This window comes from Zea mays, chromosome 5, assembly GCF_902167145.1.
Source record: "Zea mays cultivar B73 chromosome 5, Zm-B73-REFERENCE-NAM-5.0, whole genome shotgun sequence".
NCBI classification, from domain to species: Eukaryota; Viridiplantae; Streptophyta; class Magnoliopsida; order Poales; family Poaceae; genus Zea; species Zea mays.
The window spans coordinates 224,691,407-224,762,957 of NC_050100.1; the positions used below are offsets into that span (position 1 = coordinate 224,691,407).

At 49.9% G+C, this 71,551-nt stretch overlaps 1 protein-coding gene and 1 pseudogene across 2 annotated transcripts; one reads left to right on the plus strand and one right to left on the minus strand.

Moving 5' to 3' along the window:
• Positions 1 to 30,270: 30,270 nt before the first annotated feature.
• Positions 30,271 to 37,669, minus strand: LOC103628911 (tubulin - FtsZ superfamily protein - Cas1 acyltransferase pseudogene; annotated as a pseudogene). Its single transcript, NR_161174.1, has 12 exons — positions 37,432 to 37,669; positions 36,721 to 36,883; positions 36,539 to 36,612; positions 35,760 to 35,842; positions 35,619 to 35,653; positions 35,275 to 35,431; positions 33,935 to 34,696; positions 33,386 to 33,789; positions 32,732 to 32,831; positions 32,588 to 32,644; positions 32,275 to 32,371; positions 30,271 to 32,060 (listed from the first exon to the last, which is right to left on the minus strand). The product of NR_161174.1 is annotated as a tubulin - FtsZ superfamily protein - Cas1 acyltransferase pseudogene (transcript).
• Positions 37,670 to 38,655: 986 nt separating this feature from the next.
• On the plus strand, positions 38,656 to 43,574 carry LOC100273088 (Protein BTR1). Its single transcript, NM_001254882.2, has 8 exons — positions 38,656 to 38,879; positions 40,647 to 40,885; positions 40,954 to 41,054; positions 41,356 to 41,549; positions 41,825 to 41,946; positions 42,636 to 42,761; positions 43,008 to 43,069; positions 43,147 to 43,574. The coding sequence occupies exons 1-8, from the start codon at positions 38,780 to 38,782 to the stop codon at positions 43,235 to 43,237; spliced, it is 1,035 nt and encodes a 344-aa protein (NP_001241811.2). The 5' UTR covers positions 38,656 to 38,779; the 3' UTR covers positions 43,238 to 43,574.
• The last annotated feature ends 27,977 nt before the right edge of the window (positions 43,575 to 71,551 follow it).

The following is a 71,551-nucleotide window of genomic DNA, read 5'->3' on the forward strand; positions in this document are numbered from 1 at the left end:
GTGTAGTGCTTGCCTCGCTGGCCTACTCGGCAATGCGCTGGACCCCAGCGCGGTGTTCTTCTTGGAGATCTTCGAGGGCCTTTCTGGTGGCCTCCATCGCCTGGGGACCTCGCGCCGCATTGAACTGGCGGATCTGCTCCTCCAGCTTCCTCTCCTTTTCCTCTACTTCGAGCTCGTGCTCGGCCAGCAACTCGCCTCATCGGGTAAGCATTTCTTCCCTGGAGGTGAGATTTGTATCTCGCCTGGCGAGATCCGTCTCCCGCCTGTCCAAGGACAGCTCCTTCTCCTTAAGGTTTTCCTCGGCGAGGGCAACGTTGCTGGCCTTGCCCTCAAGCTCTTGCTACCATTTCTGCAGCCTTTCCACGACCTTTACCTGCTGGGCCCGTTGGGCTTCCAGAGTCTTGTCCAGAGCACTCAATTTGGTCTGGTACTCCGTCGTGAGGGCCTCCCTCTGGGTCACGGCTTCCTCCCTCCTGGCCACTTTCTTCTCCCTCCGGGTTGCCTCCAGCTCCCTGGCACACACCCTTTGGAGGTCTTTCTTGTACTCCTTGCGGTCCCGCTCGAGTTGGGACCGCTCGGTGGTGAACTGCCGGGATGCCGACTTGGTGTGCTCCTCTAGTTGGGTGCGCCATTCACTAAAGCGTCCCGATCCTTTGGGACTCAAATGTGATACAATTACTAGTCCCAGGAGGCTAGTAACCACATTCCTTACTTCAAATAGTACAGAGTCTGAGTAAATGTTATTACAATACCAGGGTACAAGCTCGAGAGTGAGCCAAAATTATAAAACGCAGTGGAAGATAAACTAGCCCAGGCCACAAGCAGAACTGGGTGAAGACACAACCCCCTCAATCAAGCATAGCAGAAAAGAAGTCTTCAGCTGCTGAAAAACATAAATAAATCTGGGTGAATACACTAGATATTCCGCAAGCCCACCCAGCTCCCGTAAAGAGAAAGAGACCTATATCATACATGCTTCATATGGTGGAGTTGAAGTCACTCTTCTTTTTCTCAGAGAAAGGCATTACTTGTTGTTAGGGTTTTCCCGAAACAATAGAAATAACACCACCACTGAGCTTCCCGCTCACGTGGCACCATTTTCTTTTCCAGAGACAAACTTACACACACACACACATATTTCCCTGTTCCCGGTTGTTGTAGAAACACTAATTGTCATACCACACCAAACTCGTCCATACCAGTGGACACAGACTATTCGAATAGGTTTAAACTCTGCATAGAGGGGTACACTTTACCCACTAGTCCGGCTCTGCGATCTCATGGCCAATGAGATCCGAATCCGAATCTCTTTCCTTCCTCGCACGTCCTAACCTTAACGGTTATACCGGAAGGAGTCAGGCCACCCCATGTCCAAACCGGACAAAACATTCCCCCTCCTTATCCTCCCGGTGCTCCCCAGCCTTCATAACCCTGGGGTTGGACCGTACGAGTTCAGATCGAGTGACTGCCCACACAGCCTCGAGTGGTTGTACTTTTCATGAGTACAGGTAGTGAAGGATGACAAACCGGTCCTTATATGAGAGGACAATCCTTCTGCTCACGCCTAAACCAGCTGATCCATCACCTTAGGCCCTCCCCTAAACCAGGGAGTCCCTGATCCTCCCACTCACCAGGTGATGAGGGTGAATACCCTTCATCGCACACTTTTGAAAACAACGTTGGTTACCACCTTTTCCCATCCCATATCTTGTGATCAAAAGGTATTTGTTAATGCGGGCTCTCTCATGCTCACCATGCAATTTGATTCCATCCCTTAGTCCTGGCTTAGATAGTGGTAGAGAGAATAGGTAAATTATGCATCAAGGGAAGGATGGACTTGCCTTCGTTGAAGCTTTCCTGGCACAAAAGATTTATCTCGGAGGGGTCGGGTTCCTGTCCTTCTTCCGGAGCTATAAATTCTAGAGGATCGGATCCCTCTTCCGCTAACAAACACAGATAAGAACAATACCTCAATCATGGTGACTTTAGTGGGGTGTGCCATTTCTTATATCTTATTATTTTTGTGCACTATAATTTATTTAAACTATTTTTGGTCCATAAAATATCAGCATATAATTATATAAATGAAAATGGGAAAAAGAAATAGGAAAAGAAAATGAAAAGGGTTTTCCTGCTTGCTGGGCCGGGGGGAGATTTTGGCCCACCGAGGCGCGAGCGCGCGCGCGGGCGCGGCAGGCGGCCCAGCAGTGAGGGAGACGGCGGGGGACGGTGCTGTGGCGCAGGCCCACACGTCAGCGAGGGGAGGGGGGGTTAACGGCGCGGAGCAACGACAGAGGGGGGAGGTCTACCGGAGCTCGACCGCCGGTGAAATCCCGCGACGGTTCTCCGCCGTGGGTCCGGTTCTGTGGTGGGGGAGCGGTGGCAAGGCACGGGCGGGGGTAGGGGACCACGGGGGTGGGGTCAATTTGACCAGTGGAGGCCTAGGGTGTCCGATCCACGGCGCGGTGGTGGGTGCTCGCGGCGGTGAGGTCGCCGGCGAGGTAGCCGAGCGCAATAGGTGGGGAGAGGTGCATTGCGATCGTGAGTGTGTGGCGGAGCTCAAGCACCAAAGTAATTCGACCGAAAGCTACTAGAGAGGCGATAATGAAGCTCACCGGAGCGAAGGGAGAACGCGCCAGCTCTAGCTCAATTGGGCTTGGGGAGGAGTGGAGGAGGTGGTCGGGGCTGGTGTGGAGAAAGCGGAGCTCGGGCGGTCCCTTTTATAGGCGCCCGAGAGGGGGGAGGAAGGGAGGGGACGACGAGCGCCGACGAGCTTGCCATGATGGCGGGGATGGAGCAAACGACAACGAGATGGATCGGGCAGGCGAGGGGTGAGGGGACGGCTCGGGTACAGTGACGGGTTGGTAGCTGAGGCCGGTGCGAGCGTTAATGGCGAAGCGACGGGGCGAGAGGTGGTCGGCGGCGAACGCGCCGGTGATGGCATGGGCGGGACGATGGTCCTGACAGGCGGGCCCGGGCTGCCAGTGGGAGAGCGACGCGAGAGGGAGAGGGGTGGAGCCGCTGACCGGTGGGGCCGGACTGTCAGGCGCGGCGCGGGCACGCGCAGCTGGGCCGCTTGGGCCGTGGGAGGAGAGGGGGGAAGCGGGCGCGGCGCGGTTTGGGCCAAAAACGGCCCAGCAGAGGGGGGAAGGGGTTTTCCTTTTTTCTGTTTTCTATTTCAGTTTTCCATTTTCTATTTTTGTTTCTTTTTATTTCCTTTTCTTTTGAACCAACAATTTGCTAAATAATCTTAAGTGTTGAAAACAATCTATGTGAGGTGTTCCTAACAATCCAAGTGTATGCATATGATGAGATGACCTAAGGATGGAGTTTAGGGAGAAAATAGAAATAAGGGGGGGTTTAGGAGATTAGGGTTCCAAACCTTGGGTTGAGATTTTTGGGATGTTACAAACCTACCCCACTTAAAGAAATCTCGTCCTCGAGATTTAGACTGGATTTGAGAAAAGATAAGGGTATTCCCTCCTCAAAGAGTCCTCACTCTCCCAGGTAGCTTCCTCTTCTCCTTCTCTGCTCCACTGAACTTTACAGAGTTTCATTTCAGAGGTGCGGGTGTTCCGGACTGCTGAATCAAGGATCTTTACTGGCTTCTCACGGTACTGAAGATCTTTCTGAATCTGTATTGCCTCTTCTTCGACGTGACTTTCTGGTGCTTGCAGGCATTTGCGGAGCTGGGACACGTGAAACACATTGTGGATGTCGGACATGGATTCTGGTAATTCAAGACGGTATGCTGCGGGTCCCACTCTGCCAATGATGGGATAGGGACCGACGAATCGTGGTGCTAGCTTTCCTTTCACTTGGAACCTTCTGACACCACGCATCGGGGAGACCTTGAGGTAGACGAAGTCTCCTTCCTCAAATCTGAGTTCTCTCCGCCTGTTGTCCGCATAACTCTTCTGCCGACTCTGAGCTTCAAGTAACCTCTTGTGGATCAGGGCAACTTTCTCCTCATCCTCTTTGACAAAGGCAGGTCCTTCTAGTGCCTTTTCCCCTACGTTGGACCACATGAGAGGGGTCTGGCATTTTCGTCCATACAATGCTTCGAACGGTGACATCTTGATGCTGGCCTGATGGCTGTTATTATACGAGAACTCCGCATAGGGCAAACTAGATTCCCAACTTCTATCGAATGTTAACACACATGCTCTTAATAGATCCTTGAGGACCTTATTGACTCTTTCTGTCTGCCCGTCTGTCTGAGGGTGATAGGCGGTGCTGAAGTCTATCTTGGTGCCCATAGCTTTCTGAAGGCCTGTCCAGAATTTGGAGGTGAACTGGGTTCCTCTGTCTGACACTATCTTTCTTGGAATGCCATGGAGTCTGACTATCTCTTTGAGATAAATTCAGGAAAGGGTGGCTCCTCCAAAGGTAGTTTTTACTGGGATAAAATGGGCTACCTTGGTAAGATGATCTATTATTACCCAGATAGAGTCATTCCCTTTTTGCGTCCGAGGTAGTCCGGTTACAAAATCCATGCCTATTTCTTCCCACTTCCATTCAGGCACTGGGAAGGGTTGCAATAGGCCTGGAGGCTTTTGGTGCTCGGCCTTCGTTCTTTGGCAGGTGTCACACCGGGCCACATACTGTGCTATCTCTTTCTTCATCCCTTTCCACCAGTATCTGGTTTTGAGGTCTAGGTATGTAACACCCCTGGTGTTACTATAACTAAAACATGAGCATGGCATCATAAGCATTGGCATTGCATATGTTTGACACACCTAGAGTGCATTCACTAGGCAAAAATTTCAAACAAGTTGTATTGTTTTAATGTTTTGCAAATAGGACCCTGGATAGGAAGCTTTACCCTAAATAGGGATTAAAGGGGTAAAACCTAACCCAAGTTGAGAAAACCTAAAAGCTTTAGGGTAAAAGTCATAAAATGACCCCAAGAATAAACTTGAATCACCTTTATACCCCTGGGATACCAAAAACCCTAATTGGAGCCCTGGGAAAACCCTAAAACCAAACCCTAGGGGCCTATGTGCAAAAGCAGTGCATATTTGGACCAAAGTGTAAAAACTACTATGTTTAAATATGTAAAGTCACATGGTTCACATTTAAGATGATTTGCAAGCCAAACCCTGAGTTTTGGACTTATTTGCAAAAGAGTCACATTTGAACTCTTTTGACTAAGTCTAATTTCAGTGTATTGTGCTCATCTTTGTGACCTTGTAACTTCTAAACAAAGGAGATTTTGCCCTAGGACACCACACCAAATTTGAAGATCTATCAAAGGAGAACAACTTTGCTTAAGAATGTGAGCTCAGTTGTTAAGAAGAATTTATAGATAATTAAGCCTGAAGTTTGGCTGTCAGGCTGATTAAGTCTGAAAATCAGGCTGACAGTGGACTGACATCAACATCAAGCCCAAGTTTATGCCTGATCTACTGGCCTTTTGTGACAACACCATATAGCAAAGATGTAGTTGGTATAATGCTCTCCAAGTTTGCTGCAATGCTTGACTTGTGTTGTCACAAGGAATTAAGAGAAAATCTCGCTCCAAGTTGGGCTGTCAGGCGACTTAATCAAGTTTTAGCCATGGTACAGTGCTCTGTTGAAGATCAGACCGCCAGCGTCAAAAATCTCACCGCCAACGACCTCTTCGCCGGGATTCGTGCCGCGGGCGTGTGGAGTTCGCTCACCATGAAAAGATCTAGTCACGGATGTGTATGAACTACTGTGGCCTCGCTGTTCCCTGCCCTTCGCACCGGCGACGTGGCCGTATGGCCGTCATCGGAGTTGTCGTGCTTCACCGCGGTTGTGCCACGCTCCGAGCTTTTCACCACGTCGTCACTAGCCGCACCAGCTCACCGATAACCGCCGTAGCTCCTCAACCGGTGCTCACCGGAGGAAGTGCCATGGTGAACGCCACCCATCCCCTGCTCCAGTACCCCTGCTTTCCTCCGGCCGACAGCACAACTTCGTGGAATTAGACACCACCGACAACGGGAACTATAAATTGAGCACCTCCTCAGCTCCGCCATGGATTCCAGCATCTACTGCACCTACCTGTATCCCCAAACCCTCACCAGTAAGCACTAATTTTGTATTCTTCCCAAATCCACCAAGAACACCGTGCGGTGTATACTCCCCATGGTCAGCCTGTTCCAGGTGACTTCATACTTCTCTGTTGATTGTTTTAGCGTCCCTAGGCTCTTCTAAAGCTTCCTGAACCCCTTAACTGTACTGGACCGCCATGAATCCACGGGAACGCGTTCATCAGTCCGCCTTGTCCACGGTCGCCGTGGCTAGACCAAACCTTGTGGCCATTAGTGAAATTATGTTGGGGGAAATGGTCGGGGTAGATCCAATTTCGTGTCAGTCGCTTGGGGACCCTAGAAGTTGCCCCAATCGGCCCGTCTGTGAGCTCACCAGAGCACTGCTAAGTTCGTCGCCGTCGGGGATCAGGAGGGGTAAAGAAAAAGAAATCCAGGGACCATACTGCAAACTGTCAGCGACACAAGAAACAGTGAAAGAACTCGTTCCCAGTTAGCTAAAAACCCGAGGACCCTTCTGCAAAGATGCCAGAGCGCGCGGGCGTGGGCGCATTTTCTCTCTGGTGTTGGGCCGCTTGGGCTAGAATTGGCCCAGCACTATTGAAGCTTTTCCTTTTTCTTTTACAATAGAGCTTTAGAAATTTGTTAAAAATTGTAGAAAAATGGTAAAATTGTGAAACCAATTTTCCTAAGCTTGTTATTTTCCCTAGAATTTTATAAAAATAGTTTCATGATTTTTAAGTAAAATAAGGAATTTTGAGGCATTTAAACTAGTTTAAACCATTAGTTCTGGATTTTTAGAAAATAGATAATAATCCCAAAATTGCCCAAACTTTTTATGTGAGCTTTACACATTATTTAGAAGCCATGGGTAGAGTTTGGTTTGATTTGAACATTGTTTGATAACTAGAACCCAAAACCCCTACCCCTGTCCTTTGAACTCCTTTACTGACTCCGGAAACCCTAAGTTCTCGGAGTTCCGTGAAGGAAAGTTGTATTCAAGACTTAGTTAATAAATATTTATTATCTTCGCACTCTCATGAGCATTACATGGCATTCATTCTTATATATATACCTATATGGTTATATTTAGAAAACGAAGAAGAGAGTAAAGTGACTCAAGAGAAGACACCACCACCTTGGAATCTCAAGCAGGGACTCGGCTCTACTTCGACATCTGTGGATCCGAGCCTGACTCACCTATTAATGAAGGCAAGCCCCGGTGCATACAACCCCTTCCTTGTGTTTTTAAATAATTTTCGCACACTTTAAGTCTAGTGAAATGTGCATTAGGTTCATAGGAGTTGCTTGGAACCCTTTGATGCATTGCTTTCCTTGATATCCATACCTTTATAGATACTTCTGTGAAGTATCAAAATATGATTTACAAAAATGCTTAGCCCTGCTTAGATCTTGTGGATAGAGGTTGTCCTTAGCCTAGCTCGAGAAAGGATGGCTTCTACCTGCAAGAATATTTTCATTTGGAGCAATGGTGGGATCTTACTGCAAAGTTCCCTGTGATGCTCTTTTCATCCTAAGGAACAGAAACAATCCTAGGGATGGAAATACTTAAATTGAGACTTGGGTTAGGAATAGGTGATGTTCTACCCAGGTTGATTAAGGATTGATGCGTATGTAGGCTTGATGATCGAGGACCCTTTAACTGGTCACATGCCTCGTCATGGGTAAGCCTTGCCTCGGGCAGACTAAGGCCAGAATAAGATAACACGAAATGGGCGTGGAGCGGTGGCGAGAGTAGCGTGTACCCTCCGTGGCAAGAGGCTGGACGGTGGTGTATCTGTGCTCTCGTTTGCGTGAACCTGATCTAGTCTTAAGAACCCCGGTGGCGGGTTGACATATGCAAGGGTTAAGTGCTACATATGTCGTGTGATTGGAGATCCTCAGCTGAGTATAATCGATTCGGATCGCCGTACCTTCGCGGTTATGAAGACTTGGTCACTGCCCTGCAACCTAAGTCAGGATGTGAACATTATGAATAAAAAGGATGTTGTATTGATGAGATGATGAAATTAGACTAGATGCAAACAGAGTCTATTGATATTCAATCTGGCGTTAAATATTGAAAGTAAGGACTCACTTTAGTAAGCTATTTCTGCAAAAGTATCTAAGTTGATTATTGCTAAAGCCTCTCCTTGATTCCTATTTATCCAGCATACCCTTGAGAGTCTTTTCCTTAGTCGGGTAAGACTTGCTGAGTAATTCCATACTCAGGGTTTATCCCTTCGTTGTTTTTAGGTGAGGAAGCGACAAAGTTTTGTTGCTTTTGCTCCAAGGTGGTGTCAAATGAAGAAAAACAAGAGTGAAGATGCGGGAGGACATGGTCCTCCATATAGGACTTTTTGTTTTAAAACTATCGGGAGGAGTTTTTGCCTCCCTTGATATGTGTAATAATACTACTCAGCACTCGTTTATAGTTCTGGTCTGTAATAAAATGACTTAAGCTTGCTTTTAAAATAAATGTAAGTTATGTAATCGCTTCCGCATTTCTTTATCTCCGATGTTCTGTAATGTCTGCAAGACGGGTGAAACGTTCCTGGTAAGGTAAGGAAAGATACCGAACTTGTCAAGTGACTTAGGAACATTTACAGGGTGTCTGATGTCTGTTAGACAAGGACAACTGTAGGTGGGCCTAATTACTTGGGAGGTTCTGTCACAGCTGGTATCGGAGCGTAGCCCTTCTTTGCAGATATTATGAGGCATCTTCAAAAGGATTTTCAAAAGTCTTATCTAAAAACTCTTTTCTCTTCTTACCTAAGTATTCCGAAGAGTCTATCTTAAAGACCAGATAGGAAGAGTGCAATGTATAGAAGGTTGAATCAACCAAGGTTGATTCTGTAATTATACATGCATCATGCTAAGCACTATATTAATAAAATTTCCCCCTTAAAGAAATGCTGTCGCGCACCAGAAAGACCGCGCGCAAATCTATTAGACCCATTGGCATACCCCGCCATTGACTTGTCCCAAAGACCTGAAGAAAGTAGCAGTGGTAGCAACGATCCTATCGGGGATCTGGAAGCACAAGTCGAACTGCTTCAATCAGAACTCCGTCACAAGAATGATCTATGGGTCGCGGATGCAGTCATTCGCTACTTGCAAGACCAACTCGCGAAACGAGATTTAGCGCTCGATTGGACGGTTAACTCTCGTCTACTCGCCTAGGCTAAGGAAGCAAAAGCTCGAGCTCGTGTGGAGGAGCTTAGCTCAACCATGGATAACTTGCAGGTCTATTATAATACACTACATGAAGAAGTTCATGTGTTGTATTCACCACTGCACCCGAACGTCCCTGCGAATCCTGTCGGGATGGAAGCTGGACCTTCTCATGTAGCGGGAGAAGCACTTAATGGTGAATTGGACCTTTTTAGGCCCCCTCCCTCTATGGAGTTGGTTGATGAATGGTCTTCTACGCCCAACAGTAGAGCTACCAAAAGCGAAAAGAAGTGGCTTACCAAGTGCCGTAACATTGGCTGGACGGGACTTTCCTACAAATATGATTGTTCCAAAAGGCCAAGACAATGGATGTCATCTCGGGCATGAACTGGTTAGCCCAGCAAAAAGCAATTCTCAATCCTGATCTGAGAACCATCAGGTTGAGTTATGGCCAATCGAGGATTGGTGACTTGATTGCCTAAACCAAGATTAGGCTATATTCGTATTTGGTGAACCATGACCCGACCCAAAGTCGAATTTTCCGTTATCACTTCATGACCACACCCGTACAAATCAATGCCTAGATAATTTCTTTGTCAGACCTAAAGTGTACCTAGACTTCAAACAAGGATCTCAAGTCATGTCTCCTCCTAGAGCCATTCTGTTGTTCGGTTGATACAGGTTGCGGTCTCTAGTATAGTTGGCCTCTCCTTGCGAATTGCCATGTTGCTTTATTAACCCAACCTAGGAAAGACATGTCCGGCCATTTTCTTGAATTTGATGCCTTTGGTTTCTTCGAAGGCATACCAACTTAAGCCTTGACCTTGTGATCTCTGCAATGGGCATAGAAATATGCTTGGGTCTGAAGTTACAGTCTTTCATCATACTCCCTCACCACCTAGTTTAGGTTCTGGCCATGCCTTATTCATTTCATCGGGCCATGATCTATTTGGCTCTCTACTTGTAACCATTCTTACAGGTGGAGTCTCTTTTGTACCTTGTCATCCTTGTCCAGTTTATTTGTGTTGTGTGAGATTCTTTATTGGTTATGTCTGGTATTGGCGTTATGACTAAAATTGATGATGCCGCGCCAAAACCGAGGGCCTCTTGTGGGTATACACACAAGGTTGTGCTGCTCGATGCACGCTTGTATCACAGTTAGTAGTCATAATCCATTATGAGATTATATCAATATGTTATCTCTACGCAAATTATTCTTAACACGTGAGATCCATTATTGGTGCCAGTTTTGTAATGGTGTCATGGTTAAGGACTTATGGTACCGCGGCGAAACTGAGAGCCTCCTGTGAATGTACACACAGGATTCTGCTGCTTGGCGCAGGTTGGTATCGAGGTCTCTGGTCATGATCCATTGTGAAACTACACTAATGTGTGACCTTCCGTGGACTCCTTCCTTGAAACAATCTCTATGTTGTTTGTCAAGTTATCAAGCCACATCTATCATCTTTGCCGGATCAAAAGGATATACCACTTATATGTGTGGTCTTATTTCTTTTGCTCTTGGTAGTGATTACTCATATAAGTTCCCTTTACATCCTTTGTGTAAAGGTAAAGCCTTGGATCTTTTTAGTGTTGGATAACAATTGATTAGATCCCAAAATAGAGATATGTTTTCCCTGCTACTGAAATGCAGGAGTTTGTTCATTCGCTCTCTTATTTAATCCATGTATTCCCTAACCAAGTGGATAATTCATCTCTTATGAGAAAAATGGATGAACAACATGACCAAATAGATTTTTAACCAAGTGCAGGATTTCTTGTTAGCAAATGTGAACTCTCAACCCTTGATTTACCAATGGTACTGAGAGGATTTGCTTAATGTCAAAAGTAGTTCAACAAGTTGGTTTTGACTAACTTGTAACTGCCCAATGAACGCATGCTGAGTTTAGAGATCGTTTTATCGAGTTGTCTAAACTCACTTTGGTTCAACCCACCATAAAGAAAGTACTTACCAAAGTCAAATTAAGTTGACCAGTAAATTATCGCTCTAGTCATGCCTCGACCACCTCACACATGCTTTTCCTGCGTGTGTGATCATGCCGATCCATGACTAGTGCTGGATAAAATGGACTGGTTGCAAAGTCCGCATTTTCAGATCCCTCCGCTGGTGATTTTTCTTGAATCTATATCACCTTTCATGGACTTGGATTCCCTGGCTAACACGAGTTGAACGTGATGTTATTCAACATTCACACCCGTCTCGTGTGCTATGAACTTACTGTAACCACTTGTTGGTAAACCTCTTCTTATGTGTTTTACCCAAGATGGTGCATCTGATTCTATTTGGGTAAAGTTGTATAATTGCCACCCAACAGACTCAGATAGTACAGTGTCATCAGAAGAAGCAAGTTGCACACATGGAACCTTATGTGTTCCTCTGGTGGGCAAAGATGCAAATTGAAATTGCACACTATGTGGCTAGATGTGACACTTGTAAACGTGTCAAGGCCATATACATGAAGACTGTTGGTCCATTACAATCCTTACCTATCCCAACATGGAAAGGGGAAGATATTGTATGGACTTCATTATGGGATTACCCAGGACTACAAAAGGGTATGACTCTATCTAGGTTATTGTTGATCGGCTTACGAAAATTGCTCATTTTCTGCCAGTCAAGACAGATCACCCGGTTACTGTCTATGCCCAATTATACATTGCTCACATTCTTAGTCTGCGTGGTGTTCCAAAGATTATAGTGTCGGATCGTGGACCTCAATTTGTATCCAAATTCTGGGAACAACTTCATAAATCCCTGGGTACTAAGTTGCTCCACAGTTCGGCCTATCATCCTCAAACCAGTGGACAGACTGAGAGAGTGAACCAGATACTTGAAGATATGATGCGGGCATGTGTTCTGGACTTCTCATAGAAATGGGATGAATGTTTGCCCTTAGCGGAGTTTTCATATAATAATAATAGCTATCAAGAAAGCATCAAGATGGCACCCTTCGAAGCTTTATATGACGACGATGTCGTACTCCGCTAAATTGGTCTGAACCAGGTGAAAGGTACTTCTTCAGGCCTGACCTGGTAAAAGAAACTGAAGACAAAGTTCAGAAAATAATACATAATATAAAGAAAGCCCAAACTCGTCAAAAGAGTTATGTAGACCGACGACGACAACCCTTATGCTTTCTCGTAGGAGATTACGTCTACTTGAAAGTTTCACCAATGAAGGGTGTATCGTGTTTCGGGGTTAAAGGGAAGCTTGCACCACGATATATTGGTCCTTTTCTTATTTTGGACAGATATGGGCCAGTGGCATACCGACTCCAACTACCCGAAACATTGTCTGCTGTGCATAATGTGTTCCACGTGTCACAATTGAAGAAGTGTCGGGTTCCTGATCAAACCGTTGAAGTAACAGATGTTGTCCTTGAACCGGACTTGACATATTCTGAGCACCCTATTCGAGTCTTGGATCAAAAGGACAGGGTTACCCGGAGAAAAACTCTCAAGTTTTATAGGATACAGTGGAACCAGCATTCTGAAGATGAGGCTACATGGGAAACTCAAGACTTTTTAGATAAGAATTTCCCAGGCTTTTTAGCCTCTTGTAAACTGTAAAGCCTGTATAATTGTGTAATAAAAGAAGTGACCCCCACACCATCCCCTGCCTTATACCAAGAATAAGGAAATAAAAATATGACATGTTTCCTTTTCCATTACTTACCCTAGGACTTTTAATCTCGGGACGAGATTCTTTTATGGGGGGAAGGATGTAACACCCCTGGTGTTACTATAACTAAAACATGAGCATGGCATCATAAGCATTGGCATTGCATATGTTTGACACACCTAGAGTGCATTCACTAGGCAAAAATTTCAAACAAGTTGTATTGTTTTAATGTTTTGCAAATAGGACCCTGGATAGGAAGCTTTACCCTAAATAGGGATTAAAGGGGTAAAACCTAACCCAAGTTGAGAAAACCTAAAAGCTTTAGGGTAAAAGTCATAAAATGACCCCAAGAATAAACTTGAATCACCTTTATACCCCTGGGATACCAAAAACCCTAATTGGAGCCCTGGGAAAACCCTAAAACCAAACCCTAGGGGCCTATGTGCAAAAGCAGTGCATATTTGGACCAAAGTGTAAAAACTACTATGTTTAAATATGTAAAGTCACATGGTTCACATTTAAGATGATTTGCAAGCCAAACCCTGAGTTTTGGACTTATTTGCAAAAGAGTCACATTTGAACTCTTTTGACTAAGTCTAATTTCAGTGTATTGTGCTCATCTTTGTGACCTTGTAACTTCTAAACAAAGGAGATTTTGCCCTAGGACACCACACCAAATTTGAAGATCTATCAAAGGAGAACAACTTTGCTTAAGAATGTGAGCTCAGTTGTTAAGAAGAATTTAGAGATAATTAAGCCTGAAGTTTGGCTGTCAGGCTGATTAAGTGTGAAAATCAGGCTGACAGTGGACTGACATCAACATCAAGCCCAAGTTTATGCCTGATCTACTGGCCTTTTGTGACAACACCATATAGCAAAGATGTAGTTGGTATAATGCTCTCCAAGTTTGCTGCAATGCTTGACTTGTGTTGTCACAAGGAATTAAGAGAAAATCTCGCTCCAAGTTGGGTTGTCAGGCGACTGAATCAAGTTTTAGCCATGGTACAGTGCTCTGTTGAAGATCAGACCGCCAGCGTCAAAAATCTCACCGCCAACGACCTCTTCGCCGGGATTCGTGCCGCGGGCGTGTGGAGTTCGCTCACCATGAAAAGATCTAGTCACGGATGTGTATGAACTACTGTGGCCTCGCTGTTCCCTGCCCTTCGCACCGGCGACGTGGCCGTATGGCCGTCATCGGAGTTGCCGTGCTTCACCGCGGTTGTGCCACGCTCCGAGCTTTTCACCACGTCGTCACTAGCCGCACCAGCTCACCGATAACCGCCGTAGCTCCTCAACCGGTGCTCACCGGAGGAAGTGCCACGGTGAACGCCACCCATCCCCTGCTCCAGTACCCCTGCTTTCCTCCGGCCGCCAGCACAACTTCGTGGAATTGGACACCACCGACAACGGGAACTATAAATTGAGCACCTCCTCAGCTCCGCCATGGATTCCAGCATCTACTGCACCTACCTGTATCCCCAAACCCTCACCAGTAAGCACTAATTTTGTATTCTTCCCAAATCCACCAAGAACACCGTGCGGTGTATACTCCCCATGGTCAGCCTGTTCCAGGTGACTTCATACTTCTCTGTTGATTGTTTTAGCGTCCCTAGGCTCTTCTAAAGCTTCCTGAACCCCTTAACTGTACTGGACCGCCATGAATCCACGGGAACGCGTTCATCAGTCCGCCTTGTCCACGGTCGCCGTGGCTAGACCAAACCTTGTGGCCATTAGTGAAATTATGTTGGGGGAAATGGTCGGGGTAGATCCAATTTCGTGTCAGTCGCTTGGGGACCCTAGAAGTTGCCCCAATCGGCCCGTCTGTGAGCTCACCAGAGCACTGCTAAGTTCGTCGCCGTCGGGGATCAGGAGGGGTAAAGAAAAAGAAATCCAGGGACCATACTGCAAACTGTCAGCGACACAAGAAACAGTGAAAGAACTCGTTCCCAGTTAGCTAAAAACCCGAGGACCCTTCTGCAAAGATGCCAGAGCGCGCGGGCGTGGGCGCATTTTCTCTCTGGTGTTGGGCCGCTTGGGCTAGAATTGGCCCAGCACTATTGAAGCTTTTCCTTTTTCTTTTACAATAGAGCTTTAGAAATTTGTTAAAAATTGTAGAAAAATGGTAAAATTGTGAAACCAATTTTCCTAAGCTTGTTATTTTCCCTAGAATTTTATAAAAATAGTTTCATGATTTTTAAGTAAAATAAGGAATTTTGAGGCATTTAAACTAGTTTAAACCATTAGTTCTGGATTTTTAGAAAATAGATAATAATCCCAAAATTGCCCAAACTTTTTATGTGAGCTTTACACATTATTTAGAAGCCATGGGTAGAGTTTGGTTTGATTTGAACATTGTTTGATAACTAGAACCCAAAACCCCTACCCCTGTCCTTTGAACTCCTTTACTGACTCCGGAAACCCTAAGTTCTCGGAGTTCCGTGAAGGAAAGTTGTATTCAAGACTTAGTTAATAAATATTTATTATCTTCGCACTCTCATGAGCATTACATGGCATTCATTCTTATATATATACCTATATGGTTATATTTAGAAAACGAAGAAGAGAGTAAAGTGACTCAAGAGAAGACACCACCACCTTGGAATCTCAGGCAGGGACTCGGCTCTACTTCGACATCTGCGGATCCGAGCCTGACTCACCTATTAACGAAGGCAAGCCCCGGTGCATACAACCCCTTCCTTGTGTTTTTAAATAATTTTCGCACACTTTAAGTCTAGTGAAATGTGCATTAGGTTCAAAGGAGTTGCTTGGAACCCTTTGATGCATTGCTTTCCTTGATATCCATACCTTTATAGATACTTCTGTGAAGTATCAAAATATGATTTACAAAAATGCTTAGCCTTGCTTAGATCTTGTGGATAGAGGTTGTCCTTAGCCTAGCTCGAGAAAGGATGGCTTCTACCTGCAAGAATATTTTCATTTGGAGCAATGGTGGGATCTTACTGCAAAGTTCCCTGTGATGCTCTTTTCATCCTAAGGAACAGAAACAATCCTAGGGATGGAAATACTTAAATTGAGACTTGGGTTAGGAACAGGTGATGTTCTACCCAGGTTGATTAAGGATTGATGCGTATGCAGGCTTGATGATCGAGGACCCTTTAACTGGTCACATGCCTCGTCATGGGTAAGCCTTGCCTCGGGCAGACTAAGGCCAGAATAAGATAACACGAAATGGGCGTGGAGCGGTGGCGAGAGTAGCGTGTACCCTCCGTGGCAAGAGGCTGGACGGTGGTGTATCTGTGCTCTCGTTTGCGTGAACCTGATCTAGTCTTAAGAACCCCGGTGGCGGGTTGACATATGCAAGGGTTAAGTGCTACATATGTCGTGTGATTGGAGATCCTCAGCTGAGTATAATCGATTCGGATCGCCGTACCTTCGCGGTTATGAAGACTTGGTCACTGCCCTGCAACCTAAGTCAGGATGTGAACATTATGAATAAAAAGGATGTTGTATTGATGAGATGATGAAATTAGACTAGATGCAAACAGAGTCTATTGATATTCAATCTGGCGTTAAATATTGAAAGTAAGGACTCACTTTAGTAAGCTATTTCTGCAAAAGTATCTAAGTTGATTATTGCTAAAGCCTCTCCTTGATTCCTATTTATCCAGCATACCCTTGAGAGTCTTTTCCTTAGTCGGGTAAGACTTGCTGAGTAATTCCATACTCAGGGTTTATCCCTTCGTTGTTTTTAGGTGAGGAAGCGACAAAGTTTTGTTGCTTTTGCTCCAAGGTGGTGTCAAATGAAGAAAAACAAGAGTGAAGATGCGGGAGGACATGGTCCTCCATATAGGACTTTTTGTTTTAAAACTATCGGGAGGAGTTTTTGCCTCCCTTGATATGTGTAATAATACTACTCAGCACTCGTTTATAGTTCTGGTCTGTAATAAAATAACTTAAGCTTGCTTTTAAAATAAATGTAAGTTATGTAATCGCTTCCGCATTTCTTTATCTCCGATGTTCTGTAATGTCTGCAAGACGGGTGAAACGTTCCTGGTAAGGTAAGGAAAGATACCGAACTTGTCAAGTGACTTAGGAACATTTACAGGGTGTCTGATGTCTGTTAGACAAGGACAACTGTAGGTGGGCCTAATTACTTGGGAGGTTCCGTCACAACACATCTTGGTAGTTCCTGGGTGGATGGAGTAGGCTGAGTTGTGAGCTTCCTCGAGTAGGACTTCTCGTGCCTCCCTTTTTAGTACACACAGACGATTCTTGAACCAAAGGGCTCCTTGTTCATCTGTCCTGAGGTCCGGAAGTTGTTCCTTGCGAGCTTTTTCCACCAGTCTTGTTGTCTCTGAGTCTAGGCATTGAGCTTTGCGTATGAGGTCTTCTAGCATTGGTTTGACTTCGAGACTGCCGTTGTTTGCCAAACATGCATTCAGTTGAGCTGATTCCTTCTTCCAATCTTCTAAAAAGTTGGTTCCTTTTATTCTAAAAGGTTTTCGGCTGAGGGCGTCTGCTACCACGTTGGCCTTTCCGGGGTGATAATGAATCTCAAGGTCATAATCCTTGATCAGTTCCAACCATCTTCGTTGTCGGAGGTTGAGATCTGGCTGAGTGAAGATATACCTCAGACTCTTGTGATCGGTGAAGATGCGACATTTGTTCCCAATTAGGTAATGCCTCCATATTTTCAGGGCATGCACTATGGCTGCCAATTCTAAATCATGGGTGGGATAATTCTGCTCATGCGGCTTAAGTAGGTGCGATGCATAAGCAATGACTTTCTCGTTTTGCATCAGTACACACCCTAAGCCTTGCCTCGAGGCATCACAGAAGACGACGAAATCCTGATGTATATCCGGTAGTGTCAAAACGGGTGCGGTCGTGAGCTTCTCCTTTATGATCTGGAAACTTCCTTCACATTTCGGGGTCCACACAAACTTATGGTCTTTCTTGAGGAGTTTGGTCATAGGTCTTGCTATGCTGGAGAATCCCTTGATAAAGCCACGGTAATATCCTGCCATTCCCAGAAAGCTTCGAACCTCACTGACGTTGGATGTCTGCGTCCATTTTGATACTGCTTCCACCTTGGAAGGGTCTACCTCTATTCCTTCTGCGGTCAAGATATGCCCAAGGAAGGCGATCTTTTCCAACCAGAATTCACATTTACTGAGTTTAGCATAAAGTTGGTGTGCCCTGAGTTTTCCGAGGACGGTCCGAAGGTGACGCTTATGGTCTTCGCGGTTCTTGGAGTAGATAAGGATGTCGTCAATGAAGACCACGACAAACTTATCCAGCTCTTCCATAAATACTTTGTTCATGAGGTTCATGAAAAAGGCGGGTGCGTTTGTCAGTCCGAAAGGCATCACTGTGAATTCATACTATCCGTACCGGGTGACAAATGCAGTCTTCTGGATATCGGCTTCCTTGATTCTCAATTGGTGATAACCAGACCTTAGGTCTATCTTGGAGAAGTATTTGGCCCCTTGAAGCTGATCGAAGAGGTCGTCGATCCGAGGAAGTGGATACTTGTTCTTGATGGTGACTTCATTTAACGATCGGTAATCAATACACATCCTCATACTTCCATCTTTCTTAGAGACGAAAAGGACCGGTGCTCCCCAAGGGGATGAGCTGGGACAAATGTACCCTTTTTGTTGAAGATCTGCGATTTGGAGCTTCAATTCTGCTAATTCGGTAGGAGCCATGCGGTATGGTCTCTTTGCGATGGGTGCCGTTCCAGGAATCAGATCTATGTAGAATTCCACTTCTCTTTCCGGTGGCATTCCTGGTAACTCTTCTGGGAACACATCCATGAATTCTTCTACCACTGATATGTTTTCTGTTGCTAGATTAAACATCATTGGATCATTGGCGGGTGGCTGAGCCTGACAAGAGACTGACTTTCCTTGGTGGTCTGTGAGAAGGACTGTCTTGTTTGCGCAACTGATGATACCTTTGTGTTTGGTCAACCAATCCATCCCTAATATCACATCAATCCCTTGGGATGGAAGACGGTTAAGTCTGCCAAGAATACTACCCCACTTAAAAGTATTCTGACTTGGGAGCATTTGAGCTGACAAAGAAGGTCTAACCCTGGGGTTCGGGTGACCAAGGGAATCTCTAGAGGGGTAGAGGAAATGCCATGCTTTTCCACAAAACTAGTGGCTATGAAAGAATGGGATGCTCCTAAATCGAAAAGTACAGTAGCAGGAGTAAATTCAACAAGGAACTCACCGAGCACTACTCCTGGAGCTTGCTGAGCCTCCTGAGCATCGACGTGATTTAATCGAGCCCTTCATTGATACGAGGTCTTGTTCTGCTGGCTGATGGAGGAGGGCGCCTTGGGGGCGGATGCTGAGGTATTCTTGGGGCCATTCATCGAGTTGGAGTAACCAGGTCCTGATGGCTTCAGCTGGGGACAGTTGTTCTTGAAGTGACTGGGATCTCCGCAGTGCCAACACACATTCGCCGGGGGTTGGTTGCTTGCAACTGAGGGGGCATGAAAGGAGCTCTGACTCTGCTGACTGAATCGTGACGGGGTGGGTCCAGTTGGCCTACTGAAGCTTGGTCCCTTGGGTGGAAATCCAAAGGATCGAGTTTTCTAGTGCCGATCTTGTTGCTGAGCCCGGAGGACTTGGAATTTCCTCTTGAGATGGCCTTTTTCTTCCTCCTTTGCCCTTTCCACTTGCATGGCTTTGTTGGAGAGGTGAGAAAAACTGAGGAAGTCTTGGCTAGCCAGGATGGTCTTGAGTTCTGGCCTGAGCCTCTTCAGGAAGCGGGCCATCTTCTTGACTTCGGTTCTGACGTCATCTGGCGCGTAGCGGGCCAACTCCGTGAACTTGTGCACATATTCACTGACAGATCTTCCGTCTTGAGTCAGTTCCCGGAATTCGTCTTCCTTGAGCTGAACGATCCCTTGGGGCACATGGTGCTCCCGGAAAGCTATTTCAAACTCCGCCCAGGTAGCATCTCTGATGGTGACATTGAAGGTATCCCACCAGGCTAAGGCCATTCCAGAGAGTTGATGAGCAGCCAGTTGAACACGCTGATTTTCCGGGCATCCGATTGCTTCCAGCTTTCTTTTAATTATGTGCAGCCAATCGTCAGCATCGAGGGGATTGCTAGATCCGACAAACGTGGGAGGCTTGAGCCTCAGGAAATCTCCCATCCTGTCTTGTGGTCTTCCACCATTCGGACGTTGATTTTCTAGACTTCGAGTGAGGACCTCGATGAGTCGGGTTTGGTTGGCTAGAACTTGGGCTAGATCTAAGGGTAGTTCTGGAGGTGCGGGGAGGTGGGTCTCACTTTCCTCTCTACCGGCTTCCCTTTCAGCTCTCAGGGGAACCCTGCTCCAATCCCGGAGGCGGTAGGTGTGGTTTTATCCGAAGCCATCTGCCAGGGGGAGATAATCACTATTATGCACATGCCAATTGTTTTCAACCAAGTTATTTTATTCATTACACCAATACATTACAAGCATACAACTACTACAAGTCGTACTACATGCGAGCGTTCTCAGAGGTACTCCCGAACTCTTTTTCTAAGGTGTCCCCAAATTCCTTGAGAAGGTCATCAAGGCTAGCTAGGGACATATCCTCGATGTCGGACAAATTCTCTATCCTGGCGGCAGCTGGTGCTGGGGGAGCCTTCTTCCTTCACTCAGCTTGGCCTCCTTGGTTCTTGGTCTTCTTTTGGATTTTCTTCGTGGGGGCGAGCTTCTTCAGCTTCTTATCATAATCCATCTTTAGGGTTCGGTAGGCTTCACGGGTGTTGGCCTCCTCGCCTTCTGCTATATCGAGATACTCTTGGAGGGATGCCTTCTCCTTCTTAAGTTCCTTGACCTGCTGCTCTAAGCTTTCCACCCGGGAGTTTAGGTGGGTGCAGTGGGAGGAGAGATCATCGTAGTAGTTATCGAGAGTGTGGAGGTATCCGGCCATGTAGACAATGGTGGGGTCATCCTCGGTAGGGTCTCTCCCTGACAGGGCCTGAAGTCTTTTCCTCCAGGTGGGGGTATTTTTGTTGCTGGGTGGAAAGTAACGGAGGGGGGTTTCAAAGATCTCTTTGCTGTAGTTTTGGCATAGCTATTTAAGGGCTTTTTGGGCAACACTTTGGCAAGTGTCTGGGAAGCAGTGCCCGATGAAGGTGACTTGGAAGGGAGGGTGGTTTGGGTAACTTCGGCTTTCTCCTAGGTAGACCGCCATAGAGCACTTCTATATTCCATTTTCGCGGTATTCCTTCCAGACATATTCAGGCTTCTTGTGGATCCCCATGTGTAGTTCGCAACTACGTAGAAGGTGAGGAAATCCTTCCTCCTCTAGCAGTAGGAAGTCCTAATGACCCAAGAGCCTTCCATCTGGTAGGAGAAAAGAAGGGTCTGTTAATATCGGGAAAGGAGAGAAGGTGTTTCTTGGGCGTAAGAGGTGTTTTCTTGTTAAGGCAACTTTTAAGATCAGGGCTGCGGTCTACGACCAGTCCTATAGCCTCTGATACCACCTGAAGCGTCCCAATCCTTTGGGACACAAATGTGATACAATTACTAGTCCCAGGAGGCTAGTAACCACATTCCTTACTTCAAATAGTATAGAGTATGAGTAAATGTTATTACAATACCAGGGTACAAGCTCGAGAGTGAGCCGGAATTATAAAACGCAGTGGAAGATAAACTAGCCCAGGCCACAGGCAGAACTGGGTAAAGACACAGCCCCCTCAATCAAGCATAGTAGAAAAGAAGTCTTCAGCTGCTGAAAAACATAAATAAATCTGGGTGAATACACTAGGTATTTCGCAAGCCCACCCGACTCCCATAAAGAGAAAGAGACCTATATCATACATGCTTCATATGGTGGAGTTGAAGTCACTCTTCTTTTTCTCAGAGAAAGGTAGTACTTGTTGTTAGGGTTTTCCCGAAACAATAGAAATAACACCACCACTGAGCTTCCCGCTCACGTGGCACCATTTTCTTTTCCAGAGACACACTTACACACACACACATTTCCCTGTTCCCGGTTGTTGTAGAAACACTAATTGTCATACCACACCAAACTCGTCCATACCAGTGGACACGAACTATTCGAATAGGTTTAAACTCTGCGCAGAGGGGTACACTTTACCCACTAGTCTGGCTCTGCAATCTCATGGCCAATGAGATCCAAATCTGAATCTCTTTCCTTCCTCGCACGTCCTAACCTTAACGGTTATACCGGAAGGAGTCAGGCCACGCCATGTCCAAACCGGACAAAACATTCCCCCTCCTTATCCTCCCGGTGCTCCCCAGCCTTCATAACCCTGGGGTTGGACCGTACGAGTTCAGATCGAGTGACTGCCCACACAGCCTCGAGTGGTTGTACTTTTCATGAGTACAGGTAGTGAAGGATGACAAACCGGTCCTTATATGAGAGGACAATCCTTCTGCTCACGCCTAAACCAGCTGAGCCATCACCTTAGGCCCTCCCCTAAACCAGGGAGTCCCTGATCCTCCCACTCACCAGGTGATGAGGGTGAATACCCTTCATCGCACACTTTTGAAAACAATGTTGGTTACCACCTTTTCCCATCCCATATCTTGTGATCAAAAGGTATTTGTTAATGCAGGCTCTCTCATGCTCACCATGCAATTTGATTCCATCCCTTAGTCGTGGCTTAGGTAGTGGTAGAGAGAATAGGTAAATTATGCATCAAGGCAAGGATGGACTTGCCTTCGTCGAAGCTTTCCTGGCACAAAAGATTTATCTCGGAGGGGTCGGGTTCCTGTCCTTCTTCCGGAGCTATAAATTCCGGAGGATCCGATCCCTCTTCCGCTAACAAACACAGATAAGAATAATACATCAATCATGGTGACTTTAGTGGGGTGTGCCATTTCTTATATCTTATTATTTTTATGCCCTATAATTTATTTAAACTATTTTTGGTGCATAAAATATTAGCATATAATTATATATATGAAAATGGGAAAAAGAAATAGGAAAAGAAAAAGAAAAGGGTTTTCCTGCTTGCTGGGCCGGGGGGGGAGATTTTGGGCCACCCAGGCGCGCGCGCGTGCGGGCGCGGCAGGCGGCCCAGCCAGCCCATCAGCGAGAGGAGACGGCGGGGGACAGCGCCGTGGCATGGGCCCACACGTCAGCGAGGGGAGGGGGGTTAACGGCGCGGAGCAGCGACGGAGGGGGGGAGGTCGACCGGAGCTCGACCGCCGGTGAAATCCTGCGATGGTTCTCCGCTGTGGGTCCGGTTCTGTGGTGGGGGAGCGGTGTCGAGGCATGAGCGGGGGTAGGGGACCATGGGGGTGGGGTTAATTTGACCAATGGAGGCCTAGGGTGGCCGGTCCACGGCGCGGTGGCGGGTGCTCGCGGCGGTGAGGTCGCCGGCGAGGCAACCGAGCACAATAGGAGGTGGAGAGAGGTGCATTGCGATCGTGAGTGTGTTGCGGAGCTCAAGCACCAAAGTAATTCGACCGAAAGATACCAGAGAGGCGAGAACGAAGCTCACCGGAGCGAAGGGAGAACGCGGTGGCGCTAGCTCAATTGGGCTCGGGGAGGAGTGGAGGAGGTGGTCGGGGCTGGTGTGGAGAAAGCGGAGCTCGGGCGGTCCCTTTTATAGGCGCCCGAGAGGGGGGAAGGAAGGGAGGGGACGACGAGCGCCGACGAGCTTGCCATGATGGCGGGGATGGAGCAAACGACGACGAGATGGATCGGGCAGGCGAGGGGTGAGGGGACGGCTCGGGTACAGTGGCGGGTTGGTAGCTGAGGCCGGTGCGAGCGTTAATGGCGAAGCGACGGGGCGAGAGGTGGTCGGCGGCGAACGCGCCGGTGATGGCATGGGCGGGACGATGGTCCTGACAGGCGGGCCCGGGCTGCCAGTGGGAGAGCGACACGAGAGGGAGAGGGGTGGAGCCGCTGACCGGTGGGGCCGGGCTGTCAGGCGCGGCGCGGGCACGCGCAGCTGGGCCGCTTGGGCCGTGGGAGGAGATTGTGGGGATGCGGGCGCGGTGCGGTTTGGGCCGAAAACGGCCCAGCCGAGGGGGGAAGGGGTTTTCCTTTTTTCTGTTTTCTATTTCACTTTTCCATTTTCTATTTTTGTTTCTTTTTATTTCCTTTTCTTTTGAACCAACAATTTGCTAAATAATCTTAAGTGTTGAAAATAATCTATGTGAGGTGTTCCTAACAATCCAAGTGTATGCATATGATGAGATGACCTAAGGATGGAGTTTAGGGAGAAAATAGAAATAAGGGGGGGGGGGTTTAGGAGATTAGGGTTCCAAACCTTGGGTTGAGATTTTTGGGATGTTACAGTCACTGAGGCGCTGGTGCTCAGCTTCAAGTGCCTCCCACTCCCGCAAGATCGCTGCCTCAGTTTCACTAAGAACCTGGTGGTCGCGGGACAGCATGCGGGGGAGGGGGACAGGCGCCGCTTCTCGCTCGGCACCCGACCGGAGTCGCCGCCCAAATACCACCTCCATCTCCTCCGGAGCAGGCAGGGGGATGGAGCTGGACGCGCCCCCTGTGTCACCCCCAGTGTTGGGAATGGGCGCAGATCCCCCAGCTGGGACCTTCTCCACCGCGGCGACACCGCCTGATGCTGGCGCCACTGCCGCCAGATCCCCAGCTGGGGCATGGGAGGCCGGTGGCGCTGTCCTGGCAGCAGCTGGGAGCGGACCGCCGACACCACCCTCAGTGGATTCCTGCTGCTGAAAGCCAGACCCATCGGTGGGCCTGGTATCTGGTGGAGGAGGCGTGTCCTTGGGAGCAGCGGAGGAAGAAGCCCTGGCAAACGGATGATGGGTTAAGACTTGTCGGCATGATGATTAGGCTCGTGGAAAAAGGGACTACACTTACTTGGGGCCCTGGACTTTCCAGTGACCCTGGAAGCGAGGCGATCGCCGCTCCTGCTGCTGTTGCCGCACTGGCTGTGGCTACTGCTGCTGAGGTCACTGCTGCTGCCCCTCCTGCTGTTGTTGTTGTTGTTGTTGCTGTTGCTGGTGCTCCTGGGGTTGATCACCCCCGGATGGTGGTGGCGGCGGCAGGATCAGGGGACTGACGCGCCTCTGCGCGTCGTGGGCCTAGGAGCTGGCCTCCTTGGTCCCATCTGTAGCCTTCTGGCGCTTCTGGGCAGGCTCCAAAACGAGCGACCTGTCAGCGCGACGCAACCTGCGTCGCCTCTCCTCCTTCGCCCCCCGGAGCTACCTGGGGCGGAGGCACTGCTTGCAGCCCCTTTGCCCTTGTCCAAGGGGCTGGGGGCCATGGCGGGATTGGCACTGGGAGCCACACCGACGGGCTGGGGACCCCCTATCGGTGCACCAGAAATCCGGATCCCATGGAGAGGGTCCCGACCACCGGTCTGGCGAATCGCCACGCCGCGGTGGTCGAGGGTCGGCAACATGTCCAAGATCACCGTCCTCAGGCTTGGGTCATCATAGAGCGCCGGGATGTCCTGGGGGAGTATCAGGGACTCAGGGACAAAAGTCTCCCCAGTAATCCCCCCACCAGGAGTTCCAGCTCGTCCCAGGATAGATTGGTACCCGGCCCACGCTGGATCCTACAGATGTCATTCAGGCCGGTGAACCAGCAGGACAGGCGTGGCCTCTTCTGCAGCGGCGCGATCCGGTGCTTCAGGAGATCGCCGACCACGTGCATTGATGTCAGGCCGCCCATGGCCAAGACCTTGATCCTGTCCAATACGGGCAGGAACTCTAGCGAGAGGGATGGCTTGGTCCTCCATTGCTTGCGGACGAGTGCTGGCCCATTGCTCGGCAGGATGTGGTGGTCGTTGGCCTCGGTGCTGGCAATCACCCAGTCGTTGCGCCAGTTTTCCCACCTCGCACCACCAAAGGTGGGGATGTAGACTATGGCCGGATCTGGCCTCGTCTGAAAGTAGTAGGCACCGATGTGGTCCCTAGTCTTCCCAGACTTGACCAGCACGAAGAAATAGCGGAAGAGGGAAGTGCAGGGGGCCACACCTACAAACATCTCGCAGAGGTGGACGAAGATCGCTGCCTGGAGGATGGAGTGGGGCGTGAGGTGTTGAAGCTGAAGCCCGAACTCCTCCAGCAGTAGCAAGAAGAAGGGCGAAATCGGCAGCGCCAACCCGCAAGAAATGTATGAGGTGAACAACACAAACTCCTAGGCGGCGAGATCGCCAAGGGGGACAGCGCCGGCACGGATCCTTCCGGCGAGCCCTAGCGCGCTCCACCCAAGCATGCCACACACCAGATTGAGCTCCTCCTCAGCCTGAAAGCGACCAGGATGATTGAGCGAAGCCATGGCGTGTGCGGCAGCGCGGTCGTGGAACAGAGGAGCACGAAGGCAAAGGGGCACAGCCAATTGGGAGAGAATGCGAAAAGGTAATTGCTGCACGCGAGGTGAATCCTTTTTCAGGGAAACCTGAATCCTTTTCAGGGAAACTCTCCCGCGCGCCCCTATATCGCCGCAGGAAATCCTGTTCGACGCGCACCTAGGACCCAGGCAGCCTAGTCTGTGACACGGGGGCCCGGGTCCACAGGTCATACAGTTTGTGTGCCGGATTTCGGGTGCGAAAAGAGCGGGGTGTGAACCGCCGCACGCGATAACGCGCCTCGTTGGGGCCGCTGCAGAAGACAAAAGGTTATTTTAAGCCAATGCAGCGGCAACAAGGTGTCCCGCGCGTGGCCCGACGAAACCACCAGGCGTGGGGACCGTGGGTTAGTCAGCCACGGGGACAGATATGGCAGTTGACGTGACCGAAGGTGGATTGACAGTGGGCGCGTCAGTAGACGTGCTAAAACAGCGCGCCAATCACCAATTAGGCCATGTTGAGGCAAGGTACAAGCTTTGGCCCCACCTGCAGGCTCGCATCCTCCCCTGAGGTGGGCCTGGGGGCCACTGTCGGTACCCTGAAACTAGGGTACCCCTTACTGCTGTATAAAAACACAGTACCCACGCGACTACTTTTAGTCGCGTGGTAAAAGAGCTGTAGGTGGGACCAGGCCATGACTCGCCCTAGCCTCGGGCGACTACTCTGGGCCAGCAACAGCACCTGACCCCACCACATGGGCGGGTCCGGTGCCGCCACGTGTCTAGAGAAAGTGACATACTCTGAGGCATCACCAGTGAGTCCGGACCCCCATGGGGAAGTGTCGGACCACTGTATATACGGTTCAGGCCTCGAAGTTTGGTCCAGGACCTCCACGTGTGCGAACTGGACCCCTGGAATGGGATCCGGACCCCCCGTATGGGGTCCGGGCCGCCCATAGTGGGGTCCCAGGGTTCTAGGACGGAACATACCCGGGCCTTAATCAGGACCCAGGCGAGGGTCCGGTGCCGACACGTGTCCAGACCTGATCTGGTGGAATCCAGACCTTATCACATACACTCCTGCTCCCCGCCCAAGCGGAGACCCGATGCTGCCACGTGGCCTACTGCGCGCGGCGTAAGCCAACAGGAGGAACCTGGCATGAAGCCTCTGGGCTACGCACGTCTTTGCATTCATTACGAATAAGACGTGCGCATGTCCATTCCAGTGACAGATAGTTACTCACACGTTACCATAGCAAGGACAATGAGTCACCATTACTCGCGCGTTTCCAAGAAAAGGGTCACTGCCTATCAATGCCGCATGGACTGCAGTCATCATGACTCCCGCTGATTACTCATGTGTTACTAAGGCGGAGGGAATCTGAACGGCTCCGCTTATATGCCTCTACTCATGTGTGTCGTCAGCATTAATTATTCACATAATGTATTCCTTCCATTATGCTCCTGGGCCCGCATGTCAGAGCTCAGCATCCTTGTATGTACCTCCGTTAAACAATAAAAGGGAGGGGACACAGCGTTACAAGGGACACGGTCAATACAACTTACGGACAGTGGAGGTAGGGTATTACGCTCCAGCGACCTGAACCACTATAAACCCTCGAGTGTTCTTGTGTTCATCCAGAATTCACCAAACAGGCGAGCGCTTAGGCCCCCTCCTTATCTTAGGATTAGGCCAGGTGCATTCCGCCACCCGGCCGGAGGATTTTCCCACCGACAGTTACACTCTGTTTCCTTTTCTTTTTTGCACGTACATGATAAAACTAATATTACATACAAACAATGGTGTGGATAGGTTTTTTTATGAGGTTGTCACAAAAAATTTCATAAATAATTTAGTATGATTCATAATTATAATTGACATATAGTTCATAATATAAAAGTAAAAATAACATATGAAACTATAGATTTAACATTTACTAGTACAGTGCCCGTGTTGCGGCGACACACCAATCATATTTGATGGTATAGTGGTGCAACAGTTGTATGATACGTGAAGGAAATCCCGATAAAGATGAGTTTCAAAGGAGACATGCCCCTTTTTTATAGCTAACTCAGCCACTCACCCTCCTTCAGCTAGTGACGTGGTACTATCCGGGAGCGTTGCGCTGCGTGCGACATCATGTCATGTTGGGCTTGAATATTTTCTCACGGTCCATCTAAAGGTAACAACCCACACATGACTATAGATTAGATTATAAAGAAGTATATGGATTTTTTTATAAAAGAGATGACAATAAAACTCACGAAAATTGATGCTTTATAGAAGCCGAGAAGTCCATAAGTACATACATCAGAATGCAAATATAATATAAAATAATTCAAAGATCAAGCACAAAATACACTATTGGTGTCAGGTTTTTTTTGGCCTTCACCCCATTCTGTAGAAGGTGCACCTCCCCCTCGCCTTCCCTCTGTCGCTGATGCCGCCGTCGCAACCTTCAACTTGGGCATTGCCTCCGTCTCGGCGGAGCTCCGATGCATTCGTTGTGGGCCTCGTAGGGCTCTTGCGTGATGTGTGGTCTACCCTCTACACCTACCGTTGGTGTCCCAGGCGCCGCTGCCCATTCCACCAGATGTGGGTGACTGTGTCAGCGATGGAGCCTCTATTGGCGGTGACGGGGTTCAAGGCAACACGATTGGCGTGGAAGCGGGCGACGCTGATGCCATGGAAGCGCAAGGGCCAGGACCTAGCTACAAATTGTGATCGCTTCTAGTAATAACTTGCACTCCAATCCCCGTATACCAAAAACAAAAAAAACTGGAGAAACTGCACTAAAAAATGATGACGGTAAACAGAAAGTGGAAAACCCTACCTGTAGCGACCCATGATGACAACTCCGCAGCAACAACTGATCTCCTTTGATTTCCGAATCAGTGTAGTCGAATAATGCGAAAAATCTTAGAGGCGATTCGGGGCGGCGCTGGAGAGCGGTACGGAATAGGAATGGATTTCGAAAATGGAAAGCGGAGAAACCCTCAGTTGAAAAAAACCGTACCCCGTTTTGTTGGGTCCGTACCGTAACGGTGACACCGGCCCAAGTGGATCCACACACACGAGACGATACGGTCAGACCAGATGGGTGCCGCGAGTCGCGGCCGCGCGTGGTCGGACGATCGGGTCGGATGAAGCTTTACCTAGATGATATATATATATACTAGTACGGTGCCCGTGCGTTGCTACGGTTTTTCTTTGTTCATAGGTCATTGCCCGTACGTTGCGACGGTACACAATCACAACAATGGAGAGCTATATTTTTAGAAACCATAGGAAAACATTTGTTTTTTCATGGTCACGGCATACAAAATCGAGATGGAAATGAGAAAACAATGTGAGTTTCAACTACAAAACAAACATCAGGAATAAAGGACAGTAATTATAACACTATATACAATAGTTAACAACACACGTTTGTCGAGCGAGCGTATACGCAAAGCTAGCACTCATCTAGCAGGCGCATCCACTCCCCGCCTGCTGCTGCTAGTTGGATTGGCTGGAAGTCAGCTTTAGCTTCAGGTTCACGTCTACCATGTCCTCCTGCTTCGCTAAGAGCATCTCCGTTCCTGATAGGGCCATGACGATCTTGTGAAATAGCGACTGTAGCAACACAAATGAGAAAAAAATCGATGAGATGAAGTGTGCACAACAGGGTACATCAAAATAGTCTAAGTGTCTATATCGTTGCCTCATTGGAGAATATATTATGCATCAATAAAGAAAAAATAGATATAAACTTCAAGATTTTCTATTTGTTGAACTTGGATTACCTAAAGTGTGGCATTTAGATAACGTACCTCACTGTATCAGCCCAGTTACTAAAAGGGTGGTGCATTAGAGTGTTCATATTCTTGTCACCCTTGCACGTTGTAAATACACTTTCTGATCCATTCATTGTAGCCATTGTGAAACCAAAAGTCTGTCATGGAAGGAACTTTATGTCCTACTAATGTGTCATGGAAGTCAACTTGAAAAATGTAAATACAATAGTTTTTGCACTCTATATGCATGAACTACCATACTATGGCTTGATCCACTTGAAGCTGCAATCAACTGAGCACATAGAGCTACTAAGCATCAGGTAACAACAACTCTTACCCCCACATGTGAATAAACCTCATTTTAAATAGTAGTAATACTTCTAAGCATGTTGTATGTGAAACATTCCAAGCGAACAAATGAACTAAAATGACATTTAAAATAAAGACGATAACATATTAGGAATATAATAATTATTTGACTACACTCTTAATACTTGGTCGATTCTCTCAATCCTCATATCCGTGATGTTTGGGTATATACGGATTGAATCAACACACAATGTGTCTTTTGTATGCGTACGATCAAACTGCATCATAGAGAGCTTGAGTTTCGTCACCTCGTCTAAACTTGATGTCCCAACTGTGTCCATTTGATGTCCCAACCATGGATATTCTCAAAACAACATCCTTTGTGGCCCATCAGCTTATGCGATCGACCCAAATGGAGTCAGAAGAATAGGTTGTATGAACCAGCAGGAAAGCAGAAATCAATCTCCAACCTACCTCTAGTCACCAAATCTGCTTAAGATAGACAACAACGTGAAATCTAAAATATAAACATGGCACTTTAGTTATGTACCAACAACCAATTCATTAACAAAAGAAATACATTAAATGTTCACCGAAAAATAATAACGAGTATAAGATCAGATTATTGTCTTGTTGAAGAACATAAGAAAATTCCTACTCAAATAACTGTTTTTAGTTAGACCATCTCGCTCCTTCTAATGAGTACATTTACTACGGAAAAATGAAAACAAAAACAAAGTACCTTGTGGATAGGTGGCTCCAGTACCTCCGATCATCTCTCTCTGTGTTCGATACTCTCTCCATAAACCTCCCTTGTTATTCTCGATCCAAAATTCCTACTCAAATATGAAATTAGAACTCTCCAAATATGAGATCATGATGATCCTAAATATCCATAGAATGCAGTCACTCCAAAAAAAGGACGGTGATGCAATATGCAAAAAGCAAGCAGAATATGAATAGTTTAACACTGCAATCACAATCTCACATGTTGAAAAGCAATAAACGGTGATGCAGTAAATTTGGAAAAGGTATAAACTGCACCGGAAGACAAACTCTAATTTGTCCTCAGCTACCAAAGATGGCGCCTCCATCAGTAGTGTCTCCTTGATGGCCATCTAGCCCGCGGGCACGCCGATGCAGAGTCTGGTGGATCCTCGTAATCCTTACCCTTTGTAAGGTGTCCAAATCTCTAAAAATATGTGAACACACATTGAATATATTTCTACAGAAGCTACAAACACACTATAAGTTGGAAGATCTAAGCAACCATATTCTAGAAATAATAGCCCAAATAGCTAATGAATTAACTGTTCTTCAGAACAAATACATGGTATGGCACAACACACATCATCCAGAATACATAATACACTAATCAATGTCTCATGAGAGAGAGCATGTTGATAAGAATATAATGAAACTAATTAATAAACTGGTCTTGAGAAATAAATAATCCCAAAACCACTTAATCTTGTGGTAAGTTACAGCTGAAAAATAATGCAAGGAAAGTTTCCATCTAGATTACACTAATTAATGTCTTAGTAACGCTGAAATCTCAAGGCTATCAACTGCCAATTTGCTCTAGGAAAGATAATAATCATTGGTGCTATTCCCAAACGCCAACTGCTCCATCAAAAATTGAGAAGGGCCCATGCTAATTGCTAAAGCAAAAGAGATGGATGCATTTGACAAGAAAGTGGCTGGACATGGCTGTTACCGTCAGGACAGGGAGCAGGTATCAGTGATGCTGGTGTCTTGTCTACCGAGGAGCGCCTTCGCTCTGAACCCGTCGCGTAGGCTTGGATCCACCACCTCCTCCTGCTGCAATGGTGGTGCTAGCTTCTTCCTCCCACCAAGGATGGGGCTAGCGGGGTCCTTCTCTCTTGTTCCCCAGTTCGACTCCTTCCACGCCTTGAGATTCACATAAACAAGCAAAAAAAGGCTTATTATTTAAACCAAATTTGTAGAATGAACTCATGATGATGCACCACCTCATTCTAGAATGGATTTATTATTTAAACCAAACACCCTTAGATAATGAAATGAGTATCCTTTTTATGACTGTTCAATGAAACAACTTTCTTCCCCAATAAGTAATGAGATGGGTTTGATGTTGGCAACTTACAAGAAGATAGATCGCTATAGTAAGCATGAAGATAAGCATAGGATAATTTGGTATGAAACAAAGAAGCCATTTTGGCTGTCCATTTGGCATGCTAGACCTGAAAAAAAGCTTGGTCACAGTGTAGAAAAGCAAAGGTATTTGAGCAGCATTTTTAGTTCAGTTGAATTAACTATTGCTATATGAGAAAAAAATATCAGAGTTGACCTTATATCCAGCATGCTATACAGTTATAGGAATATATTACCGCAAGGCTAAATGGAAGTACCTCCAATAATTAGGAAAAATATATGTAGCAGTGACACAAGAATCATACCTAAGCCAAATATGGATCTGAGAAATACAAGTCTCTAGTATAATCTTGCCAAGCCATCTGTCAGAAATAGAGATTAATACTTCGCGATCGAGTAAGCCAAGAAAACACATGAAGAATGTAGGTAGTAAACGTTGTAATGCTTACGCGAAAAGAGCCAAAGAGGCACTCCTCAACTGCTAGGTGCAATTGCGCAGGCAGATATAAACACTGTAAGAAACATTTCAGCGGAAAATGCAAAATATTCCTGCCAAACAGTCGATTACGAACGTGTCTACATCAGAAAATGAACATGACTGGGTGATTTCCAAAACACAGCCTCAGAGCCGCGTTCGCTTAATCGCGGTCGCATGTTGGCTGGTCATAGAAACAAACAGGCCTTAGAATAATAGGAAGTTGCAACCATGCTTTTGCAGTGACTCCACAAGGATGACGAGTTTATGAAATAGTGCATTTCATAAAATGATCCTCTAAATATGGTGAGGTAGTAGATCACAGAAACACATGACTTTTTGTGATTTTTATAAATACACTCAAAAAAGTGTCTCGGCTGATATATCACAAGGAAAACAAAGTCCAAGACAAATGATGGACATAAAACAGCCACTAAAAAAATAAGAGTACATTAAAACTAAATTGGTCGTGACACAGAACTGTGTTTTGACAGGGCAACAGAGCTACTACCGATTTTAAATTAACATAAAATAGCATCAAGTTTCCCTATCAGGTAGAACTCGGCAACAAAATGCACTGACTGAGAAGCACACGACATAAAAAGATCCATACATAGGAGTGACTTACTTATCAAGCAGTTGTCAAAGATTTCGAATTTGTGCATCCACATCATCAATCTCCTTTTCTAATTCTTGGAGCATAGCACCAACCTAAATGCAGCAAAGGTCATAGCTATATGTGATTCATGTGAACAACAAACCCATGAATAATAGATAATAGAAGAGTCTTCGAGACCAAGCAGAAGCAAGGACCGGTTGAACTGCAGCAGCTGCTGCTTTATGGGCGAGGGTTGCTGCTTTCTCTTTGGATTCCACTATACGTGCTCCCTTTGGATCCGCCAAAAGGGATTTCTGGAAGGACTGTGGAAATCCTGTCGCAATGATTGTCACATGTATCTCACCAGTGTAACGGTCATCAACGACGACACCAAAAATTATGTTCACATATGGGTTAGATAGGCTTGTCACAATCTGCAAGAGGTGAATACATATGGTCAAAACTATCTAAAACAACTATGTATTTGGTTCTTCTATTTGAGACACCCAACGTTTCATAACTTCTCTTAAAACACCATTGTAGAATCAATAAAGAATTTCTAAGGAATCCTACACGCACCTGGGACACCTTGTTCACTTCTTGCAAAGTGATGTCCTTCCCACCAGAGTAATATTATACACAACGCCAGTAGCTGCCTCGATGGATGACCCAATCGAAGGAGCAAGTGTTGCCTGTTCAGCAGCTTCTTGGGCCCGATTGTTATGTTGCAGAAGTTGACATAAAGATTACTAAACCAGACAGAGGCCATCATACCACAGTAATATACTTTTTAGCAAGCCATAATAATCTTGAACTCCAACAGCCTTAGTAGAAAGCCTGACACACCTGCAATTTGATAATAAAATAGCATCACATATCAACCATGGTACAGAGCTTGCACAAGTAGAGAACCATTTTCCAGATAGCACATGAAACCAACACAATTTAACAAACCAGCAGAACGAGGAATGGATTGATAAGGTAAAATGCTTGAAGAATGAAGCCATTACAAGATACACAGAAACATGATTGGCCTGAAAAATATCTGAAATGGTAATAATAGATATTTATCAAGAAGTAAAAAAAACATCACCTTGTACATTGGATGCAACGAGTCATCACTGTCTAAACCAAGGACATTTCAATATTAGAACAACGTCCAAGAACATGAAAACCACTAACTGAATGCAGAGGAGCCCACTAACCTGGGAGCACAGATTTGGAACCAATTTACCTACAGTACAGTGCACTCCATATTTCAATGTACCATGACCGAGCAGCATCTTGCGGTGAGGGTGAGTCGATTTGCATCGTCACAGGGCCATCATTCACCAAAGAAACCTGCAAGACTTTCCAATTTACACTTTTTTGAAAATGTCAAACGCTATGAAGGCAAATAACATGTTTCACCAGATGCACCTTCATCATCACTCAGAAACACCATCTGCCAGTCAAAGTATAGGAACGTCGTCACATTTATTTTCATGTGATACAGTGACTCATGACAGAAATCTTTAGATGTAGATGGAACGTAGTGCAAAAGAAATAGTAGCAGTAGAGCAATAATGTTCTATGATCTAACCCTAGGAAAAAATAAAGCTTTCTACACGATTACCTGCCTTAAGCACGAACGGAAGGCCATAGGTCAACTTCACAGAAGACCAAGCTATTTGGAGTTAAGGATACTAATTTGATCTCAACAAATTATTAATCAACGTATAGTTATTTTTTAGAATAAAAACACTTTCAAGTTATTATGCATGTAGCCATATCTGAACACGTATAGTGCATCTCCAACAAATTACTCAAATCATTCCCAATAGCAAAAAAAAACATGGACGAGAGGGATCCAATAGATTAATCATTCAATTCAATACCCAATACCAAAATTATCTACTTAGGTAAATACTCAGACTCACCCCCATCTCCCTCAAATGAAGGAAGTCATCGGGAGGACGTGTTCGTGAGGTTGCTCACGACGAAGATCTCATCGTCGAAACCAAGCCTGATGCCGATGCAGTGTAGATGCTTGCTGGTGCACGGGGCGGAAAGTGCAGACCCGGTGCATGGGCATGTCTGTTGGCGGGTAAAGACCAATCCATACAGGTAGCGTTGCACGATTTTGCGAGGGAGTACTATATCAGAAAAAACAAATATCACACAAAAGGATTCCTATTTAGGAATGAAGCACAAAATAAAATAGTCATTATGGTTTAGGAGGCAAAAATTCAAGAAACATGCTAAAGGGTTGACACCAGCTTGCCTGTATAATCGAGTAGTCTCTAGTTGTATCCTTTCCTAACACGAATTATATAGAAGCAGAAAATCAAAATATGCAAACAAGTGAATTTGAAAAAGGTAAGGTTAAAGTAAGCTTGTAAGGAACGGTCAATGATAGAAATACCCCTTTTGAGATGGACAACAACATCCGCCCTCTGCAGTTCACCTTCTTGAGATTCAAGATGCACTTGCTTCAATCACACAAACCTAGAAATAACAAAAAGTTGATACATGGATCAGAACTAAGAGACTTTTTCTACCATGATGTGGGCACGGTAGATTTTTTTTGAAAAAGGCCATTCACTTGACAATATTAATAAATATATCTCCTAACAACTTTATTGACAGATGCATTAATGTTTACATTAGCAGCCTATGAGTAAATAGACATGCATGTGGTCAGAGTGAGAGGGGGTTCATCTACAAAAGAAAACCATGATTTCGTCTGCTTTTCCCAATTTACACATCTGATGTATGTTGCCTCGGCGTTATAGTAGATACTCGTAGTAGAAAAAAAAATGCTATCAGGAAGTATTAGGGGCAAGCTATCAATGTAGCTATAGAAATGCCTCACGTTTTCCTTTTCTAAATGTGCAGGGTCAATGACATCGTTGGAATTTGTAAGCACCCAAAGGTCTGTCGAGCGGATTCTTTTGAGGCTTCCTCGACAGAAAGGGCATGACTCTGATCTCTTATACCAGTACCAACAACAAGATATCACTAAGCAAAGCTATACCAACAAAAAGTTATACCAACACATGGGCATACATTGTAGTATTAATTTATTGGCTACACATTAAATAACTAAAATGTAGCACTTTAATTAGACTCGAAATCCATATCCAAGTTGCATAGCCTGTCCAAATTCACATACAGATAATGAAAATTGTGAGAGGTAATTACCAGTCCCCATAGAATTCCCTAAGGCTTGCCCGCCTTTCATATGTCGACACTGAGCTATCTCCATCAGCATAAACCTGCGAAAACAAAACATAACAGATTTTAATGCATGAAACCCAGGTCTCCTGTATAGAAAAAATGTATATAAAAGGTCCAAATTTCAGAACCACATACTGCAATTTTACCTTGCATATGAGAATGTGAAATAGTCCTAAATAGCTGGGAAGGGCATAACAGCAGCCGCAGTCCAACCATTGGATGAAGTACAAGAACAATGGAGCCAGAGAGCTGAACGACAGCCTCATCTGCACACATGATCCACCATAATTCCTCTGAATAGCATCTGCCCTGGAATTGGTCCAACCTAACCAATCATCACAGCAGCAGTGAAACATACACAAGACCTTTTGGATGCCCATGTATTCACCTTAATCCAACACAATCCACATGTGTTGGGAGTGTTTAAATTCCACACCAAACCACTCCAACACACGGATTGATATCAATACATGGGCACCCAAACGAGACCTAATAGAGAAAAGTCGTTAGGGCAAAGCAGCATTGTTCATAAATGCAATGGATTATTGCTGGCCAACATACCGATTGGGTTTTCCCCCTAATCCCTAGCATAACCGCAGGTGAACTCCCTAAATTACTCATTTCGTTGATTAACAAGGGTGAATTTACTAAATTACCAACCCTAGGAGTCCACGCTACAAGGTTCCTTACTCAAGGACAAATTACGTCCTTTTCCAAACTGGGATACCTCCATCGCACTTTCCCCAATTTCAGCGTGTGTGGTCATTCGAAAAAAATCTAATTAAACGCGCAAGCAAAGGAGGAATTGCCCAAAATAGCGCACAATCCAAGGTGGAGTGAGTAGTATCCATGCTTACATGGCGTTAGCGTGGTGGATGTCTGCCTCTAGGGCTTTGAGGGGGCCTCTCAGCGGGAGCTGCCGCCCTAGCTCGCCCCGCTGTGCCATGGACCGGCCGCTCTCCAAGAACCCTATTAGGTGCCCAGTCGAACCACACCCCCACAGGGGAGCCGAGGGGAACAAGATCCTGGAGGACGAGAGACGTACCTATGGAAGCTGGGCTTGGTGGCGACATGGAAGGAAGAGATGCCGAGGGTGGGAGCGGGCATCCAGATGGTGTCGAGGTACAGCCCCACCTCGAAGTCTGACTCTGCATGTGCCGTCGTGTACTACGGTGTCTCTGCGGCGCCGCGAGCTGCCGACAGATCCAATCCAAGGCCTCCCCCAGCCCGGCGGATGGATTCCGCCGCCGTGGCCATCGTGACGGTGTCGTCCCGGCGCAGGGTCACCTGAACCAGCTGTTGCACCTGTCCCTGCTCCTCACATCGCGGGGGCTTCCTGTCCACTTTGCCGCGCCGGAGCCGCGCCTCAGGGAGGTCCGCACGCGCCTGCACGGCTGGGGGCCCGACGCCGCGGCGGTGTACTTCCACGCGCTGGATGTGCCCGCGCACGACTCCCCCTCCCCGGACCCATCCTCCCCGTTCCCGGAGCACATGCAGCCCCTGTTTGAGGTCTTCTGCACCGGCGCGCGGGCCTCGCGAGCCACGCTGGAGAGGAGGTGGAGGAATTGGAGAGGAGAGGAGGCAAGCGGTGGCCGGCGGGTGCTGGAGATTAGGGTTTTTGGCAAGCGGCCGGGACGCTGCGTGCCTGATGGCTGTGCGGGATCGGACGTCGGGATCAGACGGTTGAGATTGTTTACAGGATAGAATGGACGGCTAAGATCGCAGAACGGCAGACTACTCTTACCGTCTTAATAAGTAGTATATATATATATATATATATATATATATATATATATATATATATATATATATATATATATATATATATATATACACCTGGTTTTATAATTAATCTACTCAATGACGACTATAATACATATTGATAGATATTTGAAATTTAAAATTGAAATATGATAATTTTTGAAAATGATACGATTACCAGAAACGGTTTTCTACCCTGTGACGGACTCGCGGTAATGGGGAGCAAGCAGCACGCAAATGACGGCAAGCCCAAAAACAGAAAACGGTCCACCCATAAAGTCCAAAAAAAAAAAAAAGCCCAACCAGCCCCCGCTCCATCGCTCTCCTTCCGCACTTCACTTGGAAGCCATGGCGTAGGCCCAGGGAGATCTAGCTAGAGTTTCCCGCATCGGCCTCCGCCACCCACCGCCGCCGCCCCGCCCCGCCCCGCCAAAGGAACGGAGGATGGAAGCCCCGGGCTCGCCCTACGCCTCCTCGCCGGAATCCGCCCCCAAGCGTGCCCCTCGCTCCCCACCGCAGCAGCAGCCTCCCTCCGAGGAAGGAGGTAACTGCCACGCGCCTCCCTCTCCCTTCTCCGTCCCGTCGCGCGAGCGGGGTGCTGGCAGGTTCGCTCTCCCCGGCGTCTGTATGTACGTGGCCCATGAGCTCGTGTGCCTGGATCCGTGAGATCTGGGCATCCGCTTCCCGCCCCGATGCCTCGAGATCTGTCAGTAGCCGGCGCCAGTGTCGCGTCGCCATCGGCGCGCTGCGATTTGAGCTGCGTTTCCCATAGGATCGCCTTCACGGGGTTGCCCTTTGTCTCCACTTCCAATCTTAATGATAAACGTCACTGCGGACGACGTTCGGTTCAGTGCTGGTTTATCTGTAATAATATTTGTCCTCGGTTGGATTGCTGACGCCGGTGCACATCATGTGTTGCACATAATGTACTGGAAGCTGATAATGATGCGGGTTATTATCTGGGCATGACAGGCTTAAGTTAGGACATTTAACTGCAGGATGCCATGATAAATGTGACACCACGTTATTTATGGTGACGTGGAAGAAAGAGAAATGGAGAGAGAAGGAAAGCGGATTGCCCACTAAGTAGCCAGCTGAAAGCGGGCTATTCACGGACTCTAATACAATTTGTGAGAGAAAGAGATGGACCCATTTTTAAATGTACAACTTATATCATTAGAGAGTTATTATATGAGTATGTTTTTAGTTGTCTATATATGACATAACATTATAAAGCTCACTGTTGGCTATATTATTAAACTTATTCTTAGGCCATTCTCAGTGTGAGTTTTATAGGAGTTTCATTCTTATTAAATGACATGCCACCTAAGCAAACAGGATGACATGGCATACAAGTTAATGAAGAGAGATATGAGGGAGTTTCATGAAAGATGAGAGTTTTATGGGGATGAAACTCTAGATACATAGTTTTTTTTTTCGAAAACGCAGGAGAGCTGCGTATCATTATATTAAGAAGAACTCTAGATACATAGTTACCTAGAGAAATGTTGATATGACATCCTTGAAAACAGTGCGATGAAACTATCCATTGAGAATGACCTTAGTATAATGATGGCACTCCCGAAACTTAGTGTTATAAGTTATCCCTTCTCTCTCTCTTTAAAGAGAAGTTTCAGTTACAGATATATGGTCCTGTTTGAATTAAGTCATTAAGTGCAGGTCATTGGATGGAAATAATTATGCCAAAAGTGCCTGCTATCCTGAAAATGTTGGGATACTAAAGTTTTCAACTGGTTATGTTTGTGAAAATACGCTAATTGGTGATGCTTAAACCATGTTACTTGGGATCTATGACTCTGTGCAAGTAATTGCACATAGACTAAAAGTTGTTTCTATGATCATTTATATTCCTCTTGTTGAAAGGTACCTTAGCACTGTACACTTGTCTACGTAGTCAGTTCTGTTGGTAACCTATATGAAAACACTAGAAGTCAGAAGATAGGGTAAAGCTTCAACCACTATGTGAAATAGTTTTGTCAGCTTAATACTCCATCCTATGTCCTAATCCACATAGTATGTTGTGTACATTGGTTCTGCTCTGTGTACGGGCAGTTTGGATATACTTGCTTACTGTTATATAGAATTGTGGTTTTTTAACTGAAATTATTTAAGCCATAGCATCCTTAGTCTTCAACTGAGTTAATACTTGTACCGGTGGTTTCCAGTTTCAACTGAAATATGCATCAACCTTGCTGTTTTTTAACTTCGCAAACTTAATGATTAAATTCATGGTGGTTTAACTATTGAGACTCAACATATTTCTGAAGTTTCAATTGATCTTCCTTCTCAGATGACAAGGAGAAACCAATACATTTGAGGTTTCTGGTGTCTAATGCGTCAGCAGGATGTATCATTGGCAAGGGTGGATCAACTATTAATGACTTTCAGTCCCAATCTGGGGCTCGTATTCAGTTATCACGTAGCCATGAGTTTTTCCCTGGTACTAATGACAGAATCATCATGGTTTCTGGACTGTTTGGTGAAGTAATGAAGGCCATGGAGTTGATTCTTGAGAAACTTTTGGCTGAGGTAAAACATTTTATTTGCAAGCGACTGATTCATGATTGATGATTGATGTTCTCCAGTTACTTTATCAGGGTGAAGAATTCAATGAAGCTGAAGCTAGACCTAAAGTTAGACTTGTAGTTCCTAACAGCTCTTGTGGCGGGATAATTGGTAAAGGTGGAGCAACAATAAAGTATGTATATCTTCATAGACCTGTTCTACTTTGTTGTGTTATCAGTGGTTTTGTTCCCATTGTGGTAGTTAATTTTATTCACAAGCCGGTGCTATATGATGATTCAACAAATTAACCATGCTACTTAATTAAGAAGCATACTGTTCCTACTTCTGCAAATAGTCTTCTAGCTGTTTGCTGGTAAATTTGTTTTTCCAGTTCTAAATATCTTGTGACTCATTTATATTCCCATTTTATATATCTGTTCGTTTTTTACATTGCTCTGCATGTTGAAAGTTGGTATGTTCTCTTTTCTCTTCAGGTCATTTATTGAAGAATCACATGCTGGAATCAAAATTTCGCCACAGGATAACAATTATGTTGGTTTGCATGATAGGCTTGTTACAGTCACAGGAACCTTTGATAATCAGATGAATGCGATAGATTTGATACTGAAAAAGTTATCTGAGGATGTTCACTACCCAGCTAATTTGAGCTCCCCATTTCCATATGCAGGTGAATCCTGTTATCTATGACTACTTATGTTACCACATGTATATCTGAAAATGCCTCCTTATGACCTCTTCCTTACATCTGTCTTCTATGTATCACATCTGCATTTCACACTTCATGACAGCATGCATTTCTTGGAAACATAGGTGAGCTTTCTTGCATCATATTGACATGTGGGTTTTGCAGTACCTTTTGCCAGTCATGGTGAAGCCTGCCATTTCTATTATTTATAGAATCACAACTTTCTGGAATTGATTCCTTTCTTCAAATTTAATCAGGTCTTACTTTCCCAAGCTACCCTGGTGTTCCTGTTGGTTATATGATTCCGCAGGTGCCATATAATAATGCTGTGAACTATGGACCTAATAACGGGTATGGAGGAAGGTACCAAAACAACAAGGTGGGGGGTTCTCTGTGGGTTGCTCTGCTTGTTATCTCACACTTGTGGACTTGTTCTGCAGGTGCAACATGCATGCATTCAGTTCATCTTTGTTGAAACTGAGCTATTCTATGTTTTATTTTTGTTATGCATTAGAGTGGTAGTCTGGAGCCTGGAGGGCTGATATGCATGACATGTTATCTAATAGAAACACTGTCCTGTAATGTAATCATGTTATATTTTCTGTTCTGAACAAATTCAAAGAAATCTCATGGAGACAAACTTTGATAGTACAAGTTGGAGGTCTCGAATTTTAAGGTAATATCGTGCTAGTATTTTCATTTGCAGTATTGATCTTTGTTGGTGCAACCTAACATTAGAGTGATGTTAATGAGCTGCTGTAGATGTTTGATTTAATCTGCATGTGCTATTTTTTGTGGAGTTTGATATTTATGTGCTTAAATTTCGTGACTTAGCAATACTGGTTGTATGCTGAGATGTCTGAAAAGCTATTACGTTTTCTGTGAACTGTTGTGTAGTTTTTAGGTCGTGCATGCCGTGGAAAGTGTGGGTGTGGCTTTTGGTGGAAAACATGAAAGAACTTCACCCACTGCTACAATCTAATTGTTTTATATTTTTATCATGCATATCTATACTGTTGGTCTGTTGGATTAATTTGAGTTGTGACTATTTCTGTTGATACTTTGCAGCCCAGTACACCTATGAGATCTCCTGCTAGTAATGAAGCCCAAGAATCTCTGACCATTGGTATTGCCGATGAACACATTGGTGCTGTTGTAGGACGTGCTGGAAGGAACATAACAGAGATTATTCAGGTAACTGTACATATTGCATTTAATGTATATTGGTAATTGCTGCTGGCTCTCAAAACTTGTTTTGGTCATGTAGATTGCGCTTAAGAATACCTTGAGCCATCGTTACTTTTAGGGACAAAAAGATCACCAATAGTAGAAAGGTTTTGAGCAACCCGTGATAAACTGCTGTGGCCCTTGGCGTGAATGCATTATGTTTTCAGTAAAATTAGTAGTTAAATAACGTCTTGCAATTTGTTGTCCATGCAGGCTAGTGGTGCTCGGATCAAGATATCGGATAGGGGTGACTTCATATCTGGGACATCTGACAGGTATTTCCTTTTATACACCCACCCACCCACACAACTAAATAATGTGTTTTTGCCATAAATCTTACCCACTGGTGCAGGAAGGTGACGATTACTGGAACATCAGAAGCTATCCGGACCGCGGAGTCCATGATCATGCAGAGGGTGTCAGCCAGTTCGGAGAGGCTATGATACCAGATATGTTTGACGGACTGTGGGGGCCGTTGTTGAGTCCGAGCAGCATGTTTGATGCAAGTTATTATTGTTTGTTGCGTTGCGCCAATGGTTTAGTCGAAGATATATATGTGCAGCGTTTGAATGGATTTGGGAATAGGGCTGAGTTATATCCCGTGGATGCCACAACAAGGCAGGCAGGCGCCGCTCTGTGCTAGTGGCTGAGTAGGTTGACAATTCGGTATGTTGATTTCCTGGTACCCCCCCTTCCTTTTTTTTTTGAGTCTTGTGTATGTAGATCTGAGTATGGGTTCTTTCTTTCACGTGGCCAGAAAGGGCATGGTTGGAAGCTTTCAGCGTTTCCCATTCATTCTTGTGTGCCTCTCCGGATGGAGATCCTCTGCAGTGCCATGTCGGCCAGACTGCGAGCAAAAGCTGACTTTTCTGGCGGACGAAGATAGGAGTAGCATGCATCTAGCTGTCTTGTGAAAGTACTATTATTTATCAAAATACAGAATCGGTCCTCAAACTTTGGTACGTTGTTGGCTCCCTGAATTCAAGAAATCGAAAAAAAAAACAAGTCTTGTAACTTTGTCGGGTCTAAAATTAGATTTGTCTAAACCGAATGCGCCGATGTGGCGTGACACTATTATTAGGTTTAGTGTATTTAAACACCTCTAAATATATGAGAAAGGCGTGCCACTATTATTAGGTTTAGTGCATTTAAACACCTCTAAATATATGATAAAGAGACTTGTACATAGAAAAACCATGCGCTGAACATGACGACGTTGGTGCCCTGTTGCTATCGTGGTATAATCACGTTCAACTTATCTATGGGCTTGTTTGAGTAAACTTGTACGATTGTATTAATTTGATCCATAAAATTTTAAAGTATGTCTCTTAAGTACTTTTGGGTCTTTGTTACACCCTAACTGGTTGAGGTGGCCCACATGTCAGTTGATCATCATCACCCACTCACTAGCCTTATATCTGAGCTAGCTTGACTTGGCCACCATGGGTGCCTTCACGTCACCGTAGACTATTACACGACGGTCTCCTTGTCCATCAAAGATTAAATTCCTGAGCGATAGTGCTGCTATGAGCCCATCACTATCGCGGTCCGGCACTGTCGTGCAGATGCCCGACATTGTCGAACAACCTAGAAAACTCTAACTCCTATCAAACTTTTGCGGAGTTTAAGAGTATAACTGACTAGCTTCTTCCTCGAATATGAAGCTAAAATTAGTGAAGTGCAGCAAACAGAGAATACAAATTATCGTGGTTTAGGAAACCGGGGGACAATAAGATTTGTGTTCGGCGGGGATGCTAGCGCGGGTTCACTCCGAATAGTGAGCCACAGAGGGCTCAGAGGTGGATCTGAGATAGGGGTTATACTGGTTCAGGTCAGAGTCCTAGTACAATGTAGTGCTAATAATAGTATTGCTTTGAGCATGTTACAATTGAGCGTTTCTGTGAAGCCGTGGATCATGTCTTTGAAGATGGGGTTGTCTTGCCCTTTTATAGCTCAAGAGTAGACTTTACAAATGAGATTTTGCCCTGAGTGGCGTAGCCCCTATGATGTCATTTGCTAGGTCGCGTGCCGTCGTACCCCAAGTATGGCGTCACGTCTTGTCCGTTTGCCATACGGGTTCCTATAGCTATTCTGATATAGATGTAGTGGTGCTTGTTGGGTCCCGCTGAGTCTGCTCGTGGTGAAGTTTAGGAACGTCTTCAGTATAGATTTATCTTCCGTCATCCCCTCAGCGTCATCTTTCATCATGCGTAGGCGTATACCTGGAATGGCATATTGCCCCGTCCCTTCCGGCGTATGGGTGATTGTAGAGCCCCTGCTGATGAGGTCTTCGTGGCTGGGGCTCATTGGTTCTAGCAGTCAGTGGGAATATTCTTCAGAACATGTCCACGCGTCGTGCTTGAGAGAGGCCCTTCGACACTGTTCCCATGCTTTGGTCATGGCTTGGTGACGATCTGTCTCATCGTGCCATCGTGGCTTTCCTTCCTATAGATGTGTTTGCCAGAGAGTCGGTTGTCGTCTTGCTAGGTTGCTCGACAGGCAGGTTGATTAGCGGCCCCGCCTCGCTGGGTTGCTTGGCAATGTTGCTTAGCGGGCGGGTTGGTCGGCAGTTGAAGCGTCCTTGTCGAGGACCATAATTAGGGGTACCCTCAAGGCTCCTAATTCTCAGCTGGTAACCCCCATCAGCACAAAGCTGCAAAGGCCTGATGGGTGCGATTAAGTCAGGGATCGGTCCATTCGAGGGACTCGATCACGCCTCGCCCGAGCCTAGCCTCGGGCAAGGGCAGCCGACCCCGGAGGATCTCCGTCTCGCCCGAGGCCCCCCTCCAGCGACGAACATACTTCCGGCTTGCCCGAGGCCCTGTCTTCGCCAAGAAGCAACCCTGACCAAATCGCCGCGCCGACCGACCAAATCGTAGGAGCATTTAATGCAAAGGTGGCATGACGCCTTTATCCTGACGCGCGCCCTTCAGTCGACAGAGCCGAAGTGACCGCAGTCACTTCGCCGCTCCACTGACCGACCTAACAGAAGGACAGCGCCGCCTGCGCCGCACCGACTGCAGTGCCACTTGACAGAGTGAGGCTGACAGGTAGTCAGGCCCGACCTCAGGCACCATAGGAAACTCCGCTCCGCCCGACCCAGGGCTCGGACTCGGGCTAAGCCCCTGAAGACGGCGAACTCCGCTCCGCCCGACCCAGGGCTCGGACTTGGGCTAAGCCCCGGAAGACGGCGAACTCCGCTCCGCCCGACCCAGGGCTCGGACTTGGGCTAAGCCCCGGAAGACGGCGAACTCCGCTCCGTCCGACTCAGGGCTCGGACTTGGGCTAAGCCCCGGAAGACGGCGAACTCCGCTCCGCCCGACCCAGGGCTCGGACTTGGGCTCAGCCCCAGAAGACGACGAACTCCGCTCCGCCCGACCCAGGGCTCGGACTTGGGCTCAGCCCCAGAAGACGACGAACTCCGCTTCGCCCGACCCCAGGGCTCGGACTCAGCCCTGGCCTCAGCCGACGGTCTCCGCCTCGCCCGACCCAGGGGCTCGGACTCGACCACGGCCACGGAAGACAGACTCGACCTCGACCTCGGAGGAGCCTCCACATCGCCCAACCTAGGGCGCAGACCGACCACGTCGACAGGAGGCGCCATCATTACCCTACCCCAAGCTGGCTCGGGCTACGGGGAAACAAGACCGGCGTCCCATCTGGCTCGCTCCGCCAGATAGGCAATGATGGCGCCCCGCACGCTCCCTGACGACGGCAGCTCTCCGCCCCCCTTACGGAAGCAAGAGGACGTCAGCAAGGACTCGACAGCCCCGACAGCTGCCCTTCCGCCAGGCTCCAGCGCTCCTCTGATGGCCACGACATCACACGAACTGGGTGCCAAAACCTCTCTGGCTGCCACGACGGCATGTACTTAGGGCGCTAGCTCTCCTCCGCTAGACACGTAGCACTCTGCTACACCCCCCATTGTACACCTGGGTCCTCTCCTTACGCCTATAAAAGGAAGGACCAGGGCCCTCTTACAGAGGGTTGGCCGTGCGGAGACGAGGACGAGACAGACGCTCGCGTGAGGCCGCTCGCTCCCTCTCCCGCGTGGACGCTTGTAACCCCCTACTGCAAGCGCACCCGACCTGGGCGCGGGACAAACACGAAGGCCGCGGGATTTCCACCTCTCTCACGCCCGACTCCGGCCACCTTTCTCCCCCCTTCGCGCTCGGCCTCACGCCGACCCATCTGGGCTGGGGCACGCGGCAACATTTCACTCGTCGGCCCAGGGACCCCCCGGTCTCGGAACGCCGACAGTTGGCGCGCCAGGTAGGGGCCTGCTGCGTGTTGACGAACAGCTTCCCGTCAAGCTCCAGATGGGCAGTCTCCAGCAACCTCTCCAGCCCGGGACGGTGCTCCGTTTCGGGAGTCTTGAGTTCATGTCCCTCGACGACAGCTACGACATGAAACTCCTTCCCCCGCCGTGCGACAGCGACAATGGCGGCCGACAGCCCGCCCGCCGGCGGGGGAATCGACGACGTCTTCCCCGCGTGGTGAAAGAACAACATTCGAGCTCGCCCCGTCCCCTCCCCCACCGACGGAGGAGGAGGCGGGGCAACCAAGGCCAAGCAGGAGGCAGCACCTCGTCGGCTGTCGAGCGAGTCGACGGCGCCAGCGCCCCAACGGGGGGGCGCGTCGAGCATCGACCTCACATTTGAGACGAAGACGAGCGCCGTCTCCCCGCGACACGCCAATTCCGAGCAAACGGACGACGCCAGCACGCTCGCGAAAGGCTTGCTGGACGTCACCCTCGTACCTGAGACGACGGTGCAGTCAGTCCCCGACGTGACTTCATCACCGCCCGTCGACCAAGAGGTACTGACCGATTCCCATCTCACGCCTTTCGGATTCAACCTCGACCCGCCAAGCAGCTTTGCTTTGGCGGACGCTCTCGTAGAGGCGAGTCCAAACCCTCTGGGGTTTCGTGTGCGGTCACCCTAGGACCGGCTGACGGACGTCTCGACCTACGGGCCCTCGGGGTCCGAGGAAGATGACGAGCCCGACTTTTGTTGGGATCTCTCTGGACTTGGCGACCCCAGTGCCATGCGGGACTTCATGACCGCATGCGACTACTGCCTTTCCGACTGTTCCGACGGTAGCCGTAGCCTCGGCAACGAGGACTGCGGCCCAAGCCGCGAATGTTTCCACGTCGATCTAGGGGGTCCCTCTGAAGGCAACCATCTCGGTATGCCGGAGGACGGTGATCTCCCTAGGCCGGTGCCTCGCGTTGACATCCCACAGGAGCTAGCTGTGGTCCCCGTCCAGGCGGGGGGCCATGACCCACAGCTCGAGCAAACCCGCGGGGTGCAGGCCAGGCTCGACGAGGGAGCAGGAGCGCTTGAGCCGATCCACCGGGACGTCGGGCAGGGATGGGCGGGCCAACCTCCGGCCGGGTGTAACGCCCCGAATTTTGCAGTTGAATTTTTTTCTTTTCTTTACTCGCCAAAATTCGGGCGTTACCTTTTCTTTTTCTTTTTCCCCTCGCTAAACCTTGACCTTTTCCAAAGTTCTAGCGGGATTCGGTTTGGAATTCCCGTGTAATGAAAAACCCTAAGTACTTTAGGTTGTTTGATGCACCATGCCGAACCTTGCATTTCTTTTGATTGCTTTGAAAGTGCAAATGCATTCATGTAGAAAGATCGGATTTCGAAAATGAGGAGAAGATCTTTTCTTTCTTTTTCTCTCTCTTTCTCTCTCCTCTTTTTCTCTCTCTCTCCCGCGCTGTGGGCCGACCCCGGCCGGCCCAGCCGCCCCTGGCGCCCCCCCCCCTTGGGCCCAATTGGCCCATGCCGCCCCCCCTTTTTCCCCCCCCAAAACCCTCTCCCTCTCCCTCTCATTTTTTTGTCCTCTCTCATTTTCTCCCTAGCCGCCGCCCCTACCCGCCCCTGCCCTAAGCCGCCGCCGCCCCCTGCCGGCCGCCCCTCGCCGTCGCTCCCCAACGCCGGTGAGCGCCCCCCCTCCTCCCTCTCTCCTCCCTCCCCCATCCCCCCTCCCCTTTCCCCTCGCCGCTCGGCGCCATGGCCGCCGCCATGGCCGGCTCGGCCGCCCGCCCTGGCCGCCTGGCCGCCGCCATGGCCGGCTCGGCCGCCCGCCCGGTCGCCCGCCCTGGCCGCCTGGCCGCCCGCCCCGCCCGCCCGGTCGCCCGCCTTGGCCGCGCGCCCCTGGCCGCGCGCCTTGGCCGCCCGCCCGGCCGCGCCCCCGCCCCTGCGCAGGGCCGGTTCAACCGCCCTAGGGCCGGTTCAACCGCCCCCCTGTTTTTTTTATTTTTTTATTTTATTTTATTTTATTTACTTTCTGTGATCCTAGTTACTTTATTTTAGGTAGGTTAATCATTGTTCATGCCATGGAAATAGGAAGTTTAATTTAAAATTCCGTTATGCTAATTGATTCATGTAGTCAATTGTTTATCTCGTGCAATGTTGATCAACTTAAAGTGATTAGGTTTCCATTAGCGTATATGTAACAGAATTCTTTTGTTAAGAACCAATTGTAATTGATCGTTAGTGCATAAGATTTAACCCCCTGCGAGACCCTTTCCCGTTTCTTTCTAACCATAACAAATGCAATGTCAAATGTCATACTTGATGCATACTCACTTTATTTGTTCCCTTGTATGGTGTACTGTTCTTTTGTATTAAATGTGGATGGATGTATGTATGTTTGCAATCGCATAGAGAACGATCCGGTCGAAGAGCCCGAGGAATTCGCAGGAGAAGCCCCTGAGCAGCAGTCGTTTGGTGGAGGCAAGTGTCCTTTGACCTATCTCTGTCCTATTCATTATTTAATTCACCCCCCGCATTACACCTTTATACCTAAGGATTGACTAGCTTTTGTGATCCCTGTCCTTGTTTACCTATTTGGGTTGGATTATTACCGTTTAGCTTTATGCTATTGCTCAACTCTAATCAATGAACATGATGTGGTTATCTATGATACGCTGTTTTCCCGTTCTTATTTATGATTATACTTGTGGCATTTAAGGGGACTCGAGCGGTTTCTCGAGTGCCTCTCCGTAAGGACCTGTTCTATGGATGACCGCCCGGGAAAACAGTGCAACCATGAGGGTGGAATGGGGTGCCCTTAGCTGAATAATTAGAGGATCCGGGGTGTAGTTCGCTTCGCCGTCGTGCCGTCAATGGGGCTCGGTGTATGCGGCTCGCTCTGCCAAGGTTGATTTGTCCCTTGGGGAGGAGTGCGGTACATTTAGGAAACCTAACGGGCGGCTACAGCCCCGAGGAATCTTTGTAAAGGCTACGTAGTGAGACCCTGCCTATTCACCTTGGTAGTGTTTAAGGGTTTGATCGGCCCGAGGCAAGAGGGAATCACGGCTTATGGGTAAAGTGCACAACCTCTGCAGAGTGTTATAAAACTGATATATCAGCCGTGCTCACGGTTATGAGCGGCCAAGGGAGCTCCAGTGATTAGTGGTACTTGATCAGAGATACTTTGGTACAGGTGACAATGAGATTGATGGTTTTGATCATGGTTATGGTGCTGGTAAGTGGTATTCTTTCCGTTTGGAAAGGATACATTGGGCTAATAACTTGGGTTAATGTTAAAACCTGGCTTTCTACTAGTAAGTAATAACCTGACCAACTAAAAGCAACTGCTTGACTTATCCCCACATAAAGCTAGTCCACTACAGCCAAACAGGATACTTGCTGAGTATGTTGATGTGTACTCACCCTTGCTCTACACACCAAACCCCCCCCCCCCAGGTTGTCAGCATTGCAACCACTGCTCAGGCGAAGATGAAGCCGTGGAAGGAGACTTCCAGGAGTTCCAAGACTACGACGAGTTCTAGGTGTGGGTTAGCGGCAACCCCCAGTCGGCTGCCTGTGAAGGCCGCGTTTATCTACGTTTCTTTTCCGCACTTTGATTTATTGTAAGAACTATATGGACGTCTCAGACGTATGATGTAATCGACTATTTCCCTTATTAATACTATTTTGAGCACTGTGTGATGATGTCCATATTATGTAACTGCTGTGTACGTGAATAACTGATCCTGGCACGTACATGGTTCGCATTCGGTTTGCCTTCTAAAACCGGGTGTGACATAAGTGGTATCAAAGCCGTGCTGACTGTAGGACCGCTAACCTAGAGTAGAATGGTCGTTCTAAGGATTATAGACCTCTGTCCCTACCTTGACTTTGATATCTCTTCAAAAGTTGGTCATACCGACCAAACCTATGTTCTACTATATATTATACCTTGCTAAAAAATTGTGTTTCATTCTGATCCTTCATTTACTTATTACTTGCTGGTCATATTAATTCCGTTCTCACCCTTTTGCTTGCGATGTCTTTTATAGATGGCTCGACTTAGACACACTGCACGAAAGTCAGTCATCCCCTTCTTACCCTCCCGCCTTGCTGAGCGTCCGCTTCGCCGTCCCGTGGCCGGACAGTCCAGCCACTTGGAGAGACTACACCACCGCCTGCGTGAGGAGCAGGAGCGTCAACGACAGGAGCAGCAGAGCTCTTCTTTCTCGCTCCACCAGGAGATAGAGTCTGTGAGGAGCTGCTCCCCTGTGCTTCCTCTGGAGCCGCCCCCTGCACCACCACTGGGCGCCCCAGCTTCTGGAGTAGCTGCTGGAGGAGACCCAGACGACGGAGATGGCGACGACAGCTCGAGCCACGACACCGACTTCTCTGCTAACCCTGAGCCGGAAGGATGGGTTGCTCGACCCATCACTCGCGACGCTGCTCGCGGGTGTCACTTCCACGATGCGCTCGACACCCTGCTATGTCGGGCATTTGACCGGCATACTTGGTCCGTCGAGTATCGCTGTGTGGTCTACCAGCATAGTCGCGGGGTCTACCCGGACCGCTGGGAGGCGACTTGCTTGGTGCGCTGCCCGGAGAACAGTCTCCAGGGTGCAGAGGCCTGCTCAGAGCACTATTCTATCTCTGAACGGGACTCAGCTGAGGCAGCCATGCAAGATGCTGCACGGCGTGCGCTTTCGCACTACTGCTCGGTTTTCGGTGGGGCAGCTGACGGTCTTGACCTGAAGTATTACCCCCGCCGTCCATCTGGCAGCACAGGAGGCGTGATTGTCTCACCCGTCGGTGAGGGCAATCCTAGGTTGAGCAGCACAGTCAACCTAGCCGCCGTGCTAAACACGGAGCTGGACCATGCATTAGACGAGCTGAGTAGGGCTCGTGCTGAGATCGCCCTGCTGCGGGCTGAGCGCGCGGAACGTCGTCACCTGGATGGTGGTTCCCCCGCTCCCGTTGGGACTCAGCACCCGTACCGCTCACCTCAGCGTGGACACCAGTCTTATGGCAATCCCGCCTGCAAGACCAAGATAACTCTAGAACCATAGATCGTTAGAGTTGGATCTTGTAATTAATACGAAATATATATGCATAGAAGCTTCAGTCTTAGCGTTAGTCTCAGTCTTAGTTAGTCTTAGTTAGACAGGGTAGTTTGCTATATCCTGTGCATTTATGTTTGTCATGATGAACTATGTTTGGTTTGGATCTTTGTAATGATTGTCACCAGAGTGTGGGTATCCCCTGCATTTTGGTTTATCTATTACGGTAATAAAGTTAGTTATATAGTTGGGAAACCTTTTATTCCACTTTCCTTTCTATCTGAGAAGCTGTGTGGTCTGTGTTGGAGATCAGTGAAGATGCTCACCTGTTCAGTGCTGTTGAGGAATTCTCTTCTCTTTTCTTATGCTGCAAGATTTGCCAGATCAGTTCTGATGTGTGGTTGCATTCTGCAGATGTCAGAGAACAGGCGCAGAGGAGGAAGGCGTGCTCAACAGGAGCGAGCCGCTCCGCAGGATGAGGCGCCCCAGCAGCAGCTGCCGCCCCCGCCCCCGATGTCGATCGAGCAGATGTTTCTGATGCAGACTCAGGCAGTTCAAGCAATCGGTCAGACTTTGGCCGCCATTCAGCAGCAGCAGCAGCAGCAGCAAGCACCACCTCAGCCTCAGATGCCTCAGATGCCCAGAGACAAGCGTGCTGAATTCATGAGAGGTCATCCACCAACGTTTGCTCATTCTTCTGACCCTATGGATGCTGAAGATTGGCTGCGCACTGTGGAGCGGGAGTTGCATACCGCTCAGTGCGATGACAGGGAGAAAGTCTTGTATGGTCCCCGTCTGTTGAGAGGAGCAGCCCAATCGTGGTGGGAGTCTTACCTCGCCACCCATGCCAACCCCGACACCATCACCTGGGAAGAATTCAGGGGTAGCTTTCGTCAGTACCACGTGCCTGCAGGTCTGATGACAGTGAAGAAGGAGGAGTTCCTGGCCCTCAAGCAAGGGCCATTGTCTGTCAGTGAGTACCGAGACAGGTTTCTGCAATTGTCTCGCTATGCTCCTGAAGATGTCAACACTGACGCCAAGCGACAGTACCGTTTCCTGAGAGGCTTGGTTGACCCTCTGCAGTACCAACTGATGAATCACACCTTCCCGACATTCCAGCACCTGATTGATAGAGCGATCATGACAGAGAGAAAGCGTAAGGAGATGGAAGATCGTAAGCGCAAGATCAGTGGACCCCAGCCTGGAAGCAGCAGCCGCCCTCGTTTTTCAGGCAATCAACCTCAGCAGTTCAGGCAGAATCAGCGTCCACCTCAGCAGCATCAGCAGTTTCAAAGGCAGTATCCTCAGAATCAGTACCAGAACCGTCAGAGCAATCAGTCAGGAGGTCAGTTTCCGAGGCAGAATCAGCAGGCACCTCGTCTTCCTGCCCCAGCAAATCAGCAGAACAGTCAGGCAGCACCAGCTCAGGTTGGAAACAGGGCGTGTTTCCACTGTGGAGAGCAAGGTCACTGGGTGATGCAATGTCCGAAGAAGGCAGCCCAGCAGCAGTTAGGCCCCAATGCCCCAGCAAAGCAGAACGTGTCTCAGCCTGGATCAGGCAATCGCTCTCAGCCGCGCTATAATCATGGAAGACTGAATCACTTGGAGGCCGAAGCAGTTCAGGAGACCCCCGGCATGATAGTAGGTATGTTCCCAGTCGACTCCCATATTGCAGAAGTGTTATTTGATACCGGAGCAACGCATTCTTTCATTACTGCATCATGGGTAGAAGCACATAATCTTCCAATTACTACCATGTCAACCCCCATTCAAATTGACTCAGCCGGTGGTAGAATTCGAGCTGATAGCATTTGTTTGAATATAAGTGTGAAAATAAGGGGGATAGCGTTTCCCGCCAACCTTATAGTAATGGGTACTTAGGGAATAGATGTCATCCTAGGGATGAATTGGCTAGATAAGTATCAGGCAGTTATCGGTTGTGATAAAAGGACAATAAAGTTGGTGTCTCCACTAGGAGAGGAAGTGGTGACCGAGTTTAGTCCCGCCTGAGCCAAAGAAAGGAAGTTGTTATCAGATAGCTATTGATAGCAGTAAAGCAGACCCAATTGAGAGTATCAAGGTAGTGTCTGAGTTCCCGGATGTGTTTCCAAAGGACTTACCGGGTATGCCACCAGAGCGGAAAGTTGAATTTGCCATAGAGCTTCTTCCTGGAACCGCCCCTATCTTTAAGAGAGCTTACAGAATATCTGGATCAGAGTTGAACATGAGGCAACGAAGATGGTTAGAGTTGATCAAAGACTACGAGTTGGAGATTCATTACCATCCAGGCAAAGCAAACGTAGTGGCAGATGCTTTGAGCAGAAAGAGTCAAGTCAATCTGATGGTCGCTCGTCCGATGCCTTATGAGTTGGCCAAGGAGTTCGACAGGTTGAGTCTCGGATTTCTGAATAATTCGCGAGGAGTCACAGTTGAATTGGAACCTACCTTGGAGCGCGAAATCAAAGAAGCGCAGAAGAATGATGAGAAAATCAGTGAGATCCGGCGACTGATTCTAGATGGCAGAGGCAAAGATTTTCGAGAAGATGCAGAAGGCGTGATATGGTTCAAAGACCGCTTGTGTGTTCCCAATGTCCAGTCTATTCAGGAGTTGATTCTCAAGGAAGCTCATGAGACAGCCTATTCGATTCACCCTGGCAGTGAGAAGATGTATCAGGATCTGAAGAAGAAATTCTGGTGGTACGGAATGAAGAGGGAAATCGCAGAGCATGTGGCTATGTGCGATAGTTGTCGAAGAATTAAGGCAGAGCACCAGAGACCTGCTGGATTGTTGCAACCGTTGCAGATCCCTCAGTGGAAATGGGATGAAATCGGTATGGATTTCATAGTCGGATTGCCTCGCACTCGAGCCGGCTACGATTCTATTTGGGTAGTAGTGGACCGTTTGACCAAGTCAGCCCACTTCATACCTGTCAAGACCAGCTACAACAGTGCAGTATTGGCAGAGTTGTATATGTCTCGGATCGTTTGTCTTCATGGTGTGCCAAAGAAGATAGTGTCAGACAGAGGAACGCAGTTCACCTCTCATTTCTGGCAGCAGTTGCATGAAGCCTTGGGCACGCATCTGAATTTCAGTTCAGCTTATCACCCGCAGACAGATGGCCAGACTGAAAGGACCAATCAAATTCTCGAAGATATGTTGAGAGCCTGTGCGTTGCAAGATCAGTCCGGATGGGACAAGCGATTGCCTTATGCAGAGTTTTCCTATAACAACAGTTACCAGGCCAGTTTGAAGATGTCACCGTTTCAGGCGCTCTATGGAAGGAGTTGCAGAACTCCGTTGCAATGGGATCAGCCTGGAGAAAAGCAAGTGTTTGGGCCAGACATTTTGCTTGAAGCTGAAGAGAACATCAAGATGGTTCGAGAGAATCTGAAGATAGCGCAATCGAGGCAGCGAAGCTATGCAGACACAAGAAGAAGAGAGCTGAGTTTCGAAGTCGGAGACTTTGTCTATCTGAAAGTGTCACCGATCAGAGGAGTCAGAAGATTCGGAGTGAAAGGCAAGCTAGCACCCCGCTACATCGGTCCGTATCAGATTCTTGCAAGACGTGGAGAAGTGGCCTATCAGCTCAGTTTGCCAGAGAATTTGTCTGCTGTGCATGATGTCTTTCATGTGTCTCAGTTGAAGAAGTGCTTGCGTGTGCCAGAAGAGCAGTTGCCAGTGGAAGGTCTTGAAGTCCAGGAGGACTTGACCTATGTTGAGAAGCCAGCTCAGATCCTTGAGATTGCAGACAGAGTCACCCGAAGGAAGACCATCAGAATGTGCAAGGTCAGATGGAATCACCACTCTGAGGAAGAAGCAACCTGGGAGCGTGAAGATGATTTGATGGCCAAGTACCCAGATCTCTTTGCTAGCCAGCCCTGAATCTCGAGGGCGAGATTCTTTTAAGGGGGATAGGTTTGTAACGCCCCGAATTTTGCAGTTGAATTTTTTTCTTTTCTTTACTCGCCAAAATTCGGGCGTTACCTTTTCTTTTTCTTTTTCCCCTCGCTAAACCTTGACCTTTTCCAAAGTTCTAGCGGGATTCGGTTTGGAATTCCCGTGTAATAAAAAACCCTAAGTACTTTAGGTTGTTTGATGCACCATGCCGAACCTTGCATTTCTTTTGATTGCTTTGAAAGTGCAAATGCATTCATGTAGAAAGATCGGATTTCGAAAATGAGGAGAAGATCTTTTCTTTCTTTTTCTCTCTCTTTCTCTCTCCTCTTTTTCTCTCTCTCTCCCGCGCTGTGGGCCGACCCCGGCCGGCCCAGCCGCCCCTGGCGCCCCCCCCCTTGGGCCCAATTGGCCCATGCCGCCCCCCCTTTTTTTTCCCCCAAAAACCCTCTCCCTCTCCCTCTCATTTTTTTGTCCTCTCTCATTTTCTCCCTAGCCGCCGCCCCTACCCGCCCCTGCCCTAAGCCGCCGCCGCCCCCTGCTCGGCCGCCGCCCCCTGCCGGCCGCCCCTCGCCGTCGCTCCCCAACGCCGGTGAGCGCCCCCCCTCCTCCCTCTCTCCTCCCCCCCCCATCCCCCCTCCCCTTTCCCCTCGCCGCTCGGCGCCATGGCCGCCGCCTTGGCCGGCTCGGCCGCCCGCCCGGTCGCCCGCCCTGGCCGCCTGGCCGCCGCCATGGCCGGCTCGGCCGCCCGCCCGGTCGCCCGCCCTGGCCGCCTGGCCGCCCGCCCCGCCCGCCCGGTCGCCCGCCTTGGCCGCGCGCCCCTGGCCGCGCGCCCCTGGCCGCGCGCCTTGGCCGCCCGCCCGGCCGCGCCCCCGCCCCTGCGCAGGGCCGGTTCAACCGCCCTAGGGCCGGTTCAACCGCCCCCCCTGTTTTTTTTATTTTTTTATTTTATTTTATTTTATTTTATTTACTTTCTGTGATCCTAGTTACTTTATTTTAGGTAGGTTAATCATTGTTCATGCCATGGAAATAGGAAGTTTAATTTAAAATTCCGTTATGCTAATTGATTCATGTAGTCAATTGTTTATCTCGTGCAATGTTGATCAACTTAAAGTGATTAGGTTTCCATTAGCGTATATGTAACAGAATTCTTTTGTTAAGAACCAATTGTAATTGATCGTTAGTGCATAAGATTTAACCCCCTGCGAGACCCTTTCCCGTTTCTTTCTAACCATAACAAATGCAATGTCAAATGTCATACTTGATGCATACTCACTTTATTTGTTCCCTTGTATGGTGTACTGTTCTTTTGTATTAAATGTGGATGGATGTATGTATGTTTGCAATCGCATAGAGAACGATCCGGTCGAAGAGCCCGAGGAATTCGCAGGAGAAGCCCCTGAGCAGCAGTCGTTTGGTGGAGGCAAGTGTCCTTTGACCTATCTCTGTCCTATTCATTATTTAATTCACCCCCCGCATTACACCTTTATACCTAAGGATTGACTAGCTTTTGTGATCCCTGTCCTTGTTTACCTATTTGGGTTGGATTATTACCGTTTAGCTTTATGCTATTGCTCAACTCTAATCAATGAACATGATGTGGTTATCTATGATACGCTGTTTTCCCGTTCTTATTTATGATTATACTTGTGGCATTTAAGGGGACTCGAGCGGTTTCTCGAGTGCCTCTCCGTAAGGACCTGTTCTATGGATGACCGCCCGGGAAAACAGTGCAACCATGAGGGTGGAATGGGGTGCCCTTAGCTGAATAATTAGAGGATCCGGGGTGTAGTTCGCTTCGCCGTCGTGCCGTCAATGGGGCTCGGTGTATGCGGCTCGCTCTGCCAAGGTTGATTTGTCCCTTGGGGAGGAGTGCGGTACATTTAGGAAACCTAACGGGCGGCTACAGCCCCGAGGAATCTTTGTAAAGGCTATGTAGTGAGACCCTGCCTATTCACCTTGGTAGTGTTTAAGGGTTTGATCGGCCCGAGGCAAGAGGGAATCACGGCTTATAGGTAAAGTGCACAACCTCTGCAGAGTGTTATGAAACTGATATATCAGCCGTGCTCACGGTTATGAGCGGCCAAGGGAGCTCCAGTGATTAGTGGTACTTGATCAGAGATACTTTGGTACAGGTGACAATGAGATTGATGGTTTTGATCATGGTTATGGTGCTGGTAAGTGGTATTCTTTCCGTTTGGAAAGGATACATTGGGCTAATAACTTGGGTTAATGTTAAAACCTGGCTTTCTACTAGTAAGTAATAACCTGACCAACTAAAAGCAACTGCTTGACTTATCCCCACATAAAGCTAGTCCACTACAGCCAAACAGGATACTTGCTGAGTATGTTGATGTGTACTCACCCTTGCTCTACACACCAAACCCCCCCCCCCCAGGTTGTCAGCATTGCAACCACTGCTCAGGCGAAGATGAAGCCGTGGAAGGAGACTTCCAGGAGTTCCAAGACTACGACGAGTTCTAGGTGTGGGTTAGCGGCAACCCCCAGTCGGCTGCCTGTGAAGGCCGCGTTTATCTACGTTTCTTTTCCGCACTTTGATTTATTGTAAGAACTATATGGACGTCTCAGACGTATGATGTAATCGACTATTTCCCTTATTAATACTATTTTGAGCACTGTGTGATGATGTCCATATTATGTAACTGCTGTGTACGTGAATAACTGATCCTGGCACGTACATGGTTCGCATTCGGTTTGCCTTCTAAAACCGGGTGTGACACCGGGGAAATGCGTCATCTACCCTAGGGCTTCCAGCACCGCATCGCCGACGATGTCAGGATGAGGCCGCCACCCGCTTCCAGTGGGGTCGGCCAGAACCTGGCAGCAGCAGCAATGCTTCTCCGTGCGATGCCAGAGCCATCAACCACCGAGGGACATCGAATCCAGGGAGAGCTCAAGAATCTCCTGGAGGGCGCCGTGGTCCGACGGGTCGAAAGCTCCGCCTCCCGAAGGCAGGGGTACCCCTCGGAACATCATGCCGTGACTTCCCGATTCATGCGGGAAGCCTCGGTCCACACCGGGCGCACGCGCAACACAGCGCCTGCGGCCCCGGGTCGCCTCGGTAACGAGCACCATCACCGCGACCGTCGGGCCCACCTCGACGAGAGGGTGCGCCGAGGCTACCACTCCAGGCGTGGAGGACGCTACGACAGCGGGGAGGATCGGAGTCCCTCGCCCAAACCACCCGGTCCGCAGGCCTTCATCCGGGCCATACGACGGGCGCCGTTCCCGACCCGGTTCTGACCCCCGACTACCATCACAAAGTACTCGGGGGAGACGAGACCGGAGCTGTGGCTCGCGGACTACCGGCTGGCCTGCCAACTGGGTGGAACGGACGATGACAACCTCATCATCCGCAACCTCCCCCTATTCCTCTCCGACACCGCTCGCGCCTGGTTGGAGCACCTGCCTCCGGGGCAGATCTCCAACTGGGACGACCTGGTCCAAGCCTTCGCCGGCAATTTCCAGGGCACGTACGTGCACCCTGGGAATTCCTGGGACCTCCGAAGCTGCCGACAGCAGCCGGGAGAGTCTCTCCGGGACTACATCCGACGATTCTCGAAGCAGCGCACCGAGCTGCCCAACATCACCGACTCGGATGTCATCGGCGCGTTCCTCGCCGGCACCACCTGCCGCGACCTGGTGAGCAAGCTGGGTCGCAAGACCCCCACCAGGGCGAGCGAGCTGATGGACATCGCCACCAAGTTCGCCTCTGGCCAGGAGGCGGTCGAGGCTATCTTCCGGAAGGACAAGCAGCCCCAGGGCCACCCATCGAAAGATGCCCCCGAGGCGTCAACTCAGCGCGGCGCCAAGAAGAAGGGCAAGAAGAAGTCGCAAGCGAAACGCGACGCCGCCGACGCGGACCTTGTCGTCGCCGCCAAGTACAAGAACCCTCGGAAACCCCTCGGAGGTGCCAACCTCTTCGACAAGATGCTCAAGGAGCCATGCCCCTATCACCAGGGGCCCGTCAAGCACACCCTTGAGGAGTGCGCCATGCTTCGGCGCCACTTCCACAGGGCCGGGCCACCCGCGGAGGGTGGCAGGGCTCACGACGACGATAAGAAGGAAGATCACCAGGCAGGAGAGTTCCCCGAGGTCCGCGACTGCTTCATGATCTACGGTGGGCAAGCGGCGAACGCCTCGGCTCGGCACCGCAAGCAAGAGCGTCGGGAGGTCTGTTCGGTGAAGGTGGCGGCGCCAGTCTATCTAGACTGGTCCGACAAGCCCATCACCTTCGACCAAGCCGACCACCCCGACCACGTGCCGAGCCCGGGAAAATACCCGCTCGTTGTCGACCCCGTCGTCGGCGACGTCAGGCTCACCAAGGTCCTCATGGATGGAGGCAGCAGCCTCAACGTCATCTACGCCGAGACCCTCGGGCTCCTGCGTGTCGATCTGTCCTCGGTCCGGGCATGCGCTGCGCCTTTCCATGGGATCATCCTCGGGAAGCGCGTCCAGCCCCTCGGACAACTCGACCTTCCCGTCTGCTTCGAAACACCCTCCAACTTCCTAAGGGAGACCCTGACGTTCGAGGTGGTCGGGTTCCGAGGGACCTACCACGCGGTACTGGGAAGGCCATGCTACGCGAAGTTCATGGCCGTCCCCAACTACACCTACCTGAAGCTCAAGATGCCGGGCCCCAACGGGGTCATCACCGTCGGCCCCACGTACAAACACGCGTTCGAATGCGACGTGGAGTGCGTGGAGTACGCCGAGGCCCTCGCCGAGTCCGAGGCCCTCATCGCCGACCTGGAGAGCCTCTCTAAGGAGGTGCCAGACGTGAAGCGTCACGCCGGCAACTTCGAGCCAGCGGAGACGGTTAAGTCCGTCGCCCTCGACCCCAGCAGCGACGCCTCCAAGCAGATCCGGATCGGCTCCGAGCTCGATCCCAAATAGGAAGCAGTGCTCGTCGACTTTCTCCGCGCGAACGCCGACGTCTTCGCGTGGAGTCCCTCGGACATGCCCGGCATACCGAGGAATGTCGCCGAGCACTCGCTGGATATCCGAGCCGGAGGCCGACCCGTCAAGCAGCCTCTGCGCCGATTCGACGAGGAGAAGCGCAGAGCCATAGGCGAGGAGATCCACAAGCTAATGGCGGCAGGGTTCATCAAAGAGGTATTCCATCCCGAATGGCTTGCCAACCCTGTGCTTGTGAAAAAGAAAGGAGGGAAATAGCGGATGTGTGTAGACTACACTGGTCTAAACAAAGCATGTCCAAAGGTTCCCTACCCTCTGCCTCGCATCGATCAGATCGTGGATTCCACTGCTGGGTGCGAAACCTTGTCTTTCCTCGATGCCTACTCAGGGTATCACCAAATCAGGATGAAGGAGTTCGACCAGCTCGCGACTTCTTTCATCACGCCCTTCGGCATGTACTGCTATGTCACCATGCCGTTCGGCTTGAGGAATGCGGGTGCGACGTACCAGCGGTGCATGAACCAGGTGTTCGGCGAACATATTGGCCGGACGGTCGAGGCCTACATCGATGACATCGTAGTCAAGACGAGGAAAGCCACCGACCTCCTTTCCGACCTGGAAGTGACATTCCGATGTCTCAAGGCGAAAGGCGTGAAGCTCAATCCTGAAAAGTGTGTCTTCGGAGTACCCAAGGCATGCTCTTGGGGTTTATCGTCTCCGAGCGGGGCATCGAAGCCAACCCGGAGAAGATCGCAGCCATCGTCAGCATGGGGCCCATCAAGGACTTGAAGGGCGTGCAGAGGGTCATGGGATGTCTTGCGGCTCTGAGCCGCTTCATCTCACGCCTCGGCGAAAGAGGTCTGCCTCTGTACCGCCTCTTAAGGAAGGCCGAGTGCTTCACTTGGACCCCTGAGGCCGAGGAAGCCCTCGAGAACCTGAAGGCGCTCCTCACGAATGCGCCTATCTTGGTGCCCCCAGCTGCCGGAGAAAGCCCTCTTGATCTACGTCGCCGCGACCACTCAGGTGGTTAGCGCCGCGATTGTGGTCGAGAGGCAAGACGAAGGGCATGCATTGCCCGTGCAGAGGCCAGTCTACTTCGTCAGCGAGGTACTGTCCGAAACCAAGATCCGCTACCCACAAGTTCAGAAGCTGCTGTACGCGGTGATCCTGACGCGGCGGAAGCTGCGACACTACTTCGAGTCTCATCCGGTAACTGTGGTGTCATCCTTCCCCCTGGGGGAGATCATCTAGTGCCGAGAGGCCTCGGGTAGGATTGCAAAGTGGGCGGTGGAAATTATGGGCGAAACAATCTCGTTCGCCCTTCGGAAGGCCATCAAGTCCCAGGTTTTGGCGGACTTCGTGGCTGAATGGGTCGACACCCAGCTCCCAACAGCTCCAATCCAACCGGAGCTCTAGACCATGTTCTTCGACGGGTCGCTGATGAAGACAGGAGCCGGCGCAGGCCTACTCTTCATCTCGCCCCTCGGGAAGCACCTACGCTACGTGCTACGCCTCCATTTCCCGGCGTCCAACAATGTGGCTGAGTACGAGGCTCTGGTCAACGGGTTGCGGATCGCCATCGAGCTAGGGGTCCGACGCCTCGATGCTCGCGGTGACTCGCAGCTCGTCATCGACCAAGTCATGAAGAACTCCCACTGCCGCGACCTGAAGATGGAGGCCTACTGCGATGAGGTTCGGCGCCTGGAAGACAAGTTCTACGGGCTCAAGCTCAACCACGATGCCCGGTGCTACAACGAGACTGCGGACGAGCTGGCTAAAATAGCCTCGGGGCGAACAACGGTTCCCCCGGACGTCTTCTCTCGAGACCTGCATCAACCCTCCGTCAAGATCGACGACACGCCCCAGCCCGAGGTACCCTCGGCACAGTCCGAGGCACCCTCGGCTCGGCCCGAGGCACCCTCGGTTCAGCCCGAGGTACCCTCGGCCCCCGAGGGCGAGACGCTGCACGTCGAGGGGGAGCGAAGCGGGGTCACGCCTGATCAAAACTGGCAGACCCCGTACCTGCAATATCTCCACCGAGGAGAGCTACCCCTCGACCGAGCCGAAGCTCGGCGGTTGGCGCGGCGCGCCAAGTCGTTCGTCTTGCTGGGAGATGGGAAGGAGCTCTACCACCGCAGCCCCTCAGGCATCCTCCAGCGATGCATCTCCATCGCCGAAGGTCGGGAACTCCTACGAGAGATACACTCGGGGGCTTGCGGCCACCACGCAGCACCTCGAGCCCTTGTCGAAAATGCCTTCCGACAAGGTTTCTACTGGCCAACGGCGGTGGCCGACGCCACCAGAATTGTCTGCACCTGCGAAGGGTGTCAGTTCTACGCAAGGCAGACCCACCTGCCTGCTCAGGCTCTGCAGACGATACCCATCACCTGGCCTTTTGCTGTGTGGGGTCTGGACCTCGTCGGCTCCTTGCAGAAGGCACCCGGGGGCTACACGCACCTGTTGGTCGCCATCGACAAATTCTCCAAGTGGATCGAGGTCCGACCCCTAAACAGCATCAGGTCCGAGCAGGCGGTGGCGTTCTTCACCAACATCATCCATCGTTTTGGGGTCCCGAACTCCATCATCACCGACAATGGCACCTAGTTCACCGGCAGGAAGTTCCTGGACTTCTGCGAGGATCACCACATCCGGGTGGACTGGGCCGCCGTGGCTCACCCCATGTCGAATGGGCAAGTAGAACGTGCCAACGACATGATTCTACAAGGACTCAAGCCTCGGATCTACAATGACCTCAACAAGTTCAGCAAACGATGGATGAAGGAACTCCCCTCGGTGGTCTGGAGCCTGAGGACAACGCCGAGCCGAGCCATGGGCTTCACGCCGTTCTTTCTAGTCTATGGGGCCAAGGCCATCTTGCCCACAGACCTGGAATACGGTTCCCCGAGGACGAGGGCCTATGCTGACCAAAGCAACCAAGCTAATCGAGAAGACTCGCTGGACCAGCTGGAAGAGGCTCGGGACAAGGCCTTACTACACTCGGCGCGGTACCAGCGGTCCATGCGACGCTACCACGCCCGAGGGGTCCGGTCCCGAGATCTCCAGGTGGGCGACCTGGTGCTTCGGCTACGACAGGACGCCCGAGGGCAGCACAAGCTCACGCCTCCTTGGGAAGGGCCGTTCGTCATCGCCAAAGTTCTGAAGCCCGGAACGTACAAGCTGGCCAATAGTCAAGGCGAGGTCTACAGCAACGCTTGGAACATCCAACAGCTACGTCGCTTCTACCCTTAAGATGTTTTCAAGTTGTTCATATACCTCGCTCCCACGCAAAGTTTAGTCATCAAGGAAGGGTCAGCCTTTCCTCGGCATAGCCCGACCCTCCCTCGGGGGCTAAAAGGGGGGAACCCCCTCTGCGTCGAAATTTTCCTCGAAAAAAGATCCTTTCTGCCAGAATGTCTTTCGTGCTTTTCGACTACTTCGAAAGTGGATCCTGAAAACGACGGAGTACATGTAAGCAGCCAAGGCTGACCGAGCCGAGGGACTCCTACGCCTCCGGGATACGGATACCTCACTCATCACCTTCTGCGATAAGTAACTCACGTTCGGATAAGTGATTCCGCGGACCGAACAAGTCTTCACGTTCGAAAGCTCCTCTGGCGAAGCGATTCTTCGAGCCTTCTCGACTGCGTCGGTGGCAGAGCCCTATGGACGGGTAAGAGTGCGCGTAAGCGGCAAGGCCGACCGAGCCGAGGGACTCCTACGCCTCTGGGATACGGATACCTCACTCATCACCTTCCGCGAGAAGCAACTCTCGCTCACATAGACAATTCTATTACCGACAAAGAAGACCAGATACTCGAAACAAGAGGAAAAGAAACACAACTTTACAACACAGCGAGGGTGTGTTTGGGCCTCGGCGGCCGCAGAAAACACACGCTACAAGATAATCCGATCCTGCAGGCTCGGATCTTGACGGTCGAAGGGAGCAGTAGCACCCTCGGCGTCGACAACACCTTCGGCGAGGTCCGACCTAGCCTCGGGCGGCAACGCGGTCCGAGGGTCTCCACTCTGAAGGACGACTTCAGCATCACGCCCAGGCCATCGCCGCCAGGGTCTTCTCCGAGAATCCAGCTCGAGCAGGCGGCTCAGCTGGTCACCCCGAGGCCTCGGCCAGCTATCCCCCGAGGACATCAGCCCGACCCGAGGCCTCGGCAGATCAACTCCGGCGTCGGTCCCGCTAACGGACGACCCAGCCAAGCTCCGGCCGACCAAGTATTCTTTTCGAGCCAACTCTGCCTCTGTCCGTGCTGACACCGCTACCCCTGGCTTCGACTCATCGAAGAGCGGCCGAGGGGTTCCTTTAACTAAGCAAGAGAAGCCTCGGACAACAAGGCTGACTGAGCCGAGGGACTCCTACGCCTTCGGGATACGGATACCTCACTCGTCACCTTTACACGGGGCGACTCACGTTTGGTGAGGCGGTTCAGACAACCAATAGGCGAGTCTTAGTGCTCGAAAATGAGGAAAAAACACGGCTCCGTGCCCAAAATTACATACATGTTCAGGCCTCGACAGCCACAATGAACAAAAACACTGGCATTCAAGGTGCCATTACAAACGGAACTCCGGTTCCGTCCCCGCGGGTATGAACAACCTCCACACCAGGGAGCCTGCGGGGCGACGAGTTCTGGGTGACTCGCCAGCGACCTCTGCAGCAGCAGCCATGGTCCCAGGACGGACGCGGCCACCGGAAGGCTCTCGTTCGCGTTCCCGCTCAAGGGACGCGAACCAGCCATCAAAGCCAAAGAGCGGGGCGCTCCAAAGCGCACCGGCAGGTCCTCGTTCCCGTCCTCGCCACGAAAGCGAGGAAGAGGGCGGAATGTTGCATCCTAGCTGGGCAACAACAGTTCGCCTTCCCCGGCATGGCTGGAGGACGCCTCCTCCGCAGAGCTGGAGGTTGGTTGCCACCACCAGAAGCTGGAAGAAGAGGTGGCCAGCCGGCCCGCGCGGGAGGTAGAGCCCCGGCTCGCCTCGCTCTCCGCCCCAGCAAGGATGATGAACATCCTTGAAGCTGAGGGCGGGACCAAGATCACAGCCCGACTTGCCTCTCCCCATCCAGGGCTGGAGGTCACCGTCTTGGGTGACCGCCGGCGGAGGGGTGCAGCCGGCTGCATGATGAAAATCCTTGAAGCCGAACGATGGTTGAAAGGTACCAACTCCCACGGAGTTGCGTTCCTCCAACGACAAGGCGGAAAGACTGCGGGTATCCCCCATCCGGGGGCTTGGAAGGTGGAAAGACACGATGCATAAGGGAGCGCGAAGACATGGTCACCTCTCAAGGGGGTCACCCTCCTTTTCAAGGCGACTCTCCCTACTTGCGTCCCCAGCCGTCGTGGGCTGAGTCTTCTCCAACACGCTCCAAGGTCCTCCCCCTACGGCGCGGGGGCTGGGTCCCACACGTCATGCAAGCCGACCCAGAGCAGAAGAAGCCAAACCGCCACGCGCGGCGCATGCAACCGCCCAGCGGTTACAAGTGGCCCTCCACTTTTGCCCAGACCAGCGGGCGAAAGGGCGGGTAGCCATGCAGGCGGCATGCAACCGCGCCAAGTGGGCGCGCTTCTCCGACTTCCAACACGCCCAGCATGGAGGCCCAGGCCCACGCGTCATGCAACCGGCGCGCCGGATGCTGCGTGCGAGCAACTGCACCGCCACCCGCGCCACTGCCACGCCTCCTCGACTGCGGAACCAGTACCGCGACTCGAGGCAACCCTACGCACGACCCAGTAGCGCCAGCCTGGCGCGATGGTCAATGCGGCCAAAAATGGGCCGGCAGTAATGGCGGTGGCAGGCGGGTAGAAGCAGCGGTCACGTCGTCAGCCAGGCTTACGTCCTATCCGGGGGCAGCGAGAGAACCCTCTCTCACGGCGAGAAGACGACGCGCCCGTGTTTCGTTCCTCGAACGGCTCGCGCACGCGCAACGGCCGCCCCGCGAACCGCACGCCCCGTCGCATTAACTCCGCGACGGGAAAGGCGGCGCCTCTGGCAGGGGAAGCGAGCGGCGCTTCGCCTTCGCCGTAATGACCGCGTCAAAAAAGGTACGCCACGTCATTCGATTTCGAATCCTTTCCCTTTTTTCCTCTTTCTCTCTCTTACAGCAGGGACCGGGAAAGGGGGATACCCCGAAAAGGATCCTTCTCCGTGAAGGAACCAGGCTCCGAGCCTCCCTACTGATCAGAGGTTCGAAGGCTGGCCCCTCGGAAGGGTTCAACAGCCGCCTCAGAGCGCGTGGGCTCCACACCCACTACTGGTCAGAGGTTTGAAGGCCGGCCCCTCGGAAGGGTTCAACGACCGCCTCAGGCTACTCGGGCTCCGCGCCCACTACTGATCAGGGGTTCGAAGGCTGGCCCTCGAAGGGTTCACAGCCGCCTCAGACGCAGAGCGAGGGATGACCATGGGTACGTTCGATACATAACCAAGGCTCGGGCTGCGCTCCCGAGGTACCCTAGGACATTTCCGAGACCAGCGGGAATGATCTTGTAATGGAATCCCATCAGAGGGAGGCATCGAGTCCTCGGACCCCGTCGACAGGGGACCGGGTCCGGCAGATCACCCGCAGGTACTTTTGGGCGCGCCTCTGGGCCTCTAGCCGACCCCTAACAAATGGGGCACGGACGTCCGCTCGGATTACCCGCCAGCAGCTCACCAGAGACACCATGTTCGGCGCCCACCGAGGGCAACATGGCGCTTTCCCCCCCTCCTCCTTGCAGAAAGGCGACGCAGGGGCGTATGTAGAAAAGTCGAGTCTGTCCCTGATCGTCCTCTCGCCCTGTGCAGAGGCTCGGGGGCTGCTCTCGCAAACCCGGCTCCAGCCAAACCGTTGACAGCGTCAACATACCAGCCCGAGAACTTGGAACCCGACCGTGCACCCGGGCTACGGCCAGCTCGCATGAGGGAACGACCAGACCAGCCGAAGCGTTACGCGAGGCATTAAGACCTCGGAGGAGTCAAACCACTCCTCCGAGGCCTCGGGGGCTACACCCGGCGGGTGCGCTCGCGCGCACCCACCGGAACAAAACGCAACCGAAAAAGGCTAGACCCCTTGCAAAAAAGTGCGACAAAAGCCTCCAAGCGAGTGTTAACACTCCCTTCGAGGCTCGGGGGCTACTGTCGGGGACCATAATTAGGGGTACCCTCAAGGCTCCTAATTCTCAGCTGGTAACCCCCATCAGCACAAAGCTGCAAAGGCCTAATGGGTGCGATTAAGTCAGCGATCGGTCCATTCGAGGGACTCGATCACGCCTCGCCCGAGCCTAGCCTCGGGCAAGGGCAGCCGACCCCGGAGGATCTCCGTCTCGCCCGAGGGCCCCCTCCAGCGACGAACATACTTCCGGCTTGCCCGAGGCCCTGTCTTCGCCAAGAAGCAACCCTGACCAAATTGCCGCGCCGACCGACCAAATCGCAGGAGTATTTAATGCAAAGGTGGCTTGACGCCTTTATCCTGACGCGCGCCCTTCAGTCGACAGAGCCGAAGTGACCGCAGTCACTTCGCCGCTCCACTGACCGACCTGACAGAAGGACAGCGCCGCCTGCACCGCACCGACTGCAGTGCCACTTGACAGAGTGAGGCTGACAGGTAGTCAGGCCCGACCTCAGGCACCATAGGAAACTCCGCTCCGCCCGACCCAGGGCTCGGACTCGGGCTAAGCCCCTGAAGACGGCGAACTCCGCTCCGCCCGACCTAGGGCTCGGACTTGGGCTAAGCCCCGGAAGACGGCGAACTCCGCTCCACCCGACCCAGGGCTCGGACTTGGGCTAAGCCCCGGAAGACGGCGAACTCCGCTCCGCCCGACCCAGGGCTCGGACTTGGGCTAAGCCCCGGAAGACGGCGAACTCCGCTCCGCCCGACCCAGGGCTCAGACTTGGGCTCAGCCCCAGAAGACGACGAACTCCGCTCCGCCCGACCCAGGGCTCAGACTTGGGCTCAGCCCTAGAAGACGACGAACTCCGCTTCGCCCGACCCCAGGGCTCGGACTCAGCCCTGGCCTCAGCCGACGGTCTCCGCCTCGCCCGACCCAGGGGCTCGGACTCGACCACGGCTACGGAAGACAGACTCGACCTCGACCTCGGAGGAGCCTCCACATCGCCCAACCTAAGGCGCGGACCGACCACGTCGACAGGAGGCGCCATCATTACCCTACCCCAAGCTGGCTCGGGCTACGGGGAAACAAGACCGACGTCCCATCTGGCTCGCTCCGCCAGATAGGCAATGATGGCGCCCCGCACGCTCCCTGACGACGGCAGCTCTCCGCCCCCCTTACGGAAGCAAGAGGACGTCAGCAAGGACTCGACAGCCCCGATAGCTGTCCTTTCGCCAGGCTCCAGCGCTCCTCCGACGGCCACGACATCACACGAACTGGGTGCCAAAACCTCTCCGGCTGCCACGACGGCATGTACTTAGGGCGCTAGCTCTCCTCCGCTAGACACGTAGCACTCTGCTACACCCCCCATTGTACACCTGGGTCCTCTCCTTACGCCTATAAAAGGAAGGACTAGGGCCCTCTTACAGAGGGTTGGCGCGCGGAGACGAGGACGAGACAGGCGCTCGCGTGAGGCCGCTCGCTCCCTCTCCCGCGTGGACGCTTGTAACCCCCTACTGCAAGCGCACCCGACCTGGGCGCGGGACGAACACGAAGGCCGCGGGATTTCCACCTCTCTCACGCCTGACTCCGGCCACCTTTCTCCCCCTTCGCGCTCGGCCTCGCGCCGACCCATCTGGGCTGGGGCACGCGGCGACATTTCACTCGTCGGCCCAGGGACCCCCCGGTCTCGGAACGCCGACAGTCCTAATCCTTTGGGACTCAATTGTGATACAATTACTAGTCCCAAGAGGCTAGTAACCCCATTTATTTCATCAGATAGATCAGAGTCTTACATAATAATTATTATAATACCAAAAGCAAGCTCTAGGGGTCTTAGGAAATAGTAGATCAAGAACCAGCCCGAGCCACAAGCAGACTAGGTGTAGACGCAGCCCCCTTCTCGTTGAATAGAGCAGAAAAGAAGTCTCCAGCCACTGAAAACATATAAAAAGCTGGGTGAATACTTACGTATTCTGCTAGCCCATATAAGGGAGGGACCTATATGGTACATGCTTGGTATCGTGGAGTTGTAAGTCACTCTTTATTTTTCTTTAGAAAAGGCATTATCTTGGTATTTTCCCAGAGTAGAATAGAGTAGAACATTTTCTTACTCAACCGCCACTGAGCTTCTCGCTCCTGTGGCATTATTTTCTTTTTCCCAAAAAATACTCACACATTTCCCAAAACCCTTTTCTTTTTAAAAACTAAATTCTAATTGTCATACCACTCTAGATTCGTCCATACCAGTGGACACGGACAACTCGAATAAGTTTCAAACTCTACGTAGAGGTGTACACTTTACCCACTAGTCCGGCTCTGCGATCTCACTGCCATGAGACCCGACACTAAAGCTCTTTCCTTCCTTGCTCGACTTTACCTTTACGGTTATACCGAAAGGAACAAGGCCACCTCCATGCCCAAACCAAGACAAAACTTCCCCCTCATTGTCCTTTCGGTGCTCCCCAACCACTATAACCCTGGATTGCAGACCGTGCAAGTTCAGATCAAGTGATTGCCAATACAGTCTCGAGTAGTTGTACTTGTGATGAGTACAGATAATGAATGATGTCAAACCGGTCCTTATATGAGAGGGACAAACCTTCATGCTCACACCTAACCCGGCTGAGCCATCACCTTATGGCCCTCCAAAAACCGGGGAGTCCGTGATCATCCCACTCAAAAGGTGATAAGGGTGACAACCCTTCATCATACACATTCAAAAAAACAAATTTTCTTTTGAAAAGACATAACCCAAACCCACTTTTCTTTTGGTAATAAAAAGGGTACTCTTAATGCAGGCCGACACTCATCTCATGAATGCATAATAACAATCACATAGCCTATGCTTAGGTATTGGTATAAAGAATAAGCATTTTATGCATCAAGGGTAGAATGAACTTGCCTTCGTCGAAGCTCTCGTGGCATGGAGGTTCTATCTCCGGGAGGTCGAGTTCCTGCCCTTCTTTCGGGGCTAGGGTTTTCGGATCATCGACCACTTCCCCTTCTAGGAAAGTGTGTAAAGTTCCTATTTTCATTATTTTATGGGACTTATAAAGTGCTTGGACCATTATTGGTGTATAAAATATCAAAACACATGAATAAATGAATTTGTGAAAAGGGAAAAGGAAACAATAAAAATCTTTTCTAGTTAAACAAGCTGGGTAGGGAATTTTGGCCCACCCGGGCACGGGCGCGTGGGCATGCGGCCCAGCCAGCCCATGGGCGGGGAGACGATCCATGAGCTGGGAGACGGCGCGGGCGCACGGGGACGGCGCCGTTGGCGTAGGCCCACATGCGAGAGAGGGGGAGGGGCACACGACGTTAGGGGATGAATCGGTCGGCCAAGGGGGAGAACCGGTCGCCAGTGGGTTCAACGACGGCTCTTCGCCGGTGGTTTGGTTCTCGAGGATTGGGGAGGCGTGCCAGTATGGGCGGGGTCAGGCAATCATACTGGAGTGGTTAATTTTGGCCAGCGGCGAGCCGGAGTGGGTTGGCCACGGCGGAG

Excerpts from the sequence above, each read along its gene's own strand:
- LOC100273088 (NM_001254882.2), top strand. The coding sequence starts at position 38,780 with ATGGAAGCCCCGGGCTCGCCCTACGCCTCCTCGCCGGAATCCGCCCCC. Across the intron at positions 40,886-40,953 it reads TTGAGAAACTTTTGGCTGAG|GGTGAAGAATTCAATGAAGC; the intron begins GTAAAACATTTT and ends TTACTTTATCAG. Across the intron at positions 41,947-42,635 it reads GAAGGTACCAAAACAACAAG|CCCAGTACACCTATGAGATC; the intron begins GTGGGGGGTTCT and ends GATACTTTGCAG.